The sequence below is a fragment of the Diplotaxodon limnothrissa genome, linkage group LG15, assembly GCF_057381915.1.
Source record: "Diplotaxodon limnothrissa isolate DT_005_m linkage group LG15, D_limnothrissa_male_GT1.1, whole genome shotgun sequence".
Lineage (NCBI taxonomy): Eukaryota > Metazoa > Chordata > Actinopteri > Cichliformes > Cichlidae > Diplotaxodon > Diplotaxodon limnothrissa.
Window position 1 is genome coordinate 38,998,866 of NC_140610.1, and position 60,948 is coordinate 39,059,813.

Sequence of the window (60,948 nt, forward strand, 5' to 3'; positions counted from 1 at the left end):
TTAACCGTCAGTGTGAGATGCTTTGTGAATAGCTTTTATCATTACGAAGGTTTCCTGTGAGATATTATATATAAAAAATTATAATTCCTTTATTTTTTATTTTTTATTTATTATTTTGCTCTTGTTTGTTTTTCAGATATGCATTTCCTGGATTGTCACAGTTTACTTTGATTTTGGACACAGTGTGTTTTGGGTCACTGCTCTTGGCACTCTCTGTTGAACATGGTCCTCAACTCGAGCTGCCTGGCACGATGTCAGTGTCAGACAGTAAAGAAGATTCAGCTGTGCTCCAAGGGAAATGTTCGCAGCCGCTTACAGGGGGGTTTCGCCCTAGTACACCTCAATTGCTCTTGTCCCTTAACACCCCGCTCTGCTGCAACCAAACAGGAGAAAGGAGAGATTAAATAAGGAAAGGAGTGAACCAAATTTATCCATCAGTACGAACGCACATGCTAAACGGCATTCTACCATTAAGCTACACTGTAGATCTTATTTTTTAACAATTAAACAGGCCTCTGCTCATCTAATCTAGCTCATGGCTCCTCTGACCACACCCGTTTATTTGTGCACCACAGCAACATGTTGGGAAACTGAATTACTGGAAGTCTGCTGAGAGAGACCAGCAGCAAGTAAAACATCTGAACTTTCAAATTTGGCAATTATATTTTATGTCAAACCACTACAAACATCAGAGCTGGCAGCACCCTAAGGCCTTTTCAAAGGACTTGAAAAGATAAAAATATTTTTTATCTTTTTAAGGATACTGTTAGAACACATCAGTGGAATTTAAATGGTTACTTTGTTACCTAAAAATATCTAAATATATCTTATGTTAGCTATGCTACAATAAGTATTTTGAGATAGCCAAAGAAAAGAGAGCCGGGCACTGGGCAGCTTGCTGCACCTATCACCCCTCCTAGAGGTTCTGGGATATAAACTTGACTCGATCAGCCGGGGGTGTTGCGGGACCAACTGGTCAGCTGATTCTCCATTTCAGCCTTTATACTTCTCATCATCCCCCCCCCCCCCCCCCCCCCCCAGTACATTTACCATAAAAGACATGAAGAACAATCCTTATACATCCTTTTCACCATCAGCAGCTAAGTACTAAGCGGTCACAAAGTTTAGACTTTAGTCCTCATGCGACACTGCAAGTACGAGAAAGTTTGAGTTTGGTCTAATCGAATGTTCTGTAGGTCAATAATGTCATCAACAGTGTCTGAATGTTTGCCGGTGTATAAGCAAAACTTGCTGTGCTGCAGGAAGAGTTGGGTTTTCACGACAAATGTAACTGACAGGAGTTGCCTTTGTCTGTGCACTACACTGCCGTGGGGCATGTGGGGGTGTTTGAAACTATGTTTAAGTGTCAGACATTGTGTACATTTTTATATCCTGAGTTCAGCTGTACATTTGCTGCGTGGGTGGATCAAGATTACAATACTGTCAAGTCAGACAGTGTCAAGAATGTGATTCACAGGACAGAAAAAGTTGCAAAAGGACAAAAAAAGATTATCTATATGACTGGAAAGTAAGCAGGATATGGATTTTGGCTTCCTGTGGCTAGAACATGAAGTTTACTACATCAGTTGAGCTGTTGCTCTTTCGTAAAATGATTTAATTGCAAATACTTTATCCATAATTGTTGTATTCTGTAATAATTTGTCCAATCATTTAAAATGGGTAATCCTGCTTTTTTTCTGTTGTTAATGTCCTGCTGCTGTCCCCACCTCCAGCTTTTCATGTGTGCATGTGGGTGATGTGATCTCAGCACTTTATGCATGCACATATAACCACTAAAGGACGGCTTTCAGCACACAACTATGCTGCAAATATAAACTACTGTACAAAGAAAACAACTGTCTATCACTATAGCAGTCCTCTGTGAAAGACAATAGTATCACTGAGCCACAGGAACAAGTGAACTCGATTCATTGCAGACATAAATTACATGGACAGAGGGCAACTCATTTTTCTCTCACTGTTTTCTTAAAAGTGCATATTATTAGTGCATATACTGCTCTCTAGATCTATCTAATATAGGTAGCAAGTTTCTCGGTGGAACCACACAACTTTCTCCTCTTCCTCCTCACCCACAGAGACCCACACACACACAGATTTCCGTCTTTAATTCCACAGTCACCCTGTGACTCAGTCAGCTCAGTAAACCCTTTCTAATCGATTAGCCATCCCTTTCCACGCACCACCCATAATTTTGGATCTCAGAGAGGCCGCTGTGCCTTCAACCTGTTTGGTGCAGATAGGCCACCATGACACTTCTACAGGAAACGTCACATTTGCTGTGGAATACATCGACTAAAAGGCAACGTGATAATGTGTGAAAGTTGTAATGACTTTGTGCCTAAGGCCTTCTTTCACTGCCTCATTGGTGAGTTTTGTACGTCTGATGGAGAACAGTTCGTGACAGAAGACCAGAAGTTGATTCATGAGGCTGAAGAAGCCACCGAGCTAAAATAGTAGCTTACTAATTGAGGCCACTGTCTCCTCTTGAGCTTTACTCCCATTTGTGAGGTGCATCCCCTTTCACAGGATGAGCACCACTATAAATATGCCTCTGTTAAAAAGCTGTCCAAGTTTTTTCATGGCTATCTTTGAAGCGTTCTTTCTTTTGATTACAATTGATAATTAGCATAATTGATTTATCTGTATGTGATAGTGGCATTGAAGTAAATGGAGATCAGTCAAAAACTGTTAATCACATTAAAAAGTGATACATTAAGTAATGAATATAGATTTTGGTGCAAAATCTGCTAGTTAGGGACCTTTCCAAATTGTCCACATAACCGATAACCGAACTTCCAAGTTCCCATGGTGTAAAGAAAAAGACCCATTAGCTATTTGTCAACCCTGACGATTGTGGTCACTACGTATCATCCAGCCACAGATCTAATATGCATTACACAACAGTTTGTCAGGGGTCCATGAAGTGGATTAGTGCTAACAGGTCAGCTTGGTAGCAAAGACAGTTTGGAAAGGCAGCCAAGTGCTTTGTGTCCGATTAATCTTTATTAAAGACGGAAACTAACTGTTGTTTCCAGTGAAACAAAGACATACAACCAAAGACAAAGCAAAGCGCTTTCATTTCATTCATTGCAATGAATGAAAAGGACCATGTGTGCCAACTAATGCTTTTCACTCAAACATTCTAGAGCAGGGGTGTCCAACATAAGAAGTAGGGGCAAGAACCGGTCTGGTAAAGACTCATTCGATGCTTTTGGAAAATATGAAGGATTTTATGGACTTTAAATGTATTTAAATACTGTTTTGCATATTTCCCTCCTAATAAAGACCTCCACCATGCCTTTCATACTACACCAAAGAAATGTCAGTTTTTAACAACAGGGCCACAATAATAAAAATGTATACATGCGAAGAATCGTGCTGACAGATTTCTCTGATTTACTACAACAGCATTACTTTATCATGTAGAAAGCTGTATGTGGCCCACAATGTAAAACTAGGTTAAAATTGCTGCTCTAGAGTTTCAGCCTGCCTGGTTTTATTTAAAACCTGTTATCACACATTTAATGTTGTGTGATTACAGAAACAGAAGACAGTGTAAATAATTAAAACAGTCCCATTGATCACAGCTAAAACAACTGAGGAGCAGTATTTCTATTTGGTGAAGACTATAATTGTGGATCCAGTAGTTTCTTTGGTGTCCAGTTCTATTTACATGGTCTAAAAACTCAAAAACATCTGAGCAATTCATGCTGAAGATATGAGGCTGGACGATACTGAGATTCTACTTTTTAGTTGTAAGTGATCTTCTGTTCCACCTGCTGACTTTGCTTTTCATGTTTCTGCATCTTTTCTCATCGTTTGGCCTTCGTAAAGAGAATATGTACGTAACTCGTAAAAATCATTCAAGAAACCTGACAACAGGGGTAGCATGTTTTTTGAAACGGTAAAAAAGTCACCATATTGGTGATCTTTGGAGTGTAAATTAAATTTTCTATGCTGTCTTTTATAAAGATGTTCAGCATACCCACAGTGCTCGAGTTTGAAATGCCAAGAGGATTTAATGGCGCTGATAAGTGGGGTCGGCGTATTAAGCTAAGTCCTTTGAGTGTTGCCATTTCTGTTTCAACTATAATTTGTGGGATGTGGAATTAAAGTATTACAAAGACAAAAAAAGAGGAATGGGAGATGAGAAAGCATAATAAGGGACTCTGGGTTACAGTATAAAGGATACAGCAGTATAGGGTTCAGCTAGATGTCTCTTTGGGCTCGTTGTACTCAAACAACAGTGAACTACAGTGAAACAGACGGAGTACAAACGTGAACACGGGCAGATATTCACAGACGCACACTGTGACTTTTTCTGCATGACTGGAGGTACATATCACTAGCTGCAGCGGGGGCAGAGGGCAGATGGTGCCTTTGAGGTAGGAGGTTGAAATGTAGGAAGGTAGAGGAGGTGTCTATGTGTGTGCATGCGCATGTGTGAGAGAGGGAGTGCGAAGCCAGATTCTGGCTGAGGTGTGGGCAGCACAGCAGCACATGAAGGTGAAATTCTGCACAAAAAAACACAAAATCAGCTTCACACAATTTCATATGGTTGTGCTTTTATTGTGAAATTTTTCAAAGCTGTAATCTGACTTATTAAAGATGAGGTGACTGGTAGTAAACTCACGGCCACATCTTGCTATGCAAACCATGGTTTCCTCATTGCATCTGCGTCTAATGTGCCGTAGCTCTGATTTGCATGCCGTGATTTAGATGTTTCAAGCTTTTGAAGAGATCAGCCTAAGTTCATAAGCTTTTGAATAAACACAAATTTTACACGGTTACAACACAAGACATAAACTCCCCCTGCCGCCACCGGGCTGTCAAAACAAAACTAAAGTTTTCAAGCCCACAGGTCTGAAGAACTGATTCATAAAGGACGGATTATGTAGCACGGTGGGTGAGTGGGATGATGGTTCCATCTAGTGGTAAAAAGGTTTATATTCAATTAAACTTTAAAATTTGCACCATTTCAGAACAACAGTAATCTCAAGGCACTTTATATTGTAAGGTAGAGATCCTACAATGTTAGAGAGAAAAGCCCCCAAAACACCTATGACCAGCACATAGCAACTAGGGGAAAGAAGAACTCCCTTTTAACAGGACGTAAGTTCTGACAGAACCAGGGCAGCCATGTGCTGCAACCAGTTTGGCAAATGAGGAGAAGGAGATGAGCAATAAAGGAGAGCATGGAGAGAAAACGTGAAGCGAAAAACTGTGGGAGAAAGTTCATGACATGATGCGTTAGCAGTGTATTTTAAATGGTACGATCAAAGTGCCGACTTTCAGCTTTAATTGAAGATGTACAAAAAAACCTGCATGAACCATTTAGGAGTTACAGCATTTTATACATAGTTACCAACTTTCAGAGGCTCAAAATTAATACATTGACTGATCACCAGTTTCATAACCAGATGAGGTCTGTCTCCTCGGGATATCATGACAAGCAAAACAGGTAAAATATCTGAAGTTGGGCAAAGTATTGAATTTGTCTTTTATCGCTTTTCTGTGTAATTTTAAATATAAGGTTGTCAGTGGGGTGGTTGAGTGGTTTCCTTATAGCAAAAAGGTCCTGTGTTTGAATTCACCCTCTGGCCAGGGCCTTTCTGCATGGAGTTTGCACATTCTCTACGTGCGCTCCACCTTCGTCTTACAGTCCAAAAGTCACGCACTTAGGTTAACTAGTGATTCTAAATTAGGTGTATGAATAGTTGCCTGTCTGGCAACCTGTCCAGGGAACCCCACCTCTTAAGCTATGGCATCTGGCATAGGCTCCAACTATCCTTTGTGGCCCCTTATTCAGTCTATGAAAGTCAGTCTGCGCTTTGGCAACCCCCCCCCCCCCCCCCCCCCACCCCAAAAAAACAAAAACAAAACAAAAACAAAAACAAAAATCATTTCAATTAAAACAGAAAGTCTGCACTTCAATCGCGTATTCATAGAGTTAAAGTCCACTGTTGTGTCTTTGTCCATTAATTATGATTCTAACTGTGAAAGCCCCCTACAGTGTGAGTCTATAGCGGCAAATCTGAAGAATGAGTCAGAGTCATCGAATCCAGTTTTATCAAAAAGGAAAGTTTTAAGTCTAATCTTTGAAAATAGAAATGCGTGTCTCTAGCAATCAAACTGGGATCTGGGTCCACAGAAAAAGGGCTCTGAGAGGTGAAGGCTCTGCCTCCCATTCTTCTTTTGGATTCTAAGAACTGCGAATAAGCCTCTTAGGGTAGTGTAATACACGTTTTAACACAGCCCTTGATCATTCAAAACTTTGTGAGGGGTAAGATTTTCAAATCAGATCTGGATTTAACAGGGAAAAAGTAAAGAGAAGGTAATATCTGCGAAATATGGTGTTGCTTTCTAGTCCCTGTCAGTATTTTCACTGCAGCATTTTGGATCAACTGAAGCCCTTCTGGGGAGCTTTGAGAACAGCCTGACACTGTTTTCCAGCATCACTCTGATACAGGATGTTTTTACTTTTAGCAGTATTGCACAGATGAAATCATGCCTCAGTCTGTGCTTTGAGGGTTCTGGCAGTCAGTACAGCACATGGGTGCTGATTTATTTACATGAATATATTCTTCCATCTGCAACTAAGTTTCTGTAAGACAAAATAAACCAACATGTTGATCAGCTATTTAATCACTCATTAACTAAAGTTTTGTCATGTAGTTTAGTAAGTTAATTGTTCTGAAAAGGTGTTACAGCTTTTCTTCGTGAATTTTTTATGGTTTACTCCTTTTGTTTAGATCTTTATGTAAGGTGGCCTGGAAGCAGACACAGGTTTTATGGGGTAAAGGTTTTGGTGTGACAAGAGGAGGAGAAAACTGCAGAGAGACGTGTAAGACTGCATCTCAGCGCCAGATAGTCATGTTTATAGAGGTTTAATCAAGCCATATTTATGAAACACTGGCACAAGTTCAATAAGGAACACTCTTAAAACTGTAGAGATGACAGTGGACTTCAGGAGAAGTCCCCCCCTCACCATATCAGACAGCCCTGTGTCGACTGTGAAGATCTTCAAGTTCCTGGGTATCACCATCTCCCAGGACCTGAAGTGGGAGACCAACATCTCCTCCATCCTCAAAAAGACCCAGCAGAGGATGTGCTTCCTGAGACAACTGAGGAAGTACAGTCTTCCACAGGAGCTGCTAATCCAGTTCTACACTGCAGTCATTGAGTCTGTCCTGTGCTCCTCCATCACAGTCTGGTATGGTAGACTGCAGCGGACTGTACGGGCAGCAGAAAGGATCATCGGCGCCCCCCTGCCCTCCATCCACGATCTGTACCTCTCAAGAACCAGGAAACGGGGAGGGAAAATCATCACAGACCCCTCACACACTGGACACAGACTTTTTGATCTGCTGCCCTCTGGCAGACAGTACAGAAGCCTGCAGCCACCTTATTCATTTCTGTATTTTATGTATATAAGTTTAGATTAGTTATTTATAGTTGGTTTACACAGCTTTGTGTATGTATGTGTATGCATATATAGACACGTGTGTGTGTGTGTGTGTGTGTGTGTGTGTGTTTTTTACATTGCTGTGCTTGAGAGCCACCATCTACCAGAACCAAATTCCTTGTATGTGTCTGCACATATACTTGGCCAATAAACACGATTCTGATTCTGATTCTATATTCACTCATCTGTCTGCTTTCCCAGGTGTTTAGCTGCTAGTCTATTCATTACATGACTAACACATTCCCATGCTGTAAAACTCAATGGTGACATCATTGCTTCTTCCTGCCCGCAAGTCACTTCATCGAAGCCTCCAGCATCTAGACTCTGGAGAGTCCTGCCCTAATTTTTGTCACCGTTGAGATTTCATTCTGCTGTGGGCCATCAGAGTCTAATCGGCAAATAGCATCATTTAATTCTGTAGATCAATAAATCATTTTCAATTCCTTCTAATGATTTCTCTCTATTGAATTAGATTTGCTTGACCACCTAAAATTGGATGAATACCATCTCCAGAAAGACTGGAGAAGTATAAAGTTTGCACTGTTTTAAGCAGTTGAGGGATGACATGTGGCTATAAATGCAATCACTGTTCAGATCAGGGGTCAGATTGCTTGAAACGTGTAATGTATCAACACAGCTTTGTTTATGGAGGGAGTGGTGTTAAAAATATCTAAATCTAAAGTCTTTGAGTCATCTTTATCTACACAAGATGTTCTCTGTGCTCACTGCATAATCCATTTGTGCTTTAAAAAGTGCAGAGTTATGAATTACTCTTTCTTTAATTAATTCAACAAAAATGGGCATCCTCAATGGGATCCAAGTAAAAAATGTTCACTATGTTGCCAAAAGTATTCCCTTGTCTGTCTTTACACTTATGAACTTGAGCGATATCCTATTCGTAATCTATGGGGTGCAATAAAACATCAGCCCACCTTTTGAAGCTATAACCGCTTCAGCTCTTCTGGGAAGGCTTTCCACAAGGTTTGGGAGTGTTTATGGGAATTTCTGACCATTCTTCCAAAAGTACATTTGTGAGATCAGACATTGATGTTGGATGAAAAGGCTTGGCTTGCAGTCTCCCCTCTAATTTATCCCGAAGGTGTGCTGTCGGGATGAGGTCAGCACTGTTGTTGAAGACCGGCCCACACAAACTCCCTCATCTCTCTATGGACCTTGCTTTGTGCACTGGTGTGCAGTCATGTTGGAACAGGAAAGGGCCATACCAAAAACCGTCTCCACAAAGTTGGGAGCTGAAATTGTTCAAAATGTCTTGGTATGCTGAAGAACTAAGAGTTTCATCCACTGGAAATGAATGCCCGAGTCCAGCTCCTAAGAAACAACTCCACAACGAATTCACCCCTCTACCACACTTCAACTTGGCACAATGAAGTCAGACAAGCACTGTTCTCCTGGCAATCTCTGCAATCATCCTGCTCTGTGAGGGTCAGCAGATGGCCTACCACATCGTAGTTACAATGCTGTTGTTCCCAATCGCTTCCAGTTTGTTATAATGCCACTAACAGTTGACTGTGGAAATTTCACAACTAGGCACAGGTGGCATCCTATCACAGAGGTCCTGAGAGAGACCCGTTCTCTCACAAATGGTTGTAGAACGGAAATTGAAAAAGATGAAAAAAATGGACAGGAAGATTTCTGAACAGAAATTTCAGGTTCAATAATCAGATAGTAGAGTCACAACTGAGCATAAACAACATGTATCAATAGTTCAGACAGGCTGTGCTGGTGTAACTATGTGGCGTATTTTCTTGCCACACTCTGAGCCCCTTAGAACTCTCTGAGCATCACTTCACATCTGATTTTTTCAACATGACAATGAGTTCATTGTACTCAAAGGGCCTCCACAGTCACCAGATCTCAGTCCAACAGAGTACCTTTGAAAGCAGGTGGAACAGGAGACTTTTATCATGGGTGTTGGGGGAAAACTCTGTAAAAGACCCAGGAGAAATAAAGACACAATGAGACAAAGTTACTTTCTTTATCAAACGTGTACACGGGTGAGCTGCTAAGAACAACTCACACCATGCACAGTGGCTTGGTAATTTTTATAGGAAAGACAGTGAGAACAGGATAAGAAAATACAAAACAAATAAAAATAAACAACTCCATATGTGGCGCTAGTCTCGTCAGCAGAGAGCTGGGAGAAGGCTGTGAGAGATAAAACAATCTAAAACAATATGTCCCAAAACAGTATGTCTTTGCTGAGAAAGTCTAAAAAGATAATTCTAAACTAATCTAACCATAGGCAAAGGGCAGACAAAAGGCATCTTTGTACATTTAAAAGAAGGTAAAGAAACATAGAATCATTTTTCCTGTAACATTCCCCCCTGTTTAACTTATTTTAAATGTATACAACAATTGTCTATGAAAATCATTTATTAAGTATGTTAGGCAATTTTTAATTTCCAAAATCTTCAAAATGTCATCATAGCAGAAATGGCAGTCATTTGGTCTAAAGAATAAAAAAAAATAAAAATAAAAACATAGTAAATGAAAATCATAGTGGAATAAACAAGAAAAAATAATAAAACTAAAACTACAAAAAATAAAAGGATGAAAACTAAAATGAAAACTTCAAAAAATACAAGGATGAAAACCTTATATTTAAAATGATGCAAACCTTAAATTGAAAACTTTATATCGTTAGCTTCATAGCATAATTGCCTAAGTCATTTGACTAAGTCAATGACTTAGGCACTTATGCTATGAAGCTAACGATATGTAAAATAATGAAAACTTCATATTTAAAATGAAAACTTTATGTTTAAAACTGAAGACTTCAAAAAATAATAGCATGAAAACTTTATATTTAAAATGAAAAACTTTATGTTTAAAAGTCAAGACTTAAAAAAAAAAAATAAAAGCATGAAAACTTGCATAACCTACTAATGTTTTAATCAGTGCATGATCACTTGACAAGTCATTTTTAATCACCACGTCATTTATTAGCAGCTAGTACAAGTTCTCTTCTAACAGAATTGCAACGGGATGTTGTTCTTCTTGAGGCACGGCAATATAGGCAGTCATTGTAGTTGTTATCATCTTTGAAATCATTACTCTTAGGCATGGCAACACACACAACACTAATATGAGCAGTGCTATCATGATGAGACCTAGAAGGAAAAATGGCTTTGCTACAGCAGCCAGCCATGAACCGCTGAACAGCCAGTCCAGCCAGCTTTGTGCTGTAGCTGCTCCAGGTGTGTGTTCAGTGACATATTTTTTCAGAGCGGTCAAATTCTGCAAAGCTTCATAAATGTCTCCTCCAGTTTCGTATCCATCAGGGATAAAAGTGCAACATGTTTCCCCGATCAGCTTGCAAACTCCTCCTTGTGATGCTGTTAGCAGGTCTAGTGTCAGTCTGTTCTGCAGCACCATCGTTCTGATGGCCTGCTGTTCACCTGCTAAGGCGGTTCCCAGGGTCTTAGTTAAGTTGATGTGTCGTAGCAGAGCATATCGGTTGATTTCCACGTGATCCCGCACCTCGGCAACTCCAATGCCGGGGATCAAGCTCTGTAAGAATTTCACTCCTCCTCCCCAGATGCGAAACTCTCCCGGCACTCCAGTGTCCACGGTAATGCCGAAAGAATTGGGGGAGGCGATGTCCACTTCACGCCTCTGCCGGCTGCTTGGGTGATGTGCAACACTTTGCATGAAGAAAACGTGATCTGATAATTCCACCAGGGCGCACAGACCTCCCCAACCTTCAGGGAGTGACAGATAAGCCTTGTTGCCACATAGGAAGTACCAGTCAGCCAAAACTCTGGTTCCTCTGCTGCTGGGTGCCGTCCGTGCACATCCTGTCTGGTACTGAGTCTTTGTTTGTAGTGGCATTCGGTAGCTGTAGTCAGAGCGACAGTTTAGGCCCATCAGCGTCGTGTTACTGGCACAGGTGGCGTTGATTGAACAGGCCATACACTTCCTCTCGTTCCTTGGTGGGCAGAAAGTGTATATGGACTTACATAGGTGAGTAGGCAGCTCCCCCACTGCCCGCGAGCCATTGTTCATCACACATACTGGCAGTTGTGATGCGTTCAGTTTGTTCAGTAGAATTACATCAGGCAGTGGGTCTGAGACTTGGGGCCAGGTCAGTAGGTAGGTCTGTCCGGAACAGTTCACATTTGTGAGTGATGATGACCTCCAGGTTGCTTTTGCTGGGATGCTGTAGTTGGCTTTGGACCAAAGAGTACCGTAGCCTGGATGTGTTGCCAGGCCCAACAGACACCAACTGCGATCTTCAGGTATGCTGTACGGCCACAGGCCAGACGTCTGTGAGGATAGGGGCATATGGGTACATGCATAGCAGTCAGTTTTGTTATTCAAGTGAGCTGTAGTGTTCATAAACTGCCACCAGAAGTTAGTGGCGTATCCATGGGGAAACTTGGTGTACTTTCCTTTGTCATACAGTGTCTGCCTTTTCTCCATATAGCGTGACTTGTTGTCCCTCATGGAAGCAAAGGTGAGGAGCCCGGCCATGGTCAGGGCCGCTGCAGTTGATAAGAGCCACCACCTCATGACGACGGAACACACCCTCCTGTCGCGAGTAGACCCCCCGGCCAGGAAAGCTGACCCCTCCACCGGGCGAGATCACAACAAGTAGGCAAGCCTGCCGTCAGCTGTGTTTAGATGGCTTCACTGACTCGCCTGCAGTGACTCTGATGGACCCAGGATGGTCGTTCCGCAATTTTGCAAGCGGTCGGTGTAGTGAGGAGGACTTGGTATGGCCCCTCCCACCTGGGTGTGCTCCAGTTTCTCCTTTGGAGCACCTTGATCAGAACCCAGTCACCGGGCTTTAGTCTGCAAGACACTGGAGAAACATCATCAGGTTGTTGATTATGTACAACGATCTCTTTGTTTTCTAACAGCTTAGACATCCACTCTGCTAATGTGTTTTCTCTGATTGCTTTGTCTATTGGTTGACTGGTAATAGGCAGTGGAAACGGCCTGCCATGAATGATTTCAAATGGAGTTAGTTTATGGGAGCCTTGTGTTAAGCGCATCCACATTTTCACTAAACCCAAACATTCAGGCCACGGCCTTCCTGTTTCTGCCATGCATTTCCTGAGCCTTTGTTTTATAGTGCCGTTAGTTCTCTCTACAAGGCCTGCGCTCTGAGGGTGATAAGCACAGTGGTGTTTTATGCTGAAACCGAGTGCTTCAGAGACCTTAGTGATGACATCATTTACAAAATGAGTGCCGTTGTCTGACCGTATCAAAGCTGGGATGCCATATGTGGGTATGAAGTGATTGCACAGGCACTTTGCTACTGAAATTGCATCTGCCTTTTTCACTGGATAGATTTCTGGCCACTTTGAGAACACGTCTATAACCACTAGTGCGTATTTTGACCCTTGACATTCGCTTAGTTCAATAAAATCCATATGAATTGTGTGAAAAGGATGAGGCGGAGTTGGAAAACGGCCTCTTTGTGGTCGCAGGTTACCCTGAGCATTATATTTTTGACACGTCATGCACGTTCTGACAAATTGTTTTGCTGAAGTTTCAAAATTTACAGTGTAAAAATGAGTGTTGACAATACAGGTCATTCCCCCCGATGACAAATGCGTACAGCCATGAGTCACTAATGCCGCCATCTTGTGGAGCGATTTTGGCAACACTGGCTTGCCATAACACATCATTAAATCGTTTGTCAGAACTGCACCGTGTTTTAGCCATTTTGCCTGCTCTGCTGTGCTCGCTGCTTTTTGTTCACTTTGCAACACATCCAGTGGAATCTGATGTGTGTTTACTGCCATCAATGTCATGTTTGTCTTTTGTGCCGCCTGTTTTGCGGCTCTGTCAGCAAAATTGTTGCCTGTAGTAATAAAAGAGCCATCAGTTTTGTGTGCTGCACATTTACACAATGCGAGTTGTTGTGGTAAATTTATTACAGTCAGCAGGCGTTGTAAGAGGCTTGCATGCTGGACTGGTTTACCGGTTGATGTAATCATTCCTCTGTTTTGCCAGAGCTTTGCAAAATGATGCACAGCAGAGAAAACATACTGGCTGTCTGTATGTATGTTTATTAGTTTGTCTTTGTGTATTTAGCTTTCGCGTATCACAGCTATCAGCTCAGCGCTCTGTGCAGAACATGAAGAAGAAAATGGTTTTGCTTCCATTATTTTACTATCTGTGGTTACTGCGTAACCTACACAATTTCGGCCTGTGCTGTAAAGTCAAATGCTGTTCTCCTAGCTTCCACACTTGCTGATCATAAGGTGGATCTGGGCCTGGAGTTTGTTTAAATCTCAGAATGTTGTGATACTCGGTCGGTTTCTGGCACTCAGGTGTAACACCAGAAAAGAATGGCATGACTGCTATCTTAAGTTTTGTCAGAGCGTCTCTACCTAGCAAATTTACTGGACACAACGGGTCATATATGCATTTAATAAAGCACCTGCGGCCACTTGCTGTGTGTACTAGTTCTAAAAGGGCAGTTAATTGTTGTACAGTTGTGTGGCCTGAAGCTGACTTTACAACTAATTTGTCCTCTACTCCTACAATCTCGTGGGAAGTGACCTTCCTCTCCATGGTTCTAGCAGGCGTTGTCTCTATGTTATCTGCTGTTTCTGCGTGGCTGTCTGCAGCCTTAGTGTTTGTGACTTTGCTCGCCTCTCTGTTCCTGATAGCCACCTGTGGATTAGTGTTTTAGTCTATTGTCAACAGTCAGCCTTATTTTGAAGTTACAGAAAGCTTCTTCTTTTTTGTTCGTCTTGGTTTGGGAGAATAGATGCAACACTACATTTTCACTTAAGGCAGTTTTGAATAATTTCTAGTTTTTCAAACAATTCATGGATCTCACACATTTCAAACTTTCAAGTTAGGGTTGTTTCCCATTTATACATATATATATTTAACTTTGCATTGCTCACAGCTCATAGCTCACAGCTCTAAACCTAGGCATTTTTCAATCATATGCCTAATCACTATGTGTCACTGTGATTCTCAAGTATTGTCACAAGTTCGTTTAAATTCGTTTCCAAAACCAACAAAATAATCAAACAAAAACAAAAAACATAAACGTGTCAGGACACAAAAGAAAAAAGAAAAATGCTGCCACCCGAACAAGGCAGAAGTCTGCATATGTTGGCTTGTAATAGCATGCAGCTTGTAACATGGTAGACTAATGTGCCTGTGTTAATTCAGCTCCATATTATTGTGTGAAGTTGCACTGGGTTGGGAGTGGTTTTGTGTGTGTCACATTTTTGGTGAGCCAATGGCTGGAATGAGGTTGGACTAATTAGAGGCAGGTGTACTTGATTGCACTGATACACTGGTCTACTTATAGCCCACACTACAACCACTGCTGTTTTGTTTTGTCTCTCTGTGCAGGTATGTAATGTGATGAAATCAGATATGATTGGGATGGATTGGTTTTGCGCTATGAATTTTATATTAAGTGTGTCGTTTTGTCTCTTGATATATTTTTTGTCAATAAATTATCTTTTAGAATTTTATTGACTGACATCTTTTTGCCCACGACTGAGACGGTTGGTCAGACCTAGAGTCTTTCTTTGGGTGTGTTACAGCAGCTTCTGCTCTAAAAGAAACAAATAAATAAAAAGAAAAGAAAATGTGGAACATGCTCATCAGCTTAGCAGTGTCTACATATTTAATTCAGGTTCTCAATCCTGTAGTTTTAGCTGTTGTCTACAGGGTTTTGCTTATTGGTTGTTATTATAGGTGTGCTCTATATCTCAGCAATGTGTCAGTCTAGGATGATAGGTTTCAAGCTGGTCAAGTGCCTCTATGCACTTCATTAGTTTAGTTATTCTCCGTATTGTCTTCATCTCACATGTCATTACACTGAGTTTCAGCAAACCTTAAGCTTGATGCAGACTACTGCTTAACAATTATCCACCACACATCATAACAGATTAAGGTGCCTCTTCATATTAATATTGTCATTGTTAATATTATCCTCTTTGTCTTATATAACAGCAATAGCATATTATAATATTTTAGCAGTGTGTACCACTATAGTACTACTGAGCCAATTTGATAGTTAGGATCATCTTATTCAGCAAACAGATAATTTTGAATTCATCCAATCAGCGGTCACATTTGTTCTCTCTGTTGCATGGCGGACCAGGCAGTTCTATTATAATATATTATTTATATTTTATTTTGTATCCATCAAGGGCTTCAGATGACCTGCAGAATCATCCTTTTCCCAGGGTGGAGACAGTTACCTTTTCACACACTGTCCTTGGCTGAACAGTGACACAGCCTTAATATACCTTATTTATTTTATTAAAATATTTTCGTGTGAATTATTTGCTTTATATTCATTTTATACATGCTGGGCATGGTCATCATGCCAACTGTGTTTCATTGTTAATATCACTTTACAGGTTGTTGTCCTTGCTATTATTAATGTCAAATACTCTAAAGATCATGTCTACTGTAATTTTCCCTTTGTTCATCTTTATTTCGTACTTTTTATATTTATATCTACTCAGTGGGGTCTGTTTTCAACCCTTTTAAACTACTTCAAACTACTGTGATCTCTAGTTTTCACTTAATAAGGGATTATTAAGTTCTTCCTGATATGGGTGGTGCTGCAGATGCGGCTGCAGGAGTGAGTGATGGTTTACTAAAAGGATTGTGGGAACTGCACAGTGTCTCGTCTTCTGGTTTTGCTAAACTGGCAGTTGAGTTCTGTTCTTCTGACTGTTTATATTTTGTTTTCTTAAATCTCTCAGTTTACAGACACTGTTTTTGTCCGGCGTCTGGACTTTTCTTTTCTCACCACTGCTCGTCAGCAGGAGTGAGTTTTAATTTCACTTGCGTGATTACCCATCTTATTTATGTATTTACTTATTTTTGTTTAAGTAATATATACACAATACAGCTGCTATCACCTTCGCTGGTATTAGAGACGAGAGTGGTTGCTCACACGCCCTTCTACTTTCGGACTATTTCCAAAAGCGGTGTGAACTTTACGAGACGGAACTCGACCGTTCTCTCAACTCACCAGCACGTCAGTGAATAGCAGTAAAAGAAAAACACAGTAGGAGCAGCTCAGTCTCTTATTGGACCGTGAAAATTCAGCTTGCTCCATTAATTAAAACAATACACACACACACACACACACATTCACAGCTTCGACGCGCGCGACCGGAACCCTTATAATAAGGGGAGCTCCCAGAGCTACTTACTCCCTAGACCCAGTCTAGACCCAGCTGGGGGAGCTACCCAGAGCTCCAAAGCTACCAGTCGACGAGCTTCCAAAGCTTCCAGTCGACGAGCTACGCTACCAGTCGACGAGCTCCCAGAGCTACCAGTCGACGAGCTACTTCCGCTATTTTAAATTCCCTGAATTCAAAATGCGCTTTTACGCAAGATTGTGTCAGTGTGTCTGTATCTACCTGGTCGGTGTCGCCGGGTCTGGTCCACCTCGATCGGGTCCCACCACCGTGGGTCGCTTTCTAAGACGTTGGCCAAGACCCGAATTTAACGCTCTTGGTCTTTTTCCACACACCTGGTGTGTGGGCTGTCGACAGGCGAACAACGTGGACTGGTCACGGAGATGGGACACGATGGAGGTGATCCGGCTGTCGAAGGACCAAGAAATGTTGGGGGAAAACTCTGTAAAAGACCCAGGAGAAATAAAGACACAATGAGACAAAGTTACTTTCTTTATCAAACGTGTACACGGGTGAGCTGCTAAGAACAACTCACACCATGCACAGTGGCTTGGTAATTTTTATAGGAAAGACAGTGAGAACAGGATAAGAAAATACAAAACAAATAAAATAAACAACTCCATATGTGGCGCTAGTCTCGTCAGCAGAGAGCTGGGAGAAGGCTGTGAGAGATAAAACAATCTAAAACAATATGTCCCAAAACAGTATGTCTTTGCTGAGAAAGTCTAAAAAGATAATTCTAAACTAATCTAACCATAGGCAAAGGGCAGACAAAAGGCATCTTTGTACATTTAAAAGAAGGTAAAGAAACATAGAATCATTTTTCCTGTAACAATGGGTGTGCTGCCATCAAATCTGCAGCTAGCATGTCAATATTTACCCAACTCTTCAAGCACTTTGATGGATTGGAGCGATGAATTACAGCAGCACTGAAGGCAAAAGGAGTCCTACTTGTTACAGTGTACCTAATAAAGTGGCCGGTATGTGTATGTCAGTGTAACATTACTCTACAAAGGAAAAACATACTTTTTGAAACAAACATTACAATAAAATAAAATAAAAAATTGATGATATGATATATTATATCAGACTGTCGGTGATGTCAGTGATTAACAGTCAGTGTTTTAGTATTTACCATAAAGTCCTTGCTTCACTAATGACAACCACATGGGGGCAGTATTACACTAGATTTAATCAAAAATACTGTCAGGAGAAAATCACAACACCAAAATACATGATGGACATTTTTAAAGCTACTAAAGGTATAACTTTCATAATAAAATGATACATGACGCATGATAGCATCTGTTAGATCCGATGCTATGAATTATGAGTTAAAACTGCTGCAAGAGAAATGAGTGTAACTCATGTAAAGAGCCCTAACTTGAAAAGAACACAAAGTCATCGAGTCTTTTTTTTTAAAATTATGTTCCTAATACGTGATGTTTCTGCTGCTGATCTATCTGAATTAAACTTGTGTGATGTACAGCAAATATCATCCTTTCACTTTTGCAATTTGAATGTGGTAGAAAGTCTGTGCCAAAAACCATTTTGGCTCCAAAGCCCCTTCAATAACAGAAATAAAAACACAACATGAAATTCTTTAATTTATTTTTAAATTGACATGTTTTGTCTTTTAAATGAACTGTGTAATCTGCGTGATTTCAAATCCATGTCTTCACATCCATGTGTCTGCACTTGGATCTGTGTGTCTGTGATGAGATTTGGAAATGTGTTAACAAATCTGTTAACATCGATTTCTTAAAAGTGTAGAGGAACGTGGATGTGTTTAATTCAGACGTATTTAAGCATCTCTAAACAATCTGATTAAATCACTCTGTCATTTACCGTAATCTGTAAAATAAGATGACAATTCAGTTACTTTTTCCTTTTTAAGTAGATCTGAGGCACTTAACTGTGGGAGTTAGTAATCGCTTTTTCAGTTTCTCATCCATGAATTTGCTAATAACTACCTCTTCTTTTACAGTACTTCATTAATAGTTTTTATACAGTGTCCCAATTGAGAACCAAAACAAAATAGAGGCCCAGGAGGATGCAATCAAACAGATGATTATTGAACACACGCGTGGGAAGATGAACACTGCAAAACATCAGATGTAGATCTCCGCCCAAAAATATACTTCAGATTGCTTTTATAACGTCAGGGTTGGTTAACGCCCCTTCTCGCGTTGTACAAGACCATACTTTGTATTTTAAGAACATCATTTGCATGTTTTATAGACAATGAGCAATCTTAAGAGATAAATGCAGACACTGAAGTTCCCCTCTCTAGCATCTTCTCCAAATATGGCGATGGATTCAGGCTCTGATGTTGATGTCCTCCTTTTTGGCCCATCTTTTGTCACCTGTTACTAAGCAAACTCAGATGCAACAAGAAGCCGGATACATTCAGGCCTTCACTCAAGCCTGTTTCTAGATTATATGTATTATATGTGTTTTGTGAGCGTGTACGCAGTTTTAACCTTCTGTTGCTCCAAGTCACTTTTACAATAGATTGTCTGGACATTGCACCAAACAAAGCTTGAGACCTTCGATTGACTGAGCAGAATACACTTCTTAATAAGCACAAGATGCAATGTGTATAAAATGGTCTTAGCTGTACCTGTAGTAAAAAGGTTAATGTAATGGCAACAGCTTCAATAAATGTTTTACTGAAATGATGATTGATTTGATTAATGCAATGGTAATAATGATGAGTATGAGTAGCAGTAAAATATTTCCCTTATTCCACAACAGTATCTAAATTTCTTCTCAGACACATTATATACTCCTCTAGCTTTATTGAAACACTTTGACGTTCCTTGTTGTTCTGTCTGAAATAAAACAAGTTTAAAAGATATAAACTGTTTTAACTGTGGAAACACAATCTTCGTTTTTGTGGACAAATTGTCGCTCAGTGGAGTCACTGCCTTCATGAACGAGTTTGTTCCTGTCTTTCACTTTTGTCACTGAGCTGAGCAGCAGTCTCAAACCACAGCTTCTCCACCTGCTCCTTTCCTAACTCCCAGAGCTGCTGGAGAATGTTAACACCCTTTCTGGATGAAATCATCAGATACTCTTCATTTTCTGGCTGCAAGGTCAGAGAGTAACGACCTAAAACTAAGGACTGGCAAAAGCGGGACAGCACCAGCAAATATAGACAATCTTTCTCCACCTCATTGAGAGGAAGGACGCTTTCCCAGCCAGCAAGGACGGGTCCACCCACCTCGATGGGTTTAGGGTGCTCAATCATCATGTACATGACGGTGATTGCAAGCTCATGGATGTAGTAGCCACTATTCATGTCGCCAAAGTCCAGAATACCGGTGATCCTATAGCCTTCTTTATCATTAGGCTGTACCAGGACATTGAGGTCATTGAAGTCGCCATGGTTAACGCCTTTAAAAAAGACATTTGAAAAGTGTATTTGTAAAATCAAACTACTACATACAATCAGCCAATGAGAAGCCAAGACAAGGTAATCAAGAAGTACAGTGCAAACTGTATGAGCAGCTCTCTGATAAACAGTTACTGGTCTTTAACCTTCACAGCTATGCTTTTATGACAATAAATATATTTTATGTTAAGTCATAAGCATGTAACTGATACATGTAACAAGATAATATTGTATACTCACATTTGCGAAAACTAGAGCGTTTGGGATCCACAGAGCTCTTGTACCCTTGGATTACAGACTTCACAACCTCCAGCAGAGGCTCTCCGTCTAACACGTAGAGGTAATCTTCCAGGAGAGCAACATTTGACAGACTCCATTTGAACCCCTCTCTCTCCAGCACGTGAAGATGAGGGTGTTTCATCTTAAATTACACCAAAAATGCAAGACATGTGTAAATGAAAAATAGCTGATAGACACATGTATTCTGGGCAGTTTCACGAAATTCTCTCCCGAAGATTCACTGAAATTCTAACACAGAGTGGACGCCTTTAGAAGAGATTTCACAGGACTGTTACTATGATACCTTTTTAATGACTGTGTCCATTTTAGCTGCAGTTTTCCCCATTTCATACAGCAGCTGTGGAGTTAAAGGAACCTTGGAGATGGTTGTCCCAGGCAAATAGGTCAACAGTCTCACCAGGTACTTCTGACTGCCAAAACCACAATCTGCCAAAAGTAAGGATATGAATAATTATAGGCTTCAATAAACTTGAACATATATGGCAGAGCCCTGTTCAAGGGCACAGGCGTAACAATATTGCTAATTATGCAAACTTCCTTGTGTAAGATTGCCCTTTAGCCCTAAGCCAGGATGTGTTATTCTACTCCTGCAGATGCCAAGTTTGCCTGTGCCTTATCTTTACAGATTATCTGCGAAAGCAACCGTCCAAAGGTCGAGTTCAACTACGCAGCACATTTATACTATGTCACAGAAACACAGTACTTATAAGCATGTGCAGTGTGCCAACATACTTAAGTAATGATGGAAAGTCTTTGGACACTGGTTCACTCATTTTCTGTCAATTTCAGGATTTTGTTTAGGGTCTAGGACCCACAATATCTGATCAGCCGTTATTGGCTGCATTTTGTGTTTCTTTGGTTATCTTTATCCAATAAAAAATGTATTTGGTGATCTGGAACATTTAAATATAAAAAAAATGATAAGAAATCTGGAAGGAGACAAAGATGTTCACAGCACTGTGACATAAAGAAGTCTCCAGTAAGCACACAAAGTCTTTTGGGGGCTTCGTAGTCCTAGGTTTAAATAACACTCTGACATGTTATCTTTAGATGTTACTGAAAAACAAACAATTTCTAATTATAATCACTTGTGATTCAACAGTGAATGTTTACAGGGAAATTGCTACGAAGCATTTTGACATCAGTCAGGATCAATTTGAGCCTGACTGACTGAACACCGAGTGCCAGGCTGCAGTGACACAAGCTTCATCGTGCATGGATGAAATTTTATGTCATGTCAGGTAACGATATTTTTTCAGATCTGAACAACGTGGCTGGTCACATACCAATTTCCTCCAGACTCATTCGCTCTCCTGAGGTGTTGGGCAGCGCGGTTTGAGCAGGAATTCCATTCTGTTGTAGGAAGGACATGGTGTATGTCTGCACCTCAATCAGCAAGGTATTCTTGCTGTCCTCTGAGTTCATTATCTTTAGGATATACTCGCCACCCTCACTGGGCGCCACATAGAAGTTCTGGTCATCATAACTGGGCAGAGACTGAATCACTGATGCAGTCAGCCGGTAGAGCCTCTTCACAATCTCAGATACCTGGGAATGGCTTAAGTTGGGCTTGGCATTTTTTGGTGGCATTATTGCTGAAGGAAAACAACAAGCCATTAGAGAAGAGTTGCACTAATTTATAAAATCAACAAATATTATAACATCTTCACAAATTACAACAAATGCAACTGCAAAAAAAGTTAGAGTGAGAGAAACATTTCCTCTACCTGACTACCTGTTTTCATCTGCCTTTTACAGTGTTACAGTATTAATCAGGCACAATTCAATCATTGCCATGCTAGAACTGGTGAATCAGATCTTTTATGTGTTTTGTAACAATGATGTGAACTTCAGTCTTCATTATTAATGTTTACAGTTGAGCCGCACACATTTCTAGTCCTCAATAATAATAAAGGTGTTAAAAAAAGAGCAGAAAATTGCAATACACAACACAGAGATCAGTCCACACAACATGAGGAAAAAGCACAAAAGCCTTTACATCTTTTTTAGACACATACAACCACACAGTACTCACTTTAACAGACCTGAACCTCGCAAAGAAGCAAGAAAACTAAATACAGTAATGCCTTTTCATTAATAAATAAAATCATCATTTAAGAACTGCATTTTGTATTTACTCTTTAGCTAACGTGAAAATGATATAAAGATGTAAAACATGTAAATCTAGCAAATATGCAAATAAAATGAGAAGAGTAAGACATTTTATTGCAGCAGTGCTGTAGCAGATATTTTCCCTAACAAACTGAAAGACAGCTTAAGTTCTTCTCCGAAGATGCCTTTTTGAAAATGGCTCCACAGAAAACAGTTCAGAAAATGCTTGATCATGCCCCTGACTTGTATGAGCAAACTAATAACAGTAGAAAGCTAAAACATTTTCAATTACTATGTAGATTTCCTATTAATAAATGTGTTATTACTGGAATTGCTGGCTCATCATCACTGGGAACTCAGTAATGGTCTTAAATTTAGTCAGTTTCCATGGAATGGACCCAAATGCTTCTTCTTTCTCAGGACATATTAATGCAGCAAAGTGCAAATGCAAATAAATACTTTGAACAAATTCTTAGAAGTCCATGTAATCCTTGTTAAAAACTCTATTATTAATGTGAGTTGACTTGTTTCAGTGCTAGCAAAATCACATCTGTCATAAATATCTGTCCCAAATGAATTACCGTGAAGCTGCATTCACAGCAGTATCTAGTGGGAATGGCATTTGATTGGGATTCCCCCCCCCAAAAAAAACAAAAAAACTCAATTTCAGCCACTGACAAACTGCATAATGTATGCTTCTTTACATTTAAATCCTAATTTCCAATTGAGAACTGACAGGAACCATACGATACCCAGGCCTGCCTTAGACCGTTCATCAGGAAGCACAGGAGAGTTTTTCCCAAATCAGAGAGCTGAGGAAGGTCTGGCAGGTAAAGTCAGCGTTCACAGTCACATAGTTCTCCTTAAACAGCTCAGAGCAGAACTTCACCACCTCCTCACATCTATCCTTCACATTTGGATTTATTCTCCTGCTGGCACTGATAAAGGACCCTTTAGCTGTCTCCCCCACTCAGTCATTTAGCTCCAACATCTGCTGTCTCTTCTCAGCAACCCTCACCCCATCCCTTATTTTTCTACCTCCAAGTCACTGTTCACTTTTTCTCAATTCTTTCAGCACATCCCACCAAACTCTCAAGAACTCAAAACCCTGGCTGTTCTGATTCTGAGGCAGCCAAAAGTCTCTGAGGTTAGAACAGAAAGTAGATTCCTGATCTGTTTGAGTTGTTTCTGACGACTCAAACAGATCCACAGAATCTCTGAGAATCTCTGCCTTCATTAATCTGTTATTGTGAACAGCAGTAATGAATAACCCATTGAACCTGTCCTTCTATCACCTGCAGGCTTAAAAGAACAGATTTGCTAAGATGTTTGAAGATTATCTTAAGCAGTACTGTGCAAAGTCAAATCTTGCACTACAGGTAGTAATAGAACGGACTAAACTGGGCTAACTTAAGTTGTGTAATGGCAAAGCAGCTTGATAATTTAAAAGTATTTCAAGAGTGTGTATCTCTGGCACAAAACATTGAAACAAATGGTGTGTTTTGTAATAAGCTGCTAGCAGTAAAGTATCTAAAGATACAATTTGAGATGGGTTATTTTCTACCTGCACCATGTCAAACTTTCAGTGTGAAGAGGAGGAGACCTAAATGCATCCATGAGACCATCTATATTACCCAACAGTGTTGCAGAACCTGGGTGTGAGTCAATGGTCCTGCTCAAGCCCTACAAATATTTTATTGTAAAAACTTGTTAAATCAACAAATATTGTATTCACACCATAAATGAATATTTTATTATTATTATTATTATTATTATTATTATTATTATTTTATTTTATTTTTTTACTATTTAATTTGTAAAAATGTGTATACATACACACACACACACACACACACACACACACACACACACACACACACACACACACGTAGGAAAATATTTAGTATACACATCCAGAAATGCATACACTATTATATATTGTACATATATTTATTAGTTTCAGGTTGGCCATTCTTGTATTTTGCTCGTTTGTGTTGTTGTGTTTGCACATCTCTGTTGCTTGTGGGGCTCGCACACAAGAATTTCACTCGCATGTGCTGTGCCAGTGTGCCTGCACATGTGATGTGACAATAAAAAGTGATTTGATTTGATTTGATTTGAAAAGAACTGCAAAGTAAAGCTAAGCTGAAGGGAGACTTCATAATGCAAACATAATGTGACAGTTTTGCTTGATCCCCGAAGGACAAACACAGCTGTGATGAATCCAGCTGTGTTTGATTTTTTTAGCTACACCTCATATCATAATATTTTACTTCCAGGTAGCCACACTCTCTTGCAATTTGGGAAAATGGCTGCTTTTCACTTGTTTTCAGAATTTAGCAAACTCACAATTTAAGATTGGTTCTTTTCTATCTTTAGATACTTTACTGCTGGCAGCCTATTACAAAACACATCATTTGTTCCAATTTCTTCCTGCCAGAGATACGTACTCTTGAAATTATCAAGCTGCTTTGCCATTACACAACTTAAGTTAGCCCAGTTTAATCAGTGCTATTACTACCTGTAGAGCAAGATTTGACTTTGCACAGTACTGCTTTTTTAATCTTCAAACATCTAAGCAAATCTGTTCTTTTAAGGTCGTGCAAATCTAGATCCCAGAGCTGCTGTCAGCACAAACTCTGCTGGACTAAAGTTCTGGTAAGTGTATTTTTTTTTTTTTCAAAAGATGTAAATTGTTGTACTCTGAAACGGAATTTAAATTTTTATTTTCATTTCAATGAATGAAATGATAATGCAACATTGCTGCTACTGGGTAAGGCTGTTTTTGTGGGGTTTTTTACTGCAAAGTAAGATACTCTTCAGTATCCTGTGTTAAGGTTATCAGGTTCATTAATCTGGCTTTAGATTAATGAAGGTTAGATCTAGTAGTAAATTAACTCTGGTCTGTCTATCTCTGGTACACCACATACTGACATACCAGAGATGGGCAAACACGAGTCTAACAGACTACTTTCCAAACACATTTCCAAATCTGTCATGATAGCCTACTGAAAGGTGACTTGTAACTGACGATTTGTCTGTATATTCAGTGCTTCTTGCAGAACATTGTAAATGTATTTACATAAGATAAGATAGAACTTTAAGAACTTTAAGACATGTTTACAAATGTCATTATAGGCATTCTGAATAAACATCTACAGATTCCTGTACACATGTATAAGTTTGACACAGTTTTACAGATCTGTAAATGTGTAAAAAAATAATAATAATAAAAGTGCAAACACATACACACAAACATACAGATTTTGATACGCACACACAAATCTCTACGCAGACTGAACGACAGAAAAAAATCAACATAACTACAGCAGTAATGGTTAATTGAATAAAATCATTTTAGTTTAATCCACAATTCTAATATCACTATGCAAACATGAGGGTTTCTCTCACATTTGCAACTAAAAATAGTATCTATGAGCACGTGTGTGAGTAAAAAGTATTACAACATTAAGCCCATGCAGGCGGCAGGTTTTTTTAACAGAAATACTGCTAAAACAACAGCAGCTGAGAAGATCATGCAGTTCTATTTGAACATGTAGCCAGAGTCTGCCTCTACACACACAGAGTCCTTCAGTTGGTAAGTTCAGGTTAAGTGAGTTTTTTTTTCTAGCACCTATTACTATAATGTAAAGTTAACTTTATAGCAGATTGTTTTACACAGTGAAAATCTACAGTAAAGATACAGAAGTTACATTAAAATTTGCAGATGAACTGCTACCTTAGTCTGTTACAATGTTTCAACTAGACAGAGTCACCTGCAACAAGCAAAGCTGACCTATGAAAATGTACTGGCACAGTAAAACTCTGAGGCACTGGCCTGGGGCTGGTAGGTTAGATACTGAATGGTTCAAATTAATTATTAATTATTAATTAATAACACCTACACCATCCAAAAGTCTGCTCTCTGCAACAGTAAACGTCGCATTAAATCACAGGGCAAACCTCAGTTCTGAGAATGCTGATCTGCTCGCTTTTCTTCATAGCAGACATCACATGCTCCTTTTACGACTTACAGACACACACTTACTAGCACACTTACACGTAGACACACAGCACACACAAAATACACACATGCATGAACACACACCATATACAGTTAGGTCCATGTATATTTCACACTGACACAAGTTTTATTTATTTACCTGTTTACTGAAACATGTTCCAATTATAGTTACAGTGGGGCAAAAAAGTATTTAGCAGCCACCGATTGTGCAAGTTGCCCCACTTAAAAAGATGAGACAGGTCTGTAATTTTCAGGATAGGTTCACTTCAACTGTGAGAGACAGAATGTAAAAAAGTATCCATCCATCCATCCATCTTCATCCGCTTTATCCGAGGCCGGGTCACGGTGGCAGCAGCCTAAGCAAAAAGGCCCAGACCTCCCTCTCCCCAGCCACCTCCTCCAGCTTATCCGGGGGAACGCCAAGGCGTTCGCAGGCCAGCCGAGAGATATAATCTCTCCAGCGTGTCCTGGGTCTGCCCCGGGGCCTCCTCCCGGTGGGACATGCCTGGAACACCTCACCCAGGAGGCACCCAGGGGGCATCCTTGTCAGATGCCCGAACCACCTCAGCTGGCTCCTTTCGATGTGGAGCAGCAGCGGCTCTACTCTGAGCCCCTCCCGGATGGCCGAACTTCTCACCCTATCTCTAAGGGAGAGGCCAGCCACCCTTCGGAGGAAGCTCATTTCTGCCGCTTGTATCCGCGATCTCGTTCTTTCGGTCGCTACCCACAGCTTGTGGCCATAGGTGAGGGTAGGGACGTAGATCGACTGGTAAATTGAGAGCTTCGCTTTTACACTCAGCTCCCTCTTCACCACGACGGACCGGTGCAGCGTCCGCATTACTGCAGCTGCAGCCCCAATCCGTCTGTCGATCTCTGGCTCCCTTCTCCCATCACTCGCGAACAAGACCCCGAGATACTTGAACTCCTCCACTTGGGGCAGGAACTCATCCCCGACCCAGAGTTTCCTTACTAGAAAATGGAATAAAAACAAGACCACTGAGAATCTCAGTCGACCTGGGGCTCCATGCAAGATGTCACCTGATGGGGTCAAAATCATCTTGAGAACTAGGGCTGGGCCATATTATACCGTTCACGGTAATACCAGTATAACGGTCGGCAACGATAGGAAAATGAAATATTGCGATAGAATGTGGGCAAAATGCGCATGCGCAGTGCCTTTGTTTTCATACGCTCATACGCACATGGCAGAAAAAGTATGGCGGCAATGGAGGATGACATGGACGAAAGCGCATCTTTGAATGAAGCGGGTGAACCAGAATTGGTCAGTAAAAACAGTGCAACTTCGGTGGTGTGGAAGTCATTTGGTTTTCGTCCATTGGATACCCATCAAAGCACAATTTTTTGTAGAACGTGCAAGCGGGCCGTGGCAAAAGGAGGAAACACTACAAACCTATTTTATCATTTGAAGCAGAAGCACTTCTTGGAGTACAAAAAAGCCGTTAAAGCACGTGAAGAGTTGTCCGCTTCAACTAGGTGGTGAGACCAAAGAAGATGACTCAACAAACAATCGACGTAGCTTTAAATAGCTGCACGCCTTATGACAAAAGTAACAAATGCTGGGGGGAACTAACTAATGCAGTGACACATTGTTTAGCCAGGGATATGATGCCTATTCAGAGTGTGGAAAGAGAAGGCTTCTAAAAGATGCTTAAAACGTTCCATCCACGCTACAAGCTACCCACAAAGAAATACTTCTCTAAAGTCGCCTTGCCTGCTTTATATGAAGTAGGGCTGCCACAAACGACTATTTTGATAGTCGACTAGTCACCAATTATTTTTGCGATTAGTCGACTAATCAGATCATGCATCCATTCGACGTACAGCGTACAGCTTATTGCACCAGCATGCATCTGCTCTTATATAACTATCATTAGCTTACAGCTTTAAGTGTTTAAGGTATGTGCTAACTAAAAATAAAGACAAGATGATAGTTTATTACATTTTAATGAAATTTGCAGATCGTTTCGGTGAAGTTTAATAAACTCCTTGCTATCTAAAATATAACAGGACACCGGAGTATATTCTCGAGCATCTCACACTTCTGATAATCAGTTGTCTGCTTGACGTTTATTCAGCTGTGTAAAAACTGTAACTTTAATCTCAGCCAAACCGATTTACTCAGGCACAAATAAAATACTAAAAAAAAGCCAAACGATAACATTTTTAAGTTATCTAAGTGACTTATATATGTTTAACCTGAGTAGTGAAAGATGGTGGTGGGTTTGAAAACGATTTGCCGGGAGTCCGGTGTTCTCAGCGGCTCTAGTGAGCCTTGCCCCGGCTAGCTATCGAGCTAGTGGGTAACAGACGCCTCCGAAAACGTTAGAGAGCTTTTGAAAATATGTGGTGTCTTGATAAACTGAGCAGATATTTGAGGTTTACGCAGTTACATTCTCGCCTGAAAATATGCTAAACGTTTATTTTGTGACCCAGAAAGAATAATAAGAGTAATATTAAAACTAACTAGCTGCCGCCATTGTTGGAAACTGAGCTGGGCTGCGCTATGAATTCTGGGACACAGCTTCTTCTTCTTCGGGGTTTAACGGCAGCTGGCATCCTTGTACATGCCATCTTCTGTTTCAGTCCATTATTACACTCTTAAATCCTACTACTTATTCCTGCGTCTTTTGGGATCTTACAAAGCTTCAAACGACGTGTCAACTATTAAATCAGTCGTCGACGATTTTGATAGTCGACGTAATCGTGATTAGTCGACTAATCGTGGCAGCCCTAATATGAAGAGATCCGTACTGAGGTGTCAAATGCATTATCTTCGGTGGAGTTTTTTGCGTCCACCACGGACATGTGGTCAAGCCGAACATCAGACCCCTACATGAGCCTCACAATACATTACGTGGACAAAGACTGGAAGCTACAAAACACGTGCCTCGAAACAAGTTTTTTCCCCGAGGACCATACTGGGGAAAATATAGCCAGAGTCTTAAAAGAGTTCCTCAGCTCGTGGAATCTTTAGGAGGAAAAACAAGTGTGTGTGACGACAGGCAACGGGGCCAACATTGTGAAAGCCGTCGCACTCAACAACTGGACCAGACTTTCATGCTTTGGACATCGCCTGCACATTGCAATAGGTACGTTTTTTTTTTTTTTGCAATAGGTAAGTTAATTATAAAGTCAGATTAAGCATATATATATATATATATATATATATATATATATATATATATATATATACATATACATACATACATATACATATATATACATATATACACATATATATATATATATATATATATATATATATATGTATATATATATATATATATATATATATATTGATGGCCCGGATCTTGTTCTTACCATTCAGCTGACTCCTCAGGACTTGCCTGACCCTCTGCAGGTACTTGGTGGTTGCAGCCTTTCTAGCGGCCTCTTCATGGTTCCCATTTGCCTGCGGGATCCCCAGGTACTTGTAACTGTCCTCTATGTCTGCAATGTTGCCTTCTGGTAGTTCAATCCCCTCAGTTCTGACTACCTTCCCTCTCTTTGTTACCATCCGACTACACTTCTCCAGTCCGAATGACATTCCAATGTCATTGCTGTATAGCCTGGTAGTGTGGATCAGTGAATCGATGTCTCGTTCACTCTTGGCATACAGCTTGATGTCATCCATGTACAGGATACCTCAGGCAGCAGAAACCCAAGAAAGAGGAGGGAGACGAGGAACCATCATGGAAGGACAGGCCCCTGCACGGTATGTACCACCGGCAGATAGAGGAGGTGGCTGATATCCAGAAATCCTACCAGTGGCTGGACAAAGCTGGACTGAAAGACAGCACAGAGGCACTAATCATGGCAGCACAAGAACAAGCTCTGAGTACAAGATCCATAGAGGCTGGGGTCTATCACACCAGGCAAGACCCCAGGTGCAGGCTGTGTAAAGATGCCCCAGAGACAATCCAGCACATAACAGCAGGGTGCAAGATGCTAGCAGGCAAGGCATACATGGAACGCCATAACCAAGTGGCCGGCATAGTGTACAGGAACATCTGTGCCGAGTATAACCTAGAAGTCCCGAGGTCAAAATGGGAGATGCCCCCAAGGGTGGTGGAGAATGACCGAGCTAAGATCCTGTGGGACTTCCAGATACAGACGGACAAAATGGTGGTGGCTAACCAACCGGACATAGTGGTGGTAGACAAACAGAAGAAGACGGCCGTAGTGATCGATGTAGCGGTTCCGAATGACAGCAATATCAGGAAGAAGGAACACGAGAAGCTGGAGAAATACCAAGGGCTCAGAGAAGAGCTCGAGAGGATGTGGAGGGTGAAGGTAACGGTGGTCCCCGTGGTAATCGGAGCACTAGGTGCGGTGACTCCCAAGCTAGGCGAGTGGCTCCAGCAGATCCCGGGAATAACATCGGAGATCTCTGTCCAGAAGAGCGCAGTCCTGGGAACAGCTAAGATACTGCGCAGGACCCTCAAGCTCCCAGGCCTCTGGTAGAGGACCCGAGCTTGAAGGATAAACCGCCCGCAGGGGCGTGCTGGGTGTTATATATATATTTATTAGGGGTGCAACGATACACAAAATTCACGGTTCGGTTCGGTTCGATACTTTGGTGTCACGGTTCGATATTTTTTCGATACAAAAAAATGTTCATGCATTTTTAATTTGTCATTTATTAAAATTATAAATATATATTTTAACTCAAAAGTACAGTTTTTAAATTTAACCCTAACCCTTGTGCGTGTTTTTTATTTTGACAGCGAATGCGCACCTGCGGACCACTTATGTGCAGCCCTGGTTATTTAGCTCGTCATATTGCAGCCACAGAAATTATTTTGTCCATGAAACCATAAAGCTGCACTTTCTTTTTGCCTTATAGTCTGATTTGTCATAACTTCTCCGTTTTGTGGTAAGCTTTTCTTTGGCTGTCACTTCTTCACCCTGACCTGTCTTATTTGGCTCAGCAGAACTGAAATGTTTTTACACACGCACTCACATAAGCTCAGCGATTCTCTGCGCGATCAACCTCTCACATGTTTAAGCTTGCTGCGGGAGATTTCACTTGTCATGTTTGCATAGTAAGCTAACGATTAATAAGACGATGTCAGAGGAATTGGTGCACAAATTATCATCACTCACAGATCAGTGCTGTCGCTCTCTATACACAGTTCGCACGATTGCAAAGTGAAAGCAAAAAAACAAGCGCAAATTCAAACGCGACTTCAATATGTCACATATTGACAGTGGCTCACCGATGCCAATGACATAATTACCCAGCTACATTTCCGAAAGAATGCAAAAGCATTGACATATATTTTTCCTACAATAGCCCAACGGGCAGGGAAGAGATAGATTTTGGTAGCCCGACTGAAAAAATCGCTAGCTCCGGGACGTCGGGCTAGCGATATTGCAAGCCCTGTATCTGATTGAGGAATCACTCATCTTTGGAAAAGAGAGTTTATTACAGAGAAATGTCTCTTTCCAAAATAAAAGCTATACTATCCGCTTCTTCTGGGCTATATTCTCAGCAGCATAAGGAGAATCATGTGCTAACAGCTGTCTAAATGACTCGGCTAAAGTTAGTAGCATGCTTGCTTTTTTTTGTCTGCTTCCACTTGTCTTTGCACTAGGATGATGTCGGCGTAAATGTGCAGTCATATTCGTCGTGTTCCCACTAGTGCTTTCAGGTTAATCTCGTTGAAATGACCTTAACGCCACAACACGGCAAATCTCCGTTAACGAGCTACCGCCGATCGCTCCGTGCATGGGGCTAGACGGCCAACACGTTAACGAGCTAACTGCGCTAACACACTAGTTCACACCAATGTAATTGAGCATTGCATGGCACATCCAACATACTGTTTTACTTTAGTCCATGACTCGCTTACCTTCAGGGTCATACGTCACATGAAAACCAAAATAATTCCAAACGCCAGATCTGAATGAGGTTCAATTTGCCTGTTGCAAGGAGAGCTTAACTTCTGTCTCGCTAGCTTGCCCTGCGCTCTTCCTCCTGACTATGCTGTCTGTGTTGAGCGCTCAGTGGATCTGCGCTCGACAGTGCAGCCTAGGCGGAGTAGTCGAACACAGATTCACTGAGCGCTCAACACAGACAGCATCGTCAGAAGGAAAATTGATAAAATAAATTACAAATGTTGTATTGTTCGATACATATGCGTACCGAACCGAAAGCACTGTATCGAACGGTTCAATATCGATACGAATATCGTTGCACCCCTAATATATATATATATGTATGTATATATATATGTATGTGTATATATATATACACATAACTGGGAACAGCTAAGATACTGCGCAGGACCCTCAAGCTCCCAGGCCTCTGGTAGAGGACCCGAGCTTGAAGGATAAACCGCCCCCAGGGGCGTGCTGGGTGTTTGTTTGTTTTTTTATATATATATGTATGTATGTATGTATGTATGTATGTATGTATGTATGTATGTATAGATGTATAGATAGATAGATAGATAGATAGATAGATATGTGTGTGTGTGTGTGTGTGTATGTGTGTGTGTGTAAATAATTGTGTGTTATACATAAAACGTAAATGTCACACATTCCACACCGCATTAATATTGCTGTTGAGTAATGAACTGTGTTTCCTTTTAAATGTATGTCTTTTAGAAAGAAGTGTGAAGGACCCAAGGATTGAACGAGCAGTTGGAGTGGGAAAGAAGATTGTTGCTGCTTTTGGCCACAGCTGGAAGCGCCAGCGAGCTCTGCAGGCTACCCAAAAGGAACTGGGCCTACGAGAACACAAACTCATAACTGAATGTTGCACTCGTTGGGGTTCAAAGCAGAGAATGATCCAATGGCTGCTGAAACAAGAAAAAGCTATAACACAGGTTTTAGCTGCTGATAAAACCACAAGGCATCTCATGTTGACATGGCAAGACATTGAAGTGCTTGACTCGGTCAGCACTGCATTGAGTCCACTCCTAGAGTTTACAGATGCTTTCTCTGCTGAAGAGTATGTAACCATTCCATGTGTTAAGCCTGTTCTTCAGATGTTTAACAATGACATGTTAAAAGTAAAAGAAGGTGACACTGAGCTGACCAAAGACATCAAAACAGCAATACTTGACTACATGAACAAAAGCTACAAAGACAGTGTCACAGAGAGGCTGGTTGACATGGCTTCTTTCCTTGATCCACGGTTTCATACAGAATATTTCAGTGAGAGTGAAAGCGAAGCCATCAAAGTTCAAGTCATGAGTGAACTAGAGCATCTTGACCCACACCAGGGTAGCACAGCCACAGGTTTTTCAGAAACACCTCATACATCTACTGGTGACCAAACAAGTCAGCGAGCTGTTAAAAAGCTAAAGAAGAATCTCGGGAGTTTTTTGAAGGGACCAGTTAGTGGCAAGAAAGAGGTAACTGCAGAGAGGTTATCATCTGAACTGAGCAGTTATGTGAATAGTCCACCAGCAGACAGTGAGTGTGATCCTCTTTCGTGGTGGAAAGTTCACACAGTAAATTTTCCCCACATCAGCAGATTAGCTAGGAAATACCTCTGCATTCCAGCAACTAGCTCTGCATCTGAAAGGTTGTTCAGCACAGGTGGAAATGTAACTTGTCAAAGGTCCTCCCTTAAGCCCGCATCTGTGAACATGTTAGTGTTTCTGGCAAATAATCTTAAAAGTTGAAATGTAGAAAAACTTCCGGGAGCAGTAGCATAATTTATCTATGTTTTTGTTTGTTTTGTTTTTACTCAAGAGTTTGTGCAATATTATTATTTGACTTATTGATTTTGCACACTGCACTTTTGTTGCAAAGCACCTCTTAAGTTTTGTGGATATACATGATTATGGATAACCATGTATATAACAGTATTCAATTCAATTCAATTTTATTTATATAGCGCCAAATCACAACAAAAGTCGCCTCAAGGCGCTTCATACGTATCATTATGAATACGCATTCATTCATAGTATAACCACTGTTGAATTTTGTGAGGCTGTAATGCACGTTAAAATAAACAGCTGCTTGTTTAAACAAAAAGAAATTGATGGGGTTTTTTCCCCACTAATAAAGTTGTAGAGTTGTATTTTGTTTTGCGTCAATTATATCGTCAGTTATATCGTTATCGCAAATTTTCAAATCTATATCGTTGTTACGGTCGCTGACCTCTAGTGGCTCTCCCTCTGTAGAAGAGGTTTTTTTTCTCCTTTTCTTGTGTTGCAGGTCTGCCTCATGAGCCACAGCTGAGGTGTGTTCCAGCTCGTCAGCCACGGCATATAGTCTGCCATCCTAAACTGCCACACCCCTGCCACTTTCCCCATTTTTGCCAGAGCTGTGAGCTGTAGTGTTTAGGGCAGCGGGCCTTAGTGTGTATGTGTGTGAGAACTTAAACTCTGTGGAACTTTGGTTTTCTTTCTTTTATTGTAAGCAAAGGTGTGCCCTTATTGTGTTAATTAGTTCATCATTGTGGAAGCAGGTAGGGGTTCTCTGCCATTTTGGTTTCAACTGTTTTCTCCTGTTTTTGGTTAGACAGGGAGCTCAGCCATTGTATTTTGTTTTGGTTAGTGAGTACTTGGTTTGATTTTTAGCTAAAGGGGGTGTTTTGTTTGTTGTTTTGGCCTTGGAGACCCTGAAGAAAAGAGCTTCCCTGTGTTTATTTTTACTGTAGTAGTTTTGGGCAATAAATCACGTTTAAATGACATCTATTCTCCAGTAGTTCATGTGTTCTCTTTCACTTTGTGTTACCTCTCACTCCAGTCAACACTTCGTTTTCAAGGGGGGGCGTAACATAAGTTGGGGCTCGTCCGGGATTAATTTTGGATATGGCACAGTTTAGCCTGGGTGATTTTATAGCTAAGCCTGCATTAGACCAGCTTGATGCATGTAGGAAGGAAGATTTATTTGCCGTTGCCGCGCATTATGAAATCCCTGTGGCTAAGTCTATGAAGAAGAGCGAGTTAAAGTCTCTTGTTGTCAGTGGGTTGGTTGGGAAAGGTGTGTTCCCTTTAGACGTGGACTCGGGGGATGACGCGTCAGACCTCGAAACCTCTGATCAGCCTGAGGTTTGTGCTGAGGAGGGGGCGGGGACACCTACAGTGGTCAAACCAGGTGAGGGAAAGCCACCAGCCTCTCTTCCACGGTTTGAGCCCTTCTCTGTCGAATCCAGTAATCCCAGTGTTAGTGCACGCTTAAAGGTACGTTTAGCTCGTCTTGAACTTGAGGCCAAAGAAAGGGAACGTAAGGATGAGCTTGAGTTCAAGCTAAAGTGTCGGCAGCTAGAAGCTGAGACATCTATTAGGTTGCGTCAGCTGGAGTTGCAAGCTAACAAATTGTCTCCTGAGCCTTCTGCTCCATCTTCAGTGAAGGATGAAGATAACAATAGTAATCCTTCAGATAATTCTCCCCCTGCTCATGCACCGCCAACATTCGATGTAGGCAAAAACATTGCCCTAGTTCCACCATTCAGGGAGACTGAGGTGGAGGCCTATTTTAATGCGTTTGAGCGCATTGCTATGGCTTTACATTGGCCCAAGGAGGTTTGGTCCCTTTTGCTTCAGTGCAAATTAATTGGTAAGGCACAGGAAGTATGCACAGCTCTCACTATCGAGGACAGTCTTGTGTATGACAATGTCAAAAGCGCTATACTCAGAGCCTATGAGTTGGTGCCTGAAGCCTACAGGCAGCGTTTCAGGACCCTGAGGAATGGTAAATGGTAAATGGCCTGTATTTATATAGCGCCTTACTAGTCCCTAAGGACCCCAAAGCGCTTTACATATCCAGTCATCCACCCATTCACACACACATTCACACACTGGTGATGGCAAGCTACATTGTAGCCACAGCCACCCTGGGGCGCACTGACAGAGGCGAGGCTGCCGGACACTGGCGCCACCGGGCCCTCTGACCACCATCAGTAGGCAACGGGTGAAGTGTCTTGCCCAAGGACACAACGACCGAGACTATCCAAGCCGGGGCTCGAACCGGCAACCTTCCGATTACAAGGCGAACTCCCAACTCTTGAGCCACGATCGCCCCACTGCTCAAACATTCCTTGAGTTTGCAAGGGAAAAAGGGATACTATTTGATAGGTGGTGTCAAGCAAGCAAAGTTTCAGAGTTTAACACATTGCGTGAACTGGTATTGTTGGAGGAATTCAAAAACTGTGTTCCTGACCGTACAGTGCTGTACCTGAATGAACAAAAAGTTGCCACTTTGCAGGAGGCAGCTGTCCTGGCCAAAACTACACGAGGGGAACTGGTCAATGACCTGAAGAGAGCTGGGACCACAGTAACAAAGTTCACTATTAGTAACACACTACGTCGTCATGGATTAAAATGCCATGTGGTCAAATGAGACCCAAATAGAAGTCTTTGATATAAATATCACTCGCCGTGTTTGGAGGGGGAAGAATGCTAAATTAGGGCTGCTCGATTATGGCAAAAATGATAATCACGATTATTTTCACTGAAATTGAGATTGAGATATTTGACGATATTTATTTAACCCTTTAAGACCTACCATAGAACCAAGTCCGCCAGAACTTTTTTTTTTTTTTCTTTTTTTTTTTTACATGCTGTAGTGCCATTTTTGGGAGCATTTCAAGTTGCTATACATCAATGCAACTGTTATAGCCCATATTTTAATAATATGTATGCATTAAGTCCATAGTAATTACATTAATTGCAAAAAAGTGCAATAAACAAAAAAATTGAAAATCGTTTTTGTTTTGTTTTTTTACATATATTTCTACTTGGGGAAATTTAAGAGGCTTATCCCTCAAAACTTTAAATACAAAAAAGTTGCAAAAAATAGTTTTCCACCACAGGAAATTTATTTTGAGTGTCTTCATAGTTTTATTTTGGAGATACAGCAATTTTTATATACTGCAGGAAAAACAAAAAACAATCCTATGATGCAAATTTGCAAAGAAAACAGCATGTGCATCAAAACAAACTGATTCCAGCAGTGCAATTCGAGTTCTAAGCATCCCAGCAACTATTCAGAAAAGTATAGAGTCAAACATGACTTATAAAAACACCAGTATAGGCTTTTAAGGCCTACAAGTAAAAAACTACATTTTCCGCCAAAATGACGTCACTTCCGGTTTCGGACAGGAAATGGCGGACATGCGATAGTTCGCGTTGACTCTTTTTCACTGTGGGAAGTGTTACGAACAGCTGATCGGATCGGCAAAGCGTGTTTCTGGAATATTATGTTTTTGTTCCTGCAAGCGCTTTTTATGCAATTTTTGCAAAGCTAAATGTGGAAGGAAACCGTGACCGAGGACAAGCTGATGGCATAAGATGTAAGTACAACTCCTCCGGTTTCATATGCAAAACAAATTATTGCGCTAGCTTACGCGGTTCCGGTTCTACGGGGATTTAAAGGGTTAACAATAACAATGTGTTGAATAATGACTTTAAAAAATAATATAAAATAGCGTGCAAATACTGATAACAGTGCAAATGTTTGCAATATAAAAAATAAATGAAAAATGTAAACATCTATGTTTAGTGAACTTTGCAGTGTTGCTCTGTGGTGCAGCTATGACACCGTAGAAAAGTTTACACACTATGTCTACTTGATCCAAGTCTGACTCCGCGAACCCATAATGTTTCCACACCACTGAAGTTTTTTTTTACCTCTCTTTTCAACCAACGGCAGTCACTCTCCTCTCCTAATAACTTCTGCTTAGCTTTCCGAGCTTCCCTCGGGTCCTCTTAATTGTTGTGATGCGTGTTCGAAATGCAGAGAGGTGCGCTCGATTTGCCACACGGAGCAGCGCGAGAGTAAAGCACGAGGGAGGGGCTAATAATCGGCTCAGTCATTTTTAATGATCGTTGAAAGCCCAGATCGTAATCGTGATTAAAATTCGATTAATTGAGCAGCCCTATGCTAAATTGCATCCCATGAACACCATACCCACTGTGAAGCATGTGAGTGGAAACATTATGCTTTGGGCTGCTTTTCTACAAAGGGGAAAGGACGACTTATTCGTATTACGGAAAGGATGGATGGGGCCATTTATCGTGAGATTTTGGGCGAAAACCTCCTTCCATCAGTGAAAGCACTGAAGATGAAACGTGGCTGAATCTTCCACCATGACAATGATCCCAAACACACCACCCAGGCAACGAAGGAGCGGCTACGTAAAAAGCATTTCAAGGTTCTGGAGTGGCCTAGCCAGTCTCCAAACCTCAATCCAATAGAGAATCTGTGGAGGGAGTCGAAAGTCCAAGTTCAACGATTCAAGAACATACAGCCAAAGAAACCCAAAAATTCATTAAAAGCAAAGAAGTGGAATATTCTTGAACGGCCAAGTCAGCCACCTTAACTTAACCCAGTTGAGCAATCATTTCACTTGTTGAAGACTAAACTCTGGACAGAAAGGCCAACAAAAAACAGGAACTGAAAGCAGCTACAGTAACGGCCTGAAAGAGCATTAAAAAGGAGGAAATCCAGCATCTGGTGACGTCCATGAGTCCAAGACTTCAGAGCGTGATTGGCAGCAAAGGGTTTTCAACCAAGTATCAGAAATAAATGTTTTATGTTCAGTTATTTATTCGTCCAATTACTTTTGAGCTCCTGAAATGAATGGATTGTGCTAAAAGAAATGTGTTACTTCCAAACAATTGTATGCAATCTTTTGTTCAAAAAGTATTTTTTGTCCAATCATGCATTTAATTGTTGGAATAATATAATAAAGAATACTTGATTACTAAAATAATCAGTAGTTAGAGTTCTTGTCATTAGTATGTACAGAAGAGAGGTATAGTAAGTTTATCGTTATTTGTAAAATGCAGTGGCGGCTTTCTCATGGTTCGTGGCTGCATTTCAGCCAGTGGTGCAAATGTAGAAAATCAGTCTGATTTTTTTCGATACAGTCTGGAAAGCGTCTGATTGGCAATGTCTTCATTTTTGAACACGACAATGATCCCAAACATACTGCCAATACAGTAAAAGCATACCTTGATATCAAACATTATCAGTCATAGATTGACCTACATATTACTGAAGCAGCGTAGGATCGTCTTTAGAGACCACAGAACCAACAGCAGCCAAGAAGACAATAAGAACAAGCCTAGGTTTCTCTCACGACTGTAGACAGGCTGCAAGATCAGAGTTCTGCTGAGTTAAGCAAGCATTCCATTAATCCTTAACTAGTAATGACTTCACGAATTTCAACTATTAGAGAAAAAAGTACTCATAACCATCTCACAGAAATAACATTATGTACAGCTACTTTAATGCCACTCATATTTATCTAGACTCTTTATCTCCACCCTCTGTCTGTCTGTCCAGCCCGACAGACACTCTCTGTACTTTTAAGATTAGGCTCAAAACTTTCCTTTCTGATAAAGCACATAGTTAGGGATGGAGCAGGTGATCCTAAATTCTCCCTATGCAGTTACACTTCAATAGGTCTAAGCTGCTGGAGGCTACCCATCAGTGTTACTTTTTCACTCACCTTTTTTTTCCTACTTCATATGTGTTTATACACCACTCTGCATTTAATCAGTAGTTAATGTTAATTTCTGCCAACATGTCTATGTTGTGTCTTCCTCCCCTCACCCCCAAGCGGTCACAGCCCTGCCTGAGCCTGGTTCTGTTTGATGTTTCTTTCTGTTAAAAAGTTTTTTCCTTCCCACTGTCACCAAAATGCTTGCTCATAGGGAGTCATCTGATTGCTGGGGGTTTCTCTGTTTTATCTTGAAATTGCACTAACTTAAATTAGCTTAATAAAATATATTTTACTCAAGTATATTTTGTCAGTCCCCTTAAAACAACATCAGCAAAACATCTTTGACAAAAAAAAGCCATAGATGCTATATATGCTACATACAGGCTGAATACAGGCTAGTAGCTGTATTCAGACTGTGTTTAATTTTAAGCCATTAAAACACACTCAAATAGCAATTAGAATATGTTTTATATTTGCTAAATTGACTCAGTCTTTATAAAAGAAAATTCCTAAGATAAGCCTTTGAAATAGCTGAAATAAACCAATTTAGCATAAGCTAGAAACCTTAGCTAGTACTAATAAAGTCATCAGAGTCTACCAGAAATATTCAGGATTTCACTCACTGATTCCACTTCTTTGACTTCTTCTAACAGTAAAAAAATATGTTCATGCTGCATGCTTGTTTCATGTTAGCAGTCTTTGTGTTTATGAACTCCCTACATTGTGTTTTTCATGCATTTGTTCAGGAATCTAACTTAAGGTTTGAGGCCAGGTTTGAGAACAACACAAACCCAAGGCAGGTCTGGGAGGGCATCAGGGCTATCACGGACTACAAAAGAAGAACACCATCACCCTCAGCCGACAGTTCTACTCTGGCTGAGGATCTAAATCTCTTTTATGCCCGTTTTGACAGGGAGAACACCGACCCTGTCCTGTCCCCTCTCCCCTCAACCGACCCTGCTCCGGTCCTGAGCACTCATGAGCTGAGGCGTGTGTTCCGGAGCATTAACACCAGGAAGGCGGCCGGGCCGGATGGAGTGCTGGGCCGGGTGCTAAAAGACTGTGCTGCGGACCTGGCGGACGTCTTCACCTCTATATATAACACCTCGTTGTCCTGTTCACTGGTACCATCCTGTTTCAAAGCAGCAACCATCGTTCCCATCCCAAAACAGTCAAATGTCACATGTCTGAACGATTTCAGACCTGTGGCACTCACCCCCATTCCCGCCAAATGCCTGGAGAGACTGGTCATTAAACACATCAGAGCTGCTTTTCCACCATCCCTGGACTCGCACCAGTTTGCATACAGGGAGAACCGGTCAACCGAGGATGCGATCGCCACAGTGCTGCACACATTACTGAAGCACTTGGAACACAGGAACACCTATGCACGGCTCCTCTTTGTAGACTACAGCTCGGCTTTTAATACCATCCGGCCATACAAACTCCGTCCCAAACTCCACCAACTGGGACTTAACTCCTCTCTGTGCAACTGGATTGTGGACTTCCTCACTAACCGTAGACAGAGTGTCAGAGTGGGTAAGAACACCTCTTCCACCCTTGTGGTCAACACCGGTGCCCCTCAGGGGTGTGTTCTGAGCCCTCTGCTATACACTCTCTTCACCCATGACTGTATTTCCTCCTGCGCGTCCAATCTCATTGTTAAGTTTGCAGATGACACTACAGTGCTCGGACTTATATCCAACAATGATGAGACAAACTATAGGACAGAGGTGCAACAACTAGAGTCATGGTGCCACGACAATAACTTGGTCTTAAACACCAAAAAGACCAAGGAGATCATTGTAGATTTCCGGAAGAGGGGCCATAACAACCATCTGCCTCTCTTCATTGGCAGTGAGGCGGTGGAGAGGGTGAGCAGTTTTAAATTCTTGGGGGTAACTGTGACCGAGGACCTGTCCTGGGGCAACCATATCACCTCAGTTGTACGGAAGGCCCAACAGCGCCTCTACTACCTGAGGAGACTGCGGAGCGCACACATTCCCAGATCTCTGATGTTGAACTTCTACAACTGTGCCATCAGCAGCGTTCTGACGTATGGATTTCTAGTGTGGTTCCCCAGCTGCACCAAGGCCGATCAGCAAGCACTCCAGCGGGTGGTGAAAGAAGCTGGCAGAATTATTGGAACAAGTCTGCCAGAGATCAGTAATATCTTCCCCACTCGCTGTCTGAGGAGGGTGCACAGTATCCTGCGGGACCAACATCACCCTGCGCGCCACCTTTTCCATCTGCTGCCCTCAGGGAGAAGGTACAGGTCTATACAGGCCAGAACATCCAGACTGGCCAACAGCCTGTATCCACAGGCTGTGAGGCTCCTGAACTCTCTGCCCCCCTCTCACGGACAATAACCATATCCAACTTCTTAATAGCAATGAACTGGTCTGCATTGGTGCATCATATCTTTATTCTCTTCCCCCTCCTGCCCCCCCCCCCCCCCCCCCCTCTTTCTTAAATAGATAACTATCATATCTGATATCATATCTCACAGTACAATAATATTGAATGGGTTGCATTGTTGTATTTTGTCATGTTTCTCAGGTCTTTGTCTGAATTTCTACGAACATTATTGCTAAGGATTGTCTTATTGCATTGGAGTCACACTGGGTTAAATATGTACACTTGGGTTTTAAGGGGTATTTATTATTTTCTTCTTTTTTTGGGGTTGTATGGAAGCCCCAAACGCAATTTCATTGTTCTTGACAATGACAATAAATAAATAAATACTAAATACTAAATAAATTTTAAGTCTTCATCATCCTCATTTCCTAATGTTTAGCTCACTCTCCGTCTGTTTTGCACACTTACACACAGCCTTGTGCACGCTTTAGGAAAAGTTCATAACTTGCTCGTGTGCCAAGTAATTAATAACAAATGCAAAACAAAAGGGAAAAATTCTGGTAGACCTACCTCTGCTTTCTGTATGCCAACTTTGTGAAATCGAGAGGGACTGTGATATTATGCCACTACGTGTAACGGCAAAGCGTCTGCTTCCTGTTCTTTCAAAGTAAAAGCTCAAAGAAAACAAGTTCCAAAGCAGCTTTATAGTGAAGCAATTTATTTCAAGTTTTGTTTTGTTTTTTATAGATATAGTATTTCCTGTTATTTTAACAGTTGTAAAATAACCGTGTTTCTGTTTTTAAATAAATAATGATTGGTTAAAGCTGTCAAAGGGATATTTAGGGCCAGCAAAACCATCCTTTGACATTAAAATTCTATTGACTTTTATAAAATTGTTAAATTTGCTAAATCTAAATAATATGCATATATGAAATACATACAGTAAGGATATAGCAGCAGACCTAGGTTTTCAATACTAAATTTGTAATATAGCTAGATAGATGTATTAAAGTAAATGTATTCATTTAGGAATTTTTATTTCACTCTTCCTTTTTATTCTTACACATTTAATTACACCTGCGTACAACTGCCTCCCCAAAAGCCAGTGGGTAGACAACAAAGGAAAAACATCAGCTGGTCGACCAGTCTTGGAGCTATTTTGTTGCTGCATGTCTGGCATCAGTCTGTCAGAGTTTGTTAGTTTACCCTGCATCCCTCATCATTACGCACCTGAGTCTTCATATTCTTTATATTTGATAGCGCTATCTTCCAGTTTTAATTCAAGAAAGGGGCTTTAAAGAGCCCAGGGAGCTTTTTTTTTTTTCTTTTTAGAAAGAGACAGCCCTGTTCGCATGTAGTAGTCTTTTATAGATATGTAACATCTGCATCCCCTTGCAATGGCTGGCATGAACGACTTGGATTCATGCTAGCCATTGCTGTTTCTCCAGAAATTTCTCTCAAGAAGGCACTGGCCACTCCACCTGCATCCTGATTTCTAAAAGAAAAACCTCCACCCATTTTGAGATCATATCAACAAACACCATGCAATATTATAAAATACAATAATATCTTATACCTTCACATTGTACAAGCTCACTGAAGCCCATTTAAAACCAGAGGTGATAGTGCCTTTGAGGGTGTGACACTCAAACTGTGAAACAGCCTTGCTCAGCCAGTCAGGTTGGCTGACTCTGTTATTTGTTTTAAGTGAATGCTGAAAACTCATTTTTATAAGTTATCATTTCCTTAATCCATCCCCCTTCATTTGCTGCCATAGTTTGAAAGCACACGTGCATGTTTGTGTGAATGTCTGTCGTTATGGCTGATTATGTGTGTTTGATTTAACATGCACACTTATCCTCAATATGTGGTTTTTATTTGAACTGTGAAGCACTTTCTAACCCTGTTTTATTAAATAAATAGTCATTATTATTATTATTATTATTATTATTATTATTATTATTATTTGTAGTTGATCAAAAGGCCTATCCTGGTGTGCCTCTAGTCTGAATACCTGTCCCAGGATTGTTAGTTGCATAAAACAAGAATTGCAAAAAATTTTGAGAATAAATTTGGAAACTCTTTGTAAACTAGTGTTGCTGTTGTACCACCATGACTTTTGACACATGCAGGGATAATGAGTAAAATAATGTTTGGTTTGTCATTGGGCCAATACCAGACCTCACCTGTTATATAAGCCCGTGTGGTTTTCCACACGTTTCTGGAGTAGCTGTGATGTGGGCAGTCTGTAAATTGTGTTAGACGAGGTTCGTTTATTTGTGATGTTAATGTTGTGGTCTTCACATTCTGTTGATCGCCTCCCTCTGGCAGTAGCAAAGCATCCACTAACACACTGATCTTGGACATTTACTTCCCAATTTATGATTTGGAGCACACCTGTGCCATTTTCCTGATGATTAACAATGTATTGTCAAGCCACCTGCTATTTTTTATACTATGAGCAATACAGAGTTTCAAACATATGATGCTCAAAAAAAACGTAAAGGATCACCTTGACAACAAATCAGAACATAATCATGCATGTGTTTTCCTCCCAGATCTGATCCAGGGCGTCACTGAGCTCCTGGCTAGTGTGGGGGCCAGTCAATGGTATCACCTCCTTGATCCTCAAGTCCCTACTTCCATATTTTTACCACATGAGGCCAGGCAATGTTGTGCACCAGGAGGACCCCAGAACCCATTACACCTGCATAGGATCAGGATTTCATCCTGAGAACTAATGGCAGTCAGCATACCATTACCTTGCCTATAGAACTTAGATGGATATGCCTCTCCAGACCATCATTGATACACCACCAAAGCAGTTATGCTGAACGATGTTATAGCTTCTCCAGATCCATTCACAAATGTCACATGTGCTCAGTGTGAAGTACAGGGCAGCAGTGGTGAACCTGCTAAGCCTGATATTCTATGGGAAGTGCCAGTGAGACTCCACAGAGTCCGGCAGTTAGCACAGTGCCTACAAGAGCACGCCAGTTCTTTAGGTCACCCTCGTGAAGTCTTTTACTGATTGCTTGGTCAAAGATATTTACACCAGTGGCCTGCTGGAGGTCCTTTTGTAGAGCTCTGGCAGTGCTCATCCTGTTCCTCCTTGCACAAAAGAGCAGATGCTGCAGTCCTTCTGATTGATTAAGGACCTTCTAAGACCTTGTCCAGCTCTCCCAGAGTAACTGTCTATCTCCTGGAATCACTTCCATGATCTTGACACTGCTGGGAAAGACTGCAGACCTGGCAATGGCACGTATAATGTGCCATCCTGGAGGACCTGGGCTACCTGTGCAACCTATGTATGGTCCATGTATTACCTCATGCTCCCAGCAGTGACACTTAGCCTTGCCAAATCAGTCAGACTACTGTCTCACTGTTGCTTCCTCCAGTGCACCTGTTACTAATTTCTATCACTCCCTCCAGTTAATACACGACACCACGGTTCTTCATTCACAGATGGATTTATTCTTCTGTCACACTTCTCCTCAGAAACACCATAAAATCCACCATCAAACTGTTATTACATAAAAGTACAGAATGACCAACATAAATATTACAAATAAACATTTAAACCCAAGTTAACAAATACGCGATAAACAAACACAGTTAACGTACCTCGCTGGCTGCACGTAACCGTGAGGGAATGAGTCCGCTTCAGGAACAAAACTTAACAAAAATAATTCCCAATTTCTTCTTCTTTGCAGCTTTCTTTTACTTTAAACTGCTTATTTATTCCTTCTTCTGCCTTAGTTAACTTATTAACTTAGCTTCTTGCACATGCTTTTTACTTCCCTTTACGTCACTTAAAAAGGCCTGTGTGCAACACAGAATGAACCTTAGTTCCTACCCCAAAAGGAACAATAAATAAAGAAAATAAATAACATAAATGAACACAATAAATTAAACAAACTGCCATAATTTACATTTATGGCAGTTAAACTCCCACCAAATCTCAACTTGAGATTTCTTTACAGATTTGCATCTTCAAGTTATAAGCATTTAGTTTAACACATGCTTATTCTGCTTCAACAAGTAGTACTATTTTTTGCACTGGCCTTTCAAGATAAACTGGCCTAGTTGTGCATTTTCCCTGTTTGTCCAAAGTTGAGTTACTAACCAACAGCTTTACCTTTCTGACCCTTCCATCAGAGCTGGGGTACACCTCCGTGACTCTTGCTAGTCTCCAGTGATTTCGCGGAGCACTGTCCTCTTGAAGAATAACAATGTCATTGACATTGGTGTTCCTTTTATCCCCATGCCATATCTGTCTTTGCTGGAGATTAAGAAGGTACTCCCTCCTCCACCTTGTCCAAAACTCATTCGCCAAGAACTGCACCTGACGCCATCTCTTACGCAGGTATAAATCTTGACTCACGAACTGACCCGGAGGTGGCAATATGATGTTAGACTTCATCAGAAGAATGTGATTTGGTGTGAGCGGTTCAAGACTTGTTGGATCATTCAGGTGCTCTGTTGTCAGCAGTCTGCTATTTATAATAGCCATCACTTCATACAAAAAAGTCCTAAGTGAGGCGGTGTCAAGTCTTTTAGCAGACTGATCAAGAATTGCTGTTAGAACACTTCTGATTGTCCTTATTTGCCTCTCCCAAATTCCTCCCATATGGCTTGATGATGGGGGATTCATTACAAACTCACAGCCATATTCCTTCACCTGCTCATGATCCCAGTTCTTCATTGAGTCCATGAACTCTCTTTTTGCACCCACAAAGTTGGTACCTTGATCACATCTCAACTGCCTTACATTCCCACGTATTGCAATGAATACGCGCAATGCATTGATGAAGGCATCTGAACTGAGGTCATCAAGCATTTCGATATGTACAGCTCTGCAACACATACAAGTGAAGAGAAGACCATACTTCTTCAGTTCCTTTCTTGCATCCCTCACATAGAATGGTCCAAAGCAATCCATGCCACAATATGTGAATGGAGGGGTCATTTCCATTCTGTCCTCTGGCAAGTCTGCCATTTTTGGATCTTGTATGTTCCTTCTATACTTTCTGCATGTGACGCACTTAAAGATATGTGAGGCAACTGCACTGCTGCATCCAATGACCCATATCCCATTAGATCGCAACTCATTTACAGTCATACCTCTTCCTTGATGCTGTACTTTCTCATGATAATGCTTGATCAATAAAGAAGACACGTGACTTGTTTTTGGCAGAATAGCAGGATGTTTAACATGTGTATGAAGATCACTTCTTGTTAAGCGTCCGCCTACTCTCAGCACACCCTGCTCATCCAAAAATGGACTTAATTTGCATAGCTTGTTTGCTTTGTCTTTGGATTTTACGTCCTTGGATTGCTGTAAATTCTTGATTTCACTGCTGAATACTTCTGTTTGGACCAATCTGATTAGGAAAAGTTCAGCTTGTTGTCTTTCCTCAACACTTGTACTTCCATTGAGTTTGGGACTAAGACCCTTAACTTGCTTAGCATGACGTTTAAGACAAGCAATAGCCTTAACAACTCTTTTCCAGTCAGAAAACTTAGTCAGGCGGTCCAACAATGTTCTATTTATCCTTGCGCTGGTGTTGAGCACCTGAGCCCTTCGAAGTTCTGGATCAGTATCACTAACCTCTCCCACCTTAGCATCTCTTGTGGGTAGCTCCCTTTCCCACAGAAAGTCTGGGCCAGTGAACCAATTTGAAGCAACGAGCCGATCTGCCGATAACCCTCTCGAAGCATGGTCCGCCGGATTGTCTTCGGACTGCACATGATACCACTGGTTGACATCTGTGGTGGCTTTGATTCTCTGGATCCTATTTGCCACGAAAACATGAAAGCGTCTGGCATCATTTTTAATGTACCCGAGAACAACCTTTGAATCAGTCCAATAATATTCCTTAAGGTTGTCTATTTCGAGCTCATGTTTTAAGATGGCACCCATCTTCGCAGCAACCACTGCTGCAGACAACTCAAGCCTTGGAACTGTTGTGACCTTAGTGGGGGCAACACGTGCTTTCCCCATGACAAGTGAGCAGTGTACGCTGCCATTAGAGTCCACTGCTCTTAGATAAGTGCACTCCCCATAACCTGTGAAGCTAGCATCTGAGAAGTGATGTAACTCGTACTGCTTGACATCTATGAAGCTTGCTGGTATGTAGCACCTCTTAATCTTTACTTGACACAAGTTATGGAGGTCTTGTAACCATGACTGCCACTGTGATCTGCACTCCTCTGAAAGTGGTTCATCCCAACTAGCTTTCTCTCGACTCAACTGTTGCAAGATCAACTTCCCACGCAAAACAAACGGTGCTACGAAACCCAAAGGATCGTAGATGGAAGCTACTGTGGATAGCACTCCCCTTCTCGTCATTGGGTGTTTCTTGACAGTTACTCTGAACTGAAAGTCATCAGAGGATACGCACCATTGCACGCCCAGTGCTCTTTCTAGGAGTGGCTCCCCTAAATCTATGTCCAGTTCTTTGACACTGTCTGCACACTCTTCCTTTGGTATTGACTCCAATACCTTCTTGCTGTTGGAAATGAACTTGTGTAGTCTAAGCTTGCCTGTGCTGCAAAGCTCTCTTGCTTCCTTGATCAGCTTGATTGCCTCAGCATCAGACCTTACACTCACCAGTCCATCATCAACATAAAAATTTCTTCGGATGAACTTGACAGTGCTTTGGTTAAATCGATCTTGACCTTCTGTGGCTAGATGTTTAAGTCCAAAATTGGCACAGCCAGGTGAGGAAGCTGCTCCAAACAAATGGACTTTCATCCGAAAAACTGATGGCGGAGACTCAAGATCACCATTCTCCCACCATAAGAACCTCAAGTAGTCTTGGTCTTCAGGCTTTACATGGAATTGATGAAACATTCGTTCCACATCACACATAATAGCGACTGGGCCCTTTCGAAATCTACAAAGAACTCCCACCAAGGTGTTTGTGAGCTCTGGCCCTGTAAGAAGGTAGTCATTCAATGACATGTCTTGAAATCTTGCCGAGCAATCAAAGACCACTCGCAGTTTCTCTGGCTTTTGAGGGTGGTATACGCCATGGTGGGGAATATACCAAGCTGATCGTTTATCAAGCTCTTTTTCTGGGACCTTTTCTGCTTCACCACGACTGATAATGTCTTCCATGAAGTTCATGTAGTCTCTCCGATATTTCTGGTCTCTCTTGAGCTTCTTTTCCAAGCACATGAGGCGTTGAACAGCACTTGGCTTGTTATTTGGTAGCTCTGGCCTGCTCTGTTTAAAAGGCAGAGGCATTTCAAGATGTCCGTCTTCTTTGTGCTTAATTTCTTCTTTCATTTTAGTCAAAAACCGGAGATCTTCTTGCGAGAGATTTGTCTCTTCTCCAAGCCTTTCACTGAAGTCAGATTCCAGCACCTTAAGTATGTCTTCTGGAGCAGTCATCTCCTTAATTCTTGTTTTGCAAACATAATGAACTTCGCTCTTCAACTTACTTGTTACTTTGGGTTCAGGGGTCACTTGCTTTACAATGATGCGGTGACTTACTCCTATTGCATCACTGTAGTGTTCACCTGGATCACCATAGCTCACTATGCTCCAGCCTACGTCAGTTTTCTGTGCGAAGGGCTGGTTGTCCTCACCACATACAACTTCTCTAGGCATTAGTGCTTGTGGACAGTTATACCCGATAAGAAGACCGATTTCACATTTCTTCGGCGGGGCAATGTGTTCCGCAAGATGCTCTAAATGAGGCCATGCCTTTGCAGTCTCTGGTGTTGGAATGTGTGTACGATTGACAGGTATGAATTCACGAGTGTAGACCGTTGGCACTGTGATCTTCTTAGAAGAAGATAACCCTCTTATTTGTAGACCTTTGAGTCTTTTGCATGGTACAATTGTCTCCTTGGAAGACATTGTAGACAGCTTCAACTTGACTGGCTCTGCATTAACATCAAGAGCATCTACCACTTCTTCAAGAATGAATGAAGAATCACTTTGTGAATCTAACAGAGCATAGACAAGGACTTCTTTGTTTGAATCACTTGGCATTGATGCATAAACAGGAACTATTGCTGAAGTCTGAGCACTGTTACCATCATGCACAACTCTATTGGATGTGGTTTCGTGAGTGGTGTCTTGCGGCGATTGTGGCTTTCTTTCTTTACTGCAACTTGTCTCGTCATTTTCCTTTTGCTTTGAGCGACCCTCATGTAAGCATGTGGGGTGGCGCTTTGAGCAGGTGTCGCAGACCATCCGGTTGCTGCAATGCTTGGATTGATGGCCAGGACTCAAACAGCCAAAGCACAGTTTCTCACCTTGTATGAACTTCACTCTGTCAGCAACTGGCCTTGCAGTTAGTCTACGGCACTTGTGCAAGACATGCCCTGTTTTCTTACAAAACATACATGTGCTTATGCTCTTCTCAGTGGTGTTAGTTGTAAAAATCCTTGCATTTGCTGCTTGGTTCTTAGAGGTCACTACATTCTGAGGTTTAGATCTTGTCCTTTCCGGCTCCCCTTGCCGCAAAGCATAGTAAGATGTAACAGGGTTACGGTGTGTTCACACCGAACGCGATGGACGCGAATAAAACGCCCCAAACGCCCCTAATTTGACGCGTGTACATTCGCGTCTCAACGCGTGTCCAAGAAAAATCCATCGCGCGTCAAAATATGATATTTTGACGCGCGTGAACCGGAAATGTGGGAGGAATGTGGGAGGGAGTTGTGCCAGACCGGTATCTTTGCAAGATGGCAGCTATCGAGCTAGCGCTTGAAGAGAGAGTCTCCCTTCTCTATGTACTGTGGAGAGCAGAGCAGCAGCGTAAAAGACGTCCTCGCCGTACCTGGGTCCATCAGGTCCTCCAGAGGCATGAGCAGTTTGGTGAGTTTCACCACTTGCTCCAGGAGCTGCGCCTGGATGACGGCCGATTCCAGCGCTATCACCGTCATTCACTCGGCCAGTTTGAGGACCTGCTTTCCCTCGTCGGTCCCAGCATCGCCCGCCTAGACACCAACTACAGGCGCTCAATCCCACCTGCAGAGCGCCTGTCCGTCTGCCTGAGGTTAGTAAAACTATTTAATACGGTAGTCCTTTATTGATATCTGTGCTAATATGCTAATCCATCCAGTTATACACTGCTAACATGGATGTGCTATGCTAACAGTGAATGCTGTCGGTGTTTACTGAAAGCAAACTGTGGTACAGAGACGACTCTTTATAATATTTCTAGTGATACTCAGAAGCTCTCATCAAGTCCCGATTTAATTCGATTTATGCTGTTATCAGTGTTTGCATGATAGCTATGGAACGCCAGGACTGCCATAATGAATTAATTAAATACACCATTAAATAATTAATTAAATGTGGCAATAATTAATTAAAATTGGAATTAATTAATTAAATAAATAGTTATGACACATGTAATTAATTAATTATTGACACATTTAATTAATTATTTATGTATTTCACATTTTAATTAATTATTGACACATGTAATTAATTAATTATTGACACATTTAATTAATTATTTATGTATTTCACATTTTAATTAATTATTGACACATTTCATTAATTATTGACACATTTAATTAATTATTTAATGATATATTTATTTATTTCATTTTGGCAGTCCTGACGCCTGGCTCTCGTCATGAAATAATTTTATCTGTCAGCCTCACCCATCAAACTCAGGGGGCGGGGTTAACGCTGCCCATGCAGCTTCTCTAACATTTGATTGGTTGCCGTGCAAAGTAAGTCAAAACAGGTCGATCCTAGAAAATCGATTGCTTGTGTAGACTTGGGGCAGCCAGTTATCCCAGAATGCAGATCAAATCACAAGCAGCAATGGTGGTGGTGTAGTTTTAAAATACCCCGTTTTTCTGTCACCAGCTACACTTTTAACAGTGTTTTAGCCGCGAATGTCGCGCCGTATGTCTGGTCAGGTTGTCAACATAGAACATGTTTGCAAAAGTGCTCAGATGTTTTCAGAGATTTCACTAGCTCTGCTAACAGTTAGCATGCAGAGTGCACCGAGGGGGTTACGTTAACCGGTTTGTTTACATATTCCACTCTCCGTGTTCCACATGTTGCATTCGCAGATTCTCATTTTCACCGAACGATCGTCTCTTTCCGCCTGGTCTTGTGTCTCTGTGCTTCTGTAACATAAAGAACGAGCTGACATTTTTCTCACGAAACCAGCGATCAGCTCAACAGACCCTCAGTTTACCTGCATGCATCCTCCTCCTCATCTGTCAGCTGTTTAACACCTGCTGCTAATTCAAGAAACACGCCTAGTTACCTGGTGATAGTCACAGTTTAACTGGGCAGCCGGTGCTCGATATAACGCAATGTCAGCGCATTTTTCTGCACAAGATAAGTAAATATAGTGTTTTCCCCGAGCGCAGAGCTGCTGGAGCTTGTTTCCTTACAGAGCACTTTATAGGCGAGCCAGCTTCATCAGCGGCTGATGTCCAATCACCGGCACACAGCTTTGAAACCTCAGCTGAGTTTTAGCTCTCAGTGGTTAAACGCTGGACTTCATTCACTCAGGTTCTGTCTGTCGGGTCACGTTTACTTCGCTGTTTTATTTACAACTGAGCAAATCGGTTTGGCTGAGGTTAAAGTTACGTTTCATAACTGCATAGTTTCACAGACGTTTAATGGTTCACTGGCACATGTGTTAGACTGAACTATCATCTAAATATCATCTGTTTTTTAATAGTTATTCAACTGTATTCTAAGCACCAGCTGTCTGTTAGAATGTGATTTTTTCTCTCTCTCTGTTGGCAGAGGTATAAAAATGCGCAGGAAAATCTGACATGCATGGCGAACTTCACCGACGATATTTAGGGAGGAATAAACACACATCAAACATAAATGAACCATTTGTCTGTCTCCATAATTGAGAGAATTTTCTCTTCTTATGTCAACACTCTCTCTCTTTTTTTTTCTTTTTTTTTTGCTTTTTCGGTCATGTTATGTTTACCTGTCAAAGGCTTGTTACAAACTATGAAACACATTGTGCAGACTTCTGGATGTTAGAAGAAAACTAATACTGCTCATGAATGAGACTAAAGGCAGGAAGGTGTCCTTTAAAACTAAACATGTTAATAGGACCTCCCTGTTTATATCATAGTTTATGATATAGCACGTGTATTTCAGTAATAGCCTGCTGAGGCCACTATACGTGCTGGCCTCATATCAAATGTGAAGGCAGACTGAGTCTATGTTTGACGTTTTTTATATCTAATCTTCCTTTTCAAACATTTAAACAGCAGCGAGTCTGCAGCTGAGGGAATACAAATTCAAATTGTCGGAACAGGTTTGCTCGTTTCTTGGATTCATTTGGTGATTTATTAAATGTATAACTGTTATTCTAATCTGCTGCTGAGTCTCTTACACTTTTCTTTATGCTGTATATTTTCACGTCTCTGGAATAGTTGGCAGTTAGATAGTCAGCTGGGAAACTTTGTGTTAACTCATGGAGCTGAGGATATCGTGGATATGCTGACCTCGCTGCGTGGTGTACAGAGCGAGGTCAGCATGATTAATATTCACAATAAAAATATTAGCCGAACATCATGAAGTCTGTATGTGTTTCATAGTGTCGAACAACCTTTGTACAGTTAAAGCCAGCAGTTACTACATGACGGAAACACCAACGTTATCTCTTTTATGTGTTTATACACAGGTCACGCTGATTACTGAACAAAAACCCAAAGATCAGATGTTAAACAGATTTATTTGCTCTCTCTCCTCCTTAAACATGTTTTTAATGTTAGTTATAATTCAGAATTGGCGACTGAAACACGTAGGACACATAAGAACATCAGGAAATAAAACATCGATAAATATAACCTCAGTAAAAGAAGTCAGCGGGGGTTACTACAGCTGTGTACCGGGGCCTGCGCTTTGTCGGTGGGATTGCTTGCGAGGCGAGCGGGTCTATCCCACGCTTTGCCGTGAGACTGGGCAGACATCTCCGAAATCATCGAAACACTTTTGCAAAGAGGCTGTATCTTGACAAACCGACCAGACACATGAAGATTAAACCACTACATTCTCGGCTAAAAAAAATATTAAAACGGTATTTGGTAACACACAAACAGGGTTTTTCAAAGCTCAGTTCTGTTAGCTTCCACATGCCGGTTGTTGTGTGCTAGAAACAATGGCCACCAGGCCAAAGCAATGGTTTTGACTCGATCAGCGTTAACCCCGCCCCCTGAGTTTGATGGGTGAGGCTGACAGATAAAATTATTTCATGACGAGAGCCAGGCGTCAGGACTGCCAAAATTAAATAAATAAATATATCATTAAATAATTAATTAAATGTTTCAATAATTAATGAAATGTGTCAATAATTAATTAAAATGTGAAATACATAAATAATTAATTAAATGTGTCAATAATTAATTAATTAAATGTGTCAATAATTAATTAAAATGTGAAATACATAAATAATTAATTAAATGTGTCAATAATTAATTAATTACATGTGTCATAACTATTTATTTAATTAATTAATTCCAATTTTAATTAATTATTGACACATTTAATTAATTATTTAATGGTGTATTTAATTAATTCATTATGGCAGTCCTGGCGTTCCATAGATAGCATGGCTGTGGTGTCCTATCAATGTATGCGCTCGGTGTTTGCTGATATCAAACTGTAGCATTAGGACCACTGAGTTAACCTTTGTAGTGATACTCACTCCTTTTTATTTAGACCTGGTTTAATTCTGGGATAGTTGAATATTTGTATATAATCCCTGCAGCTGTCAGACTCTATAGCAGGGGTCACAGCCTTTATTAAAACAGAGTTAGATAAAACTGTGAACAGTTTGGTTCATCTCTAGTTACATGGTTCTATCTTGATAAGCTGTCTTATCACAGATTAATTTTTCAAAAATATTAATGATTTAAGCAAGGAAAGGGCTACATGTCAACATACAACTCTTTATTTCTATTAATGTCTTACTTCATTCCTACCTGATTGACATGTTTAGGAATTGTGAGTGATTGGCTCACTGTAGTGGCAAAAGTTGCTACCAATCAAATTATGATATGTTAAAGTTAAAACAAAACACAACTGTTTTAGATATGATCTAATATAGATTTTGTAATTATCCTTATAATTACAAAATGTTTTATGTAAGATTTAAGTTTTGTGATTTATATCTGACATCACAAAAGTATTTTGGAATTTGAATAATGTATTTTGTAACTGCAGTACACATAATACTGATTTTGAACAATTTTGTCCAGGTTCCTTGTCACCGGGGACTCCTTCAGGACCATCGCGTTCAGTTTCAGAGTCGGTGTGTCCACGGTGAGCCAGATCACCCCCCAGGCAGCGACGTCCATCTGGGACTGTCTAGTGGACGACTTCATGGCTGTGCCTTCACCTGGAGACTGGCGCTCCATCACAGAGGGATTCCAGGAGCGCTGGAACTTTCCTCTGTGCTGTGCAGCTCTGGATGGGAAGCACATCCAGACAAAGGCACCCCATATATCATATAGGAGACACACACATTGATATACACTAAATATTCATTTCATTTCTTTTTTGTGGTGCCCAAATTGATGCACCTGCTTGATTTTGTTTAAACAATTATTGCACACTTTCTGTAAATCCAGTGAACTTCTTTTCACTTCTCAAATATCACTGTGTGTGTCTCCTGTATGATATTTAACTGACATTTTTTATTGTAACAACCAACGATTTATACAGGAAAATAATGTCTATTAACAAGGTTGCCCAAACTTCTGCATCCCACTGTATCAGTATATTTTGTCATTAGTATAATATGAAATAAATTCTACATGTGTCAAGTTGTGTGCCAACATTTGCTGTGTAGTAGAACTGAGACATTAGTCATTATAAACATTTATTTGAAATAATATTAAAAGTCTCAAACAGAAAAACATTAAACATAAATATATAAAATATAAGAATTTACAGAGAGACAGGAATAAAAAGGACCAGCTGCTCTCCAGAGCAGGAACAAGGCTGAGGAGGAAATGCTCCATTGGAGACTGGTGTGGCCTCTTCAGGGACTCCAGGATGGCCAGCTCCACCGCCGATGGACCGTCCTGGGACCCGTCCCTCATCTGCCTCGGAGCCGTCCTCCTCTGTGGGCCTGTAAAACAGCACAAAACACAAAGAAATGAGAAGGCTGCTACTAGATTTTAATTTCAACATTGAAAAAAAACAAAAAAAACAATAACAGGATATAATCAGATTGGTTGTAGATATTTAGTAAAGGTGATCACAAGGGAATCCCACCGACTAAAAAGGTATCAGTGCTTGCTGTACATATCTGTGGGTGCAGCAGCAGGAGCTCAGGGACTGGGGATGCTCTGCTGCAGAATCAGTTCGTTCTATCAATACAGTATTAAATGTTAACAGGTTGAATATAATAATCATAGAGTAGACAGTGGTCCCTCATTTATTGCAGGGGTTCTCAGAATAACTAGCCCCTGGTCACAGTTCTCACAATTGATTCTCAAAGTGCAAACCTTTGTAGATTGCAAAACGTAAAAGTATTATTATGCCGCGGTTTGTCTTCATCTGCCCGCCACTTTCGTGCGCCTTTTTCCCTCACGGGGCAGGTGTCTATTTCCGAATGAGGCTCATAGTTATGGGTGTTTTTGTGCTGTTTTTTCTATTGGACGCGATGGTTATCAAAACCAAACGTGATAAATTTGGCAAGCGCAGGAGATTTGTCAATCAGGCTGCAGAATGCAATGCTGTACTGTGCAATAAAAAAATCAGCGAAAAAGCAAAGCAGTGACGGATGAACAGCGGGACCACTGTGTGCTGTTTATTAATAAACAATAAAATATATTCCTAAATGACAACATGCATAAAAGCAGAACGGTATTTGTACGTCAGTGGGAAAATAGCGGTGGCTTGCTAGCTTTTGTGCGGCTTCCCCGGGTCAGTGAAAACTTTCAAAAGAGAAATGAATGAACTTACCAGGTTGCCCGATCTCTTCACATATCTTCCTCCAAGCTCGGTCCTTTTTATTCCTATCTCGGTACTGAAAGCAGCTGGTGTTGTACAGCTCCGAGTTGTTTGCTACCGCATTGATTAGCCTTCCCCTCCATTGAAGTATGAAAGGCTTTGGCTGGATCTGCCCCTTTGACCTAGGTAACAGCCACGTCACCAGGCTCCTGATTGGTTGTCGCGGCGCGATTTGACGCTGGAGTTCAGATTTTTCCAACTCGAGCGGTAGACGCGAAACGCGCGTATGCACAAAATGCAACACAAAAACTCACGCGCGTGGTTTTATTCGCGAGTCAAACGCGCCAGACGCGCTACACTGACGCGCGTTTCACGCGTTTTGGCGTTTTCGCGACGCAAATCTGCTTCCGAATTTTCGCGGGACCCGCAATCGCGCGTCATCGCGCCTTTCCATTGACTTTACATGTAAACCTGACGCTCTATTCGCGTCCATCGCGTTCGGTGTGAACACACCGTTACAAGCAATACTAGCCTCCAAAGTCAGGAAAGTTACGAAATACTTGAAATCTGGGAACCTTCCATGCTCCAGCTGATACTGTGTGGCTTTTCGGTTCCATCTGCTGCTTAACCAATCAGGCAACTTGGCTGTCAGTTTTTGGTTTTCAATGCCATCATCAAGAATACGCAGACTCTCATTGTGAGCCATGGCACATTCACAACTGCGTAAAAAGTCCACAAATTTCCTTAAGTCAGCGCTCTCTCTTGATGCTATCTTTGGCCAGGCATGTAATTTGTCTCGGCAGGCTTTGGCAATCATAAAAGGCTGGCCGTATCGCTCATTGAGGAGTTCCCATGCAGCAACATATGCAGTATCTGAACCAATCAGAAAATAACCTTCTAATGCCTCTCTAGCTGCTCCTCCAACATATTTCTGGAGGAAGAATATTTTCTCCGAGCTTGGAATGTTTTTCTTTTCAATAAGAGTTTGGAAGGATGACTTCCAATGATTAAACTTGAGTGGATCACCACTAAAAACTGTGGGCTCTGGAATGGGTAGCCTATTTGCTGATATAGCCTCAGCTAAGACCTTCACGAGCTCTCCTGTGCTATCGTGGAGCACATGTGTTAGCACTGCATCCTTTGGTGGTTGTGAGTGCTGGTCCTCAGTCTTCACCTGATTGAGTGGCTGCATAACCTTATGTAGATCCAGGCTCTGTGCAGCATTCCCTTGGGCTGGACTGAGCTCACTCTCATCATATACTTGAAGCCTTGCTTTGGCTGCATTCAGCCTTTTCAAATTTTCCAAACGCTCAAGTTCTCTCTTTAGGTTTTCTACAGACCTTCTTCTTGCAGCATTCTCTTCTTGCTGTTTCTTTAAGAGAGCAGCCTCTTGTTTCTCTCTTTCTAGCCTACGTTCAGTTTCTTCCCTTTCTCCTTCAAGACGACGAGCTAATGCTGCTGCTTCTTGGTCTGCAATGATCAACCTCTCTTCAGCTTCAAGGTTTTGCAGTTTCTCTTCGTGGCCCTCTTGTTCAGCCATAATCTGCAGTACAGCCTGTGTAGCTGCATACTCGGCAGCAGCTTCTTGTCTTCTAAGTGAAGATACGTTTGAGTGAATAGAAGAAGCTTTAGAACCATTAGAGGCAGGAAGTGAAACACTGGAGGCTGACGATGAGAATACAGAACTATTATCTGGCCAAATCAACTCCTCCGCTGTTCCCTGCATTTCAGATTGAGCATTTTGTACTACAGTCTTTGTGATCGAGATGCAGTTATCCATCTTGCGACGCATGTCATGGGCTGGTTGATCAATTCTTCTGTAATCATCATAAGCAATGTTCAACTCAGATAATTCCCTTTGAATACTGGTGATGTGTTCTTGTAGGATGTCACTAGGATCCTGTTTTAATACAGATCTTTTAGCTACCTTAATCAGAGCTTTCCATCGTTCATATTTGCTGTCAAAGCGAAGCAATAGCCCTTTGATTTGCTCTTTCTGAAACTCTTTTCCTTTTTCTGTTAATGTTCGGGCTCTTTCACTTCTACGAGGCTCTTCAGGTGGTGCTATATTTTGCCCGATATTTGATTCACCTGTCTGTTCTAACTCAGTCTCTTCTTCCGGAGCAGCTACTGCACCCTGAGCTTCTTTACTTGTATGTGACATTTTGATTATTTAGACACAGATATACACAGGCAGCATAGAAGAGCAAGCTGCAACAACATTTGTGAATACTGAAAGAATGAGCTTAACTAAATGAAGTCACTCTCATTCAAATTAGCCCATACATGTAGAATATTACAGAGTAAGTACACTTAACAGAGTTCTTAAAAGACACTGAACCATAAATACAAACTGAATTTCTGTCAAAATGTACAAAGTTTACTTCTGCCCTTTCAGAGCCAACTATAATTATTCAGCTGAACATGAATTTACATCTCTTACGTAAATGCACATTCATATACGTGAAACAGCGTGGCTGCCAGGCTATACACAGTTCCTTTTAGTTTCCAACTCTTGTGTTACTTTTCAGACCAAAAACTTTAGAGTCTGGCTTATAGACTTCTTCATGAAAACCTTATGAACCTGTGTGTCCTAAACAGTGGCTTATCTGTGTTCCCGTCTTGATGAGCTGTCGAATTTGCGCTGATAGGGCGAGTCTGGGCAGGTCCGAGTTTGACTATCACTCCCTCCAGTTAATACACGACACCACGGTTCTTCATTCACAGATGGATTTATTCTTCTGTCACACTTCTCCTCAGAAACACCATAAAATCCACCATCAAACTGTTATTACATAAAAGTACAGACTGACCAACATAAATATTACAAATAAACATTTAAACCCAAGTTAACAAATACGCGATAAACAAACACAGTTAACGTACCTCGCTGGCTGCACGTAACCGTGAGGGAATGAGTCCGCTTCAGGAACAAAACTTAACAAAAATAATTCCCAATTTCTTCTTCTTTGCAGCTTTCTTTTACTTTAAACTGCTTATTTATTCCTTCTTCTGCCTTAGTTAACTTATTAACTTAGCTTCTTGCACATGCTTTTTACTTCCCTTTACGTCACTTAAAAAGGCCTGTGTGCAACACAGAATGAACCTTAGTTCCTACCCCAAAAGGAACAATAAATAAAGAAAATAAATAACATAAATGAACACAATAAATTAAACAAACTGCCATAATTTACATTTATGGCAGTTAAAATTTCATTAACACCAACCTGCTGAAACTGATTAACAACCCCCTCGGCTACTTAACTGACCAGATGAATATCCCAGAAGTTAAAATGGTTTGATGCTTTACTCTTATAAAAAAGTGTCCTTTTGATTTTTTTGAGCCGTGCATAACAAAGCAGCTGTCTGTTCTCACATAAACTGCTTCATATTCTCTCTGTCTTTCTCACTAACAGTGAAAAAAGAAAGAAGTACAAATTAAAATACATCATGACTCCGGCTGTCATTCTGTGTATATTCATGATTTGGCCTTTGGCTTGTCCTGAATAACACATGAAATTGGCACCTTTGATACACAGCAGTGGTTACCTGCATATGAATTTAGGTTCAATTTAGTATATAGAAGGGTCACTGAATACAGAGGGAAAAACACCTAAATGAACCCATTTGACTTTGTATTTAAGCAGAAAAAAAGGGAAGGAAATGTGCAAGTAAAAAAGTCCCGCTTAGATCTGCTAAATCTGTGGATGTGCATGTGCACATGATGCCTTTCTGGCTTATTTAGT

At 41.1% G+C, this 60,948-nt stretch overlaps 2 protein-coding genes across 4 annotated transcripts; both read right to left on the reverse strand.

Annotated features, from left to right (window-relative positions):
- Positions 1-10,456: 10,456 nt before the first annotated feature.
- On the reverse strand, positions 10,457-17,318 carry LOC146617961 (uncharacterized). The gene is made up of 2 exons (XM_085373127.1): positions 16,876-17,318; positions 10,457-12,311 (listed from the first exon to the last, which is right to left on the reverse strand). The coding sequence occupies exon 2, from the start codon at positions 12,017-12,019 to the stop codon at positions 10,457-10,459; it is 1,563 nt and encodes a 520-aa protein (XP_085229253.1). The 5' UTR covers positions 12,020-12,311; positions 16,876-17,318.
- Positions 17,319-18,063: 745 nt separating this feature from the next.
- Positions 18,064-60,366, reverse strand: hykk.2 (hydroxylysine kinase, tandem duplicate 2). Of its 3 annotated transcripts, XM_085372611.1 has the most exons (6): positions 60,089-60,366; positions 59,787-59,987; positions 21,637-21,945; positions 20,634-20,776; positions 20,291-20,471; positions 18,064-20,052 (listed from the first exon to the last, which is right to left on the reverse strand). In XM_085372611.1, exons 3-6 carry the CDS (start codon positions 21,938-21,940, stop codon positions 19,586-19,588), a joined length of 1,095 nt encoding a protein of 364 aa, XP_085228737.1. In that variant the 5' UTR covers positions 21,941-21,945; positions 59,787-59,987; positions 60,089-60,366; the 3' UTR covers positions 18,064-19,585. The 3 variants fall into 3 exon arrangements, with proteins under 3 accessions (XP_085228737.1, XP_085228739.1, XP_085228738.1); XM_085372613.1 differs by lacking the exons at positions 59,787-59,987; positions 60,089-60,366 and adding an exon at positions 45,904-46,181; XM_085372612.1 differs by lacking the exons at positions 59,787-59,987; positions 60,089-60,366 and adding an exon at positions 42,850-42,876.
- Positions 60,367-60,948: the final 582 nt, after the last annotated feature.

Coding starts and splice junctions, on each gene's coding strand:
- LOC146617961 (XM_085373127.1), bottom strand. CDS start 12,019: ATGAGGTGGTGGCTCTTATCAACTGCAGCGGCCCTGACCATGGCCGGG.
- hykk.2 (XM_085372611.1), bottom strand. CDS start 21,940: ATGCCACCAAAAAATGCCAAGCCCAACTTAAGCCATTCCCAGGTATCT. Junction 20,777..21,636: donor AATGAGTCTGGAGGAAATTG/GTATGTGACCAG, acceptor TACTTTTGGCAG/ATTGTGGTTTTGGCAGTCAG. Junction 20,053..20,290: donor ACGCTCTAGTTTTCGCAAAT/GTGAGTATACAA, acceptor TCTTTTTTAAAG/GCGTTAACCATGGCGACTTC.